General features: G+C 37.6%; 2 pseudogenes; both read right to left on the bottom strand.

Annotated features, from left to right (window-relative positions):
• Positions 1-19199: 19199 nt before the first annotated feature.
• LOC134739084 (heat shock transcription factor, Y-linked-like) lies at positions 19200-20372 on the bottom strand (annotated as a pseudogene).
• A 2683-nt stretch (positions 20373-23055) lies between these two features.
• On the bottom strand, positions 23056-24665 carry LOC129025863 (glutamate dehydrogenase 1, mitochondrial-like; annotated as a pseudogene).
• Between the last annotated feature and the right edge of the window lie 47424 nt (positions 24666-72089).

Genomic DNA, 72089 nt, shown 5'->3' on the forward strand with positions numbered 1-72089 from the left:
GAGTGTTTTCAACTGTTGAATCAAAAGAAAGGTTTAACTCTGTGAGATGAATCCACACATCATAAAGCAGTTTCAACGATAGCTTCTTTCTTTTTCTGGCAATATTCAGTTATTTTCCATAGGCCTCAATGGGCTCCCTAATGTCCCTTAGCATATTCTTCACAAAGAGAGTTTCCAATCTACTGAATCAATATAAAGTTTTAACTCTGTGATATGAATCCACATATCACAAAGCAGTTTCACAGATAGCTTCTTTCTAGTTTTTAACTGGGAATGTTTTTTATTGGTCTCAACTGGCTCCCAAATGTCCTTTTGAGATTCTACCAAAAAAGTGTTTCCAACCTGCTGAATAAAAGGAAACATTTTACTCTGTGAGATGAATCCAAAAACTACAAAGCTGTTATACATATAGCTTCTTTCTAGGTTTTACCTGGAGAGGTTGTGGTTTTCCCATTGGCCTCAATAGGCTCCCAAAATTTCTTTGCAGAATCCCCAAAAAGAGTGTTTCCAACGTGCTGAATCAAAAAAAAGTTTAACTCAGTGAGGTGAATGCACACTTCACAAAGCAGTTTCACAGATTACTTCTTTCTAGTTTTTATCTGGTGATATTTGCTTTTTCACCATAGTCCTCAATGACCTCCCAAATGTCCCTGTGCATATTCAAAAAACAGACTGTTTCCAATTTGATGAATGAAAAGAATAGCTTGTCTCTGTGAGATGAATCCACACATCACAAAGCAGTTACACAGATAGCGTCTCTCTAGTTTTACCTGTGGATATTTTTTCCCATGTGCTTCATTGGACTCCCAAATGTTCCCCTGCAGATTCTTCAAAAAGAGTGTTTCCAACCTGCTGAATCAAAAGGAAGGTTTAGCTCTGTGAGATGAATCCACACATCACAAAGCAGTTTCACAGATAATTTCTTTCTAGTTTTTACCTGAGGATATTAAGTTTTTCTTCTTAGGCCTCAATGGGCTCCCAAATAACCTTTTGCAGATTGTCCAAAAAGAGTGTTTCCAATCTGCTGAATCAAAAGAAAGGTTTAAGCTTGTGAGGTGAACATCCACATCAAAAAGAAGTTTGACAGATTGCTTCTTTTTAGTTTTTACTTGGACATATTCATTTCTTTCACACAGCTGCAATGTTGTCCCAAATGTCCCTTTGCAGATTCTAGAAAAAGAGTGTTTCCAACCTGCTGATTCAAAAGAAACTTTTGTCTCTGTAAGATTAACTCACACATCACAGAGTAGTTTCACAAATAGATTCTCTGAAGTTTTCATCTGGATATATTCCATTTTTTCTTAGGCCTGAATGGGATCCAAAATATCCCTTCACAGGTATTCCAAAAAGAGTGATTGCAACCTGTGAAATGAAAAAAATGATTTAACTCTGGGAGATGAATGCACACATCCAAAAGCAGTTTCCCAGATAGCTTCTTTCTAGTTTTCCCCTAGGGAAATTCTGTTTTTCCCTTAGGCCACAATTGGCTCCCAAATGTCCCTTTGCAGATTTTCCAGAAAGAATGTCTCCAAACTGCTGAGACAAAAGAATGTTTTATCTCTGTGAGATCAAGCCACACATCACAAAGTAGTTTCTCATATAACTTCTTTCAAGATTTTATTGTGTGATATTCAATTTTTCTCTATAGGTCTTACTGTGCTCCAAAATGTTCCTTAGCAGATTGTACAAAAAGTGTGTTTCCAACCTGCTGTATCAAAATAAAGGTTTAACTCTGTAAGCTGAATCAACACATCACAATGCAGTTTCACAGTTTCTTTTTATTTTCATCATGGGATATTCGTTTTTTATTGTACACATTACTGTCTTCTGAAATGTCCCTTTGAATACTTTACAAAGAGTGCCTCACACATGCTGAATCAAAATAAAAATTTAACTCTGTGAGTTGAAACCATGAAATGCAAAGCAATTTCACAGATAGCTTCTTTTGAAATTTTATCATGAGATATTCTGTTTATCTCTATAAGCATAATGGGCTCCAAAATGTCCCTTTGCAGATTCTACAAAAAGAGTGTCTCCAACTTGCTGAATCAAAACAATGGTTTAACTCTGTGAATTCTATCCACATATCACAAAGAAGTTTCACACATAGTTTCTGTATACTTTTTATCACAGGATATTCAGTTTTTCACTATAGGTCTCAAGGTCCTTCAAAGTGTCCCTTTACAGATTCTATGATAAGATTGTTCCCAAACTGCTGAACCAAAAGAAAAGTTTAACTTTGTGAGCTGAATGGAGACAAAGCAGTTTCACAGAAAATGTATTTCTTTGTTTCTAGGTATATTTGGTTTTTCACTATAGGCCTTACTGCTCTTCAAAATGACCCTTCGTATATTCTAAATGACCCTTTGTAGATTCTAAAATAGGAGGGTTTCTGATCTGTGGAACCAAAATAAAAGTTTATACTGTGTATTGAAATCATACCTCACAAAGCAGTATCACAGATAGCTTCTTACAGGTTTTTATTGTGGGATATTTTGTTTTTAACCATAGGTCTTAATGCAGTCCAAAATGTCCCTTCACAAATTCTACAAAAGGAGTGTTTCCAAACTGCTGAATTAAAAGAATGGTATAACCCTGTGAGCTGAATCCACATATCACAAAGCAGTTTCACGGATACGTTCTTTCTCGTTTTAATTGGAGGATATACTGTTTTGTACCATCAGCCTCAATGGGCTCCCAAATGCCACTTTGTAGATTCTCCAAAAAGAGTGTTTCCAACATTCTACATGAATAGAAACGTTTAAATCTAAGAGGTGAATCTTCACATTACAAAGCAGTTTCACCAGTGGCTTCTTTCTTATTTTTATCTGGGCATGTTCAGTTTTTCCCTATAGGCCACAATGGGCTTACAAATGTCCCATAGCAGATCCTCCAAAAAAAGTGTTCCCAACCTGCTGAATCAATAGAAAATTTTAACTCTGTGAGATGAATCCACACATCACAAAGCAATTTCACAGTAGCTTCTTTCTAGTTTTTATAAGGGGATATTCTGTTTTTCTTTGTAGGCCTTAATGGGCACCCACATGTGAGATATTCCAAAAAGAGTGTTTCCAACCTGCTCAATAAGAAGAAAGTTTTAACTCTGTGGGATGAATCCACACATCACAATGCAGTTTCAAGATAGCTTGTTTCTAGTTTTTATCTGGAGATATTCTGTTTTTCCCCTTAGGCCTCAGTGGCTCCCAAATGTCCCTTTGCAAATTTTCCAGAAAGAGTGTTTCCAACAAGCTGAATCAGAAAAAAATTTAACTCTGTGAGATAAATCCACACATCACATAGCAGTTTCAAGGATCACTTCTGTCTAGTTTTTGTCTTGGGATATTCAGTTTTTCCCCAAGGCCACAGTGGGCCCGCAAATGCCCTTTTGCACTTTCTTCAAAAAGAGTGTTTCCAACCTGCTGAAACAAAAGAAACGTTTCCCTCTGTGAGATAAATTCACATATCACAAAGCAGTTTCACAGATATTCTTTCCAGTTTTTATCTCAGGTTTTTGACTTTTCCCCATAGGCATGAATGGGATCCCAAATGTCGCATAGTGGATTCCTCAAAATGTGTTTTTCCAAACTGCTGAATCAAAAGAAATTTTTAACCCTGTGAGATTAATTCAAACATCACACAGCAGTTTCATGGAGAACTTCTTTCTAGTTTTTCTGGAGATATTCTGATTTTCCCTTTAGGCCTCAATGGACTGCCAAATGTCCATTTTTCAGATTCTCCACAAAGAGCTTTTCAAAAATGCTGAATCCACATAAAGCTTTAACTTTGTGAGTTGAATACACACATCACAAAGTAGTTACACAGGTAGCTTCTTTATTGTTTTTATCTAGGGATATTCAGTTTTTCCCAAAAGGCCTCAGTAGGCTTACAAAAGTCCCTTTGTAGATTCTCCAGTGAGATTGTTTCCAACATGCTGAACCATGAGCATGAAATATTCTTCCATTTGTTTGTGTCCTGTTTCATTTATTTGAGCAGCGCTTTGTTGTTCTCCTTGAAAAGGTCCTTCACATCCTTGTAAGTTGGATTCCTAGGTATTTTGTCCTCTTTGAAGCAATTGTGAATGGGAGTTAACTCATGATATGCCTCTGTTTGTCTGTTATAGGTGTATAGGAATGCTTGTGATTTTTGCCCATTGATTTTGTATCCTGAGACTTTGCTGAAGTTGCTTTTCAGCTTAAGGGGAGATTTTGGGATGAGACAATGGAGTTTTGTAAGTATACAATCATGTGATCTGCAAACAGGGACAATTTGACTTCCTCTTTTCCTATTTTAATATCCTTTATTTGTTTCTCCTGCCTGATTGTCCTGGACAGAACTTCCAACACTATGCTGAACAGGAGTGGTAAGAGGGCATCCCTGTCTTGTGCCAATTTTCAAAGCAAATGCTCCAGTTTTTGCCCATTAAATATGATATTAGCTGTGGGTTTTTGATAAATAGCTCTTATTATTTTGAGATACATCCCATCAATATCTAGTTTATTGAGAGTTTTTAGCATGAAATGCTGTTGAAATTTGTCAGAGGTCTCTTCTGCATATATTGAGACAATCATGTGGTTTTTGTCTTTGGTTCTGATTATAGGATGATTATGTTTATTGATTTGGATATGTTGAACCAGCCTTGCATCCCAGGGATGAAGCCCACTGGATTGTAGTGGATAAGCTTTTTGATGTGCTGCTGTATTCAGTTTTCCAGTGTTTTATTGAGGATTATTGCTTCAATGTTCATCAGGGATATTGGTCTATAATTCTCTTTTTTTGTTGTGTCTCTGCCAGGCTTTGGTATCAGCATGATGCTGGCCTCATAAAATAAGTTAGGGAGGATTCCCTCTTTTCTATTGATTGGAATAGTTTCACGAGGAATGGTGTCAGCTCCTGTTTGTACCTCTGGGAGATTTCAGCTGTGAATCCGTCTGGTCCTGGACTTTTTTTGGTTGGTAGGCTACTAATTATTACCTCCATTTCAGAGCCTGTTATTGGTCTATTCAGGGATTCAACATCTCCCTGGTTTAGCCTTGGGAAGGTGTATTTCATCTATTTGTTTCTTCCCTCTTTTATTCTTTATTAGCCTTGCCAATGGTCTATCAATTTTGTTGATCTTTCCAAAATACCAGCTCCTGGATTCATTTATTTTTTGAAGGGTTTTTTTAATTTCTCTATCTCATTCAGTTGTGCTCTGATCTGAATTATTTCTCATCTTCTGCTAGCTTTTGAATGTGTTTGTTCTTGATTCTCTATTTCTTTTAATTGCGATGTTAGGCTGTCGATTTTAGATCTTTTCTGCTTTCTCTTGTGGGCATTTGGTGCCATGAATTTCCTTCTACACACTACGTTAAATGTGTTCCAGAGATTTTGTTATGTTTGTCTTTGTTCTCATTGGTTTCAAAGAACAACTTTATTTCTGCCTCCATTTCGTTATTGCCCAGTGGTCACTCAGGAGCAAGTTGTTCAGTTTCCATGCAGTTGTGTGGTTTTGAGTAAGTTTCTTAACCCTGAGTTCCAATCTGATTGCACTGTCGTCTGAGAGACAGTTTGTTATAATATTTGTTCTTTTACTTTTGCTGAGGATGCTTTACTTCCAACTATGTGGTCAATTTTGGAAAAAGTGTGATGTGGTGCTGAGAAGAATGTATGTTATGTTGGTTTGTGGTGGAGAGTTCTGTAGATGTCCATTAGGTCCACTTGGTCCACAACTGAGTTCAAGTACTGGTTATCCTTGTTAAATTTCTGTCTTGTTGATCTCTCTAATGCTGACAGTGGGGTGTTAAAGACTCCCATTATTGTTGTATGGGATTCTAAGTCTCTTTGTGGGTTTCTAAGAACTTGCCTTACAAATCTGGGTGCTTCTTTATCGAGTGCATATATATTTAGGATAGTTCGCTCTTCTTGTTGAATTGATCTCTATACCATTATGTAATGGCCTTCTTTGTCTCTTTTGATCTTTGTTAGTTTAAAGCCTGTTTTATCAGAGATTAGGATTGCAAACCCTGCTTTTTTTGTTGTTGTTTGTTTTCCAGTTGCTTGGTAGGTCTTCTTCCATCCCTTTATTTTGAGCCAATGTGTGTCTCTACATAGAAGATGGGTCTTCTCAATACAGAACACTGATGGGCCTTGACACTTTATCCAATTTGCCAGTCTGTCTTTTAATTGGGGCATTTAGCCCACTTATGTTGAAGGTTAATACTGTTATATATGAATTTGATCCTGTCATTAATATGTTAGGTGGTTATTTTGCTCGTTAGTTGATGTAATTTCTTCCTAGCATTGATGGTCTTTACACTTTGGCATGTTTTTGCAGTGGCTCTTACCGATTTTTCTTTTCCATGTTTAGTGCTTCCTTCAGGAGCTCCTGTAAGGCAGGACTGGTGGTGACAAAACCTCTCAGCATTTGCTTGTCTGCAAAGGATTGTATTTCTCCTTCACTTATGAAGCTTAGTTTTGCTGGATATGAAATTCTGGGTTGAAAATTATTTTCATTAGGAAAGCTGAATATAGGCCTCACTCTCTTTGGCTTGTAGAGTTTCTTCTGAGAGATCTACTGTTAGTCTGATGGACTTCCCTTTGTGGGAATTCCAGCCTTTCTCTCTGGCTTCCTTTAACATTTTTTCCTTCATTTCAACCTTGGTGAATCTGACAATTATGTTTCTTGTGTTTGCTCTTCTTGAGGAGTATCTTTGTGGTATTCTCTGTATTTCCTGAATTTGAATGTTGGCCTGCCTTGCTAAGTTGGGGAAGTTCTCCGGGATAATATCATGCGGAGTGTTTTCCAACTTGGTTCCATTCTCTCTGTCACATTCAGGTACACAAATCAGATGTAGATTTGGTCTTTTCTCACAGTCCCATATTTCTTAGGGGATTTGTTAGTTTATTTTTACTCTTTTTTCTCTAAAATTGTCTTCTTGCTTCATTTCATTCATTTGATCTTCAATCACTGATACCCTTTCTTCCACTTGATCGAATTAGCTACTGAAGCTTCTACATGCATCACTTAGTACTCATGCCATGGTTTTCAGTTCCATAAGGTCATTTAAGGTCTTCTCTATGCTGTTTATCCTAGCTAATCCATCGTCTAATCTTTATTCCCCAAGTTTTTAGCTTCTTTGTCATGGGTTCAAACATCCTTCTTTAGCTCAGAGAAGTTTGTTATTATCCATCTTCTGAACCCTACTTCTGTCATCTCATCAAAGTCATTCTCCCTCCAGCTTTGTTCTGTTGCTGAGGAGAAGCTTGTTTTCCTTTGAATGAGAAAAGATGCTCTGATTTTTAGAATTTTCAGGTTTTCTGCTCTGGTTTCTCCCCATCTTTGTGGTTTTATCTACGTTTGGTCTTTGATGATGGTGACCTACAGATGGGGCTTTGGCATGGATGTTCTTTTTGTTGATGTTGTTGCTATTCTTTCTGTTTATTAGTTTTCTTTCTAAAAGTAAGGGCTCTCAGTTTCACCTCCATTAACCTTTGTTGGAGGTCCACTCCAGACCCTGTTTGCTTCGGTATCTCCAACGGAGGCTGCAGAACAGCAAATACTGCACAACAGGAAATGTTGCTGCCTGATCCTTCATCTGGAAGCTTCATCTGAGAGGTGCACCAAGCTGTATGAGGTATCAGTCAGCCCCTACTGGGAGGTGTCTCCCAGTTAGTCTACTTGGGGTTCAAGGACCCACTTGAAGAGCTAGTCTGTCCATACTCAGATCTCAAACTGCATGCTGGAAGAACGACTACACTCTTCAAAGCTGCCACACAGGTACTTTTATGTCTGCAGAAGATTCTACTACCTTTTGTTCAGCTATACCCTGCCCCCAGAGGTGCAGTCTACAGTAACAACAGGCCTCATTGAGCTGTGATGGGCTCCACCAAATTTGAATTTCCCAGCTGCTTTGTTTAGCTACTTAAGCCTCAGACATGGTGGACGCCCCTCCTCCAGGATTGCAGTTGCCTTGCAGCTCAATCTTGGACTGCTGTGCTAGCAGTGAGCAAGGCTCTGTGGATGTGGGACCCTCTGAGCCAGGCATGGAATATAATCTTCTTGTATGCCATTTGCTAACACTGTGGAAAAGTGCAGTATTAAGATAGGAGTGTCCTGATTTTCCAGGTACCATCCACCATGTCTTCCCTTGGCTAGGAAAGGGAATTTCCCAACCCCCTTCCTTCCTGGGTGAGGCAATGTCCCAGCCTGCTTCAGCTCACACTCCATGGGCTGCATCCACTGTCCAACAAGTCCCAGAGAGATGAACCCACTACCTCAGTTGGAAATGCAGATATCACCTGTCTTCTGTGTCACTCTGGGAACTGTAGGCTGTTCCTATTCGGCCATCTTGGATCAGTCCCTCAAGTCTTTCTAGTTTTTAAATGGAGATATTTGGTTTTTCCCCATATGCCTCAATGGGCCCCCAAGTGTTTTATTGCAGATTGTCCTAAAAGAGTGTTTTCAGGCTGGTGAATCAACAGAAAGATTTAACTCTGTGAAATGAATCCAAATGTCACAAAGCAATTTCACAAATAGCTTCTTACTAGGTTTTATCTCTTGAAATTATGTTTTTCCACATAAAACTCAAAGGGCACTCAAATGTGTCTTTGCAGATTCTCCAAAAAAAGTCTTTCCAATCTGCGGCACAAAAAGAAAATTTTAAATATGTGACATGAATCCACATATCACAAAGCAGTTTCATAGATAGCTTCTTCATAGTTTTCACCTGGGGATATTCAGTTTCTCCCCAAGTACTCAATGGGCTCAAAAATTCCCTTTGGACATCATTTAAAAGGAGAGTTTCCAAACCACTGAATCAAAAGAAAGGTGTAACTCTTTGAGATGAATCCAAATATTACAAAGAAGTTTCACAGAAAGCTTGTTTCTGGTTTCTATCTGGGGATACTTTGTTTTTCACCACACACTTCAGTGAGCTCAATATATGCCTTTGCAGATTCCACAGAGTGTTTACAACATGCTGAATGAAAAAAAGGTTTAACTCTGTTACATGAATCTGCACATCAGAAAGTAGTTTCACAGAGAGATTCTAGTTTTTATCTGAAGATATTTGGTTATTTTCCCATAGGCCTCAATGGCCTCTCAAATGTCTTCATGCAGATTCTCCAAAAATAGTGTTTCTAACTTCTCCATCAAAAGACAGTTTTAACCTGTGAGATGAATCCCCATATCAAAAAGCAGTTTCACAGGTAGCTACTTTCTAGTTTTTATCTGGAGATATTCAGTTTTCCCTCATAGGCCTCAATGTGCTCTCAGATGTTTCATTACAGATTCTCCAAAAAGAGTGTTTCCAACCTGCTGAATCAAAAGAAAGTTTTATATCTGTAAGATGAATCCACACATCAGAAAACAGTTTCATAGATAGCTTCCTTCTAGTTTTTACCTGTGAATATACAGTTTTTCCCCATAGATTTCAATGGGCTCCAAAATGTTCCTTCACAGATCACTTTCCTGGCATGGTAATCCAAAATGGCCTTTTGAACCGTGTCTTGCAAATGGGTGACAAAATCTGGATAAGGCTCCCTTGAAACCTGTTGAACTGAGATAAAATGAGGGTAAATAGTACCAGGGTCATGAATTTTTTCCCTGGCTCTTAGGCATATAGTTCTGAGCTGATGAAAGTTTTCAACACCCATTATCATTGCTTGATTTTCAGTACTTCATGTCTGTCCAATTCCAAGCAACTGATCAGATGTGATATTAATGGGAGGTTAGGCTTGAGCATTTCTGCGTGTCTGATTTGTTGCTTGATCCATCCACTAGGTTTTAAATTACAGAAATTGAGAGGAGAACAAGGTGGATCAGGTTAATGACTCCTAATCTATAAGTATTAAGTGTTGGTTATAAGCCACAGATTGTAATAAGGAATGAACATAAGGAGAATTTGGTCCATATTGTCCAATTGCTTGCTTTAAGTCTTTTAATATTTTAAAATAAAATAGCTCCCAGTCTGCTTCATCATGTTCTCTGGACTTCTCAGCTGGCAAAATATTTAATGAAAACTGCCAAACATCCAAATACCCCATTTCTCCTGTTGGGAGAATGGATGCCTGCATTATCCCTGAGCCATCATTAGTATTTGGGGTGGCTCACAACATTCCTTTACCATAATTAGCAGGTGTACAAGCTTGGGTCATTCCCTCACTGTAATTGGCTGTTGGGTAAGCCTGAAGCTTTCCTTCACCATAGTTAATGGAGGAACATGAAACAGGAGTGGCAAGCCACATCTCAGTCTCCCTTTCCAGAAATTCATAAGGCTCAGGCAGGGGTGACCATTCCAGGCCTTCCCCTAAAGGCACAGTAGGTGGCACTGTTTCTGCAGTAGATGGAACTGATCCTTTCATAAGTTTCAGGAAGTTAGCATATATAGTTTCCCATTTCTCCCCCTTTTTAAACCTAGACTGTGATGGTTCACTTTGCTGATCATCAGACTTCTGATTATTAAAATTTTCTATGTCATCCTGAAACTCCTACTCCTTCCACTTCAGTGAGGAAGCACTTCAGTGCTCTTTTAATTGCCAACCACCCAGACCAAGAGGAGAAAGGAATATTGTGGCTCTCTTGTTGTGCTCATTTTAAGTCTGATCTGACCTTATACCAATCTTTTACATTCTTTTTTCCACATTCCAGGAACCAAGGAGAATACTCTCCTATGAGATGGAACAAAGATGTGAGGTTTTGGATACTCACAATTGCCCCACTGCAGCACAATGACTGCAGCACCAGCCTTAAGTAATTAGCAAACTTACTTTCAGCCTGACCCATATTTTCCTGTGGTTACCATGGAATTCTCCATAAAGACTGAAGTGAAAACTTACGTGGGTGTCCTTTGTCAGTCATGCTCCACTTTCCATACTCTGGCATATCTTCACTGGATTATTTGTAGAGATTATCGGGAGACCCGTGTTGGGTGCCAGATGTTGGGGAATCCAACCCCACACCACCCAGCAGGTACCTCGTCTCTGGTGGAGAAAAAAGGAGTTAGAAAGAGACAGCATAAGTGTTTAAAAGGTGGGTCTAGGGGACTGGAGCATTGAAGGCTTGCTCACAGCCCAAAGTTCTCAGGCTCCACCCAATTTATTGGTATACAGGCTCTTTGTTCTTACAGTAGATGGGAAGGGGAGGAAGGAATGAGGAAAAGGATTAATCAGTGAAGGAGAGCTTGTGAGTCATTCCATAAAATTTATAGCACTGGTGATTTATGTGAATTTCCTTGAGGAGAGGCGTGTGTCTAAACTACTTAAGACTTTTAACTTATTGGGACTGAAGCAGGTGGTAGCAGTTTTTAGGGGAAGCTAAGATGTTTGACTATACTCCACTGTTTCAATGGAGTATTATCACCCTGAGAAAACTGTGGAATGCTGCTGAGTGGTTATGCTCTTGGGGCATAAAATCCTGAAGGCAATAAGGAGACTTTTCTTCTCAGAGGCCACCTATGGCTTTCAATGTATGTCCCATACAGGGGAGATCAACACAAGTGGCACCCTAGAAACTCTCTTTCCCACATTTCCAACCAGATAAATCAAAAGAAAGGTTTAACTTTGTGAGGTGAATCCACACATCACAAAGCAATTTCACAGACACTTTCTTTCTAATGTTTTGCTGGGGATATTGGGTTTTTCCACATGGGCCTGAATGGACTCCCAAATATCCCTATTCAAATTCTCCAAAAAGAGTGTTTTTAACCTGCTGAATCCAAAGAAAGGTTTAACTCAGTTAGATGAATCCACACGTGACAAAAGCAGTTTCACAGATAGCTTCTTTCTAGGTTTTACCTGAGGATACTAGTTTTTTACCCAATAGGCCTTAATGGGCTGTCAAAAATCCCTTCATAGATTCTCCAAAAAGAGTGTTTTTAATCTGCTCAATCCAAAGAAAGATTTAACTCTGTGAGATGAATCCACACATCACAAAGCTGTTACACAGATTCTTTCTAGTTTTTACCTGTGAAAATTCAGTTTCTCCAAATGGACCTCAATGGGTTCCCAAAAATCCCTTCACAGTTTCTCCAAAAAGAGTGTTCCCAACCTGCTGAATCAAAAGAAAGGTTTAATTCAGAAAGATGAATCCACACATCATAAACTAGTTTCATAGAAAGTTTTTTTCTAGTTTTTACCTGGGGATATTGGGTTTTTCTCCATATGCCTCAATCGGCTCCCAAATGTGCCTTTGCAAATTTTCCAAAAAGATTGTTTCCAACATGTTGAATCAAAGAAAACATCTAACTCTGAGAAGAATCAACAAACCACAAAGTAGTTTTACAGATAGCTTCTTTCTAGTTTTTACCTGGCAATATTTGGTTTTTCACATTGTCCTCAATGGGCTTCCAAACGTCCGTTTGGAGATCCTCCACAAAGAGTGTTTTAAACTGCTGTGTCAAAAAAGAGGTTTATCTCTAAGAGATGGGACCACACACCACAAAGTAGTTTCACAGATACCTTCTTTCTAGTTTTTACCTGGGAATATTTAGTTTCCCCATAGGCTTCAATGGGTTCACAAATATCCCTTAGCAGAATCTCTAAAAAAGAGTGTTTCCATCCTGCTGAATCAAAAGAAACATTTAACTCTTTGAGATGGATCTACCCATCACAAAGGAGTTTCACAGACAGCATTTTTCTTGTCTTTACCTGGAGATATTAAGTTTTTCCATATGGGCCTCAGTCGTCTCCCAAATATCCCTTTGCATATACTCCAAAAAGAGATTTTCTTTTTCTTTTCTTTTTTTTTTTTTTGGAGGTGGAGTCTTGTTCTGTCACCCAGGCGAGAGTGAAGTGTTGCAATTTCCCAATCACTGCAAGCTCCACCACGCAGGTACATGCTGTTCTTCTGCCTCAGCCTCCCAAGTAGCTGGGACTAAGGCACCCACCACCATGCCTGGATAACTTTTTTTTGTATTTTTAGTAGATATGGGGTTTCACCATGTTAGCCAGGACCGTCTCAAACTCCTGACCTTGTGATGCACCCACCTCAGCCTCCCAAAGTCCTGAGATTAGAGGCATGAGCCACCCCACCTGGCTGAGATTTTCTAACTTGATGAATCAAAAGAAAGGATTAATTCTGAGATGAATCCACAAATCACAAAGCAGTTTCACACATAGATTCTTTCAAGTTTTTACCTGAGAATATTCTGACTTTCCCCATGATCTTTTAAGGGATCTAAAATGTCCCTTCACAGACTTTCCAAAAAAAAAAAAAAAAGTGTTTTCAACCTGTTGAATCAAAAGAAAGTATTAACTCTGTGAGAAGAATCTGCAAGCCACAAAGCAGTTTCACAGATAGTTTCTTTCTAGTTTTGAATCATGGGATATTCCATTTTACCCCATTGGCCTCAATGAACTTCCAAATGTCCCTTCACAGATCCTCCAAAAATAGTGTCTCCAACCTGCTGAATCAAAAGAAAGTTTTAACCCTGGGCTGTTTGACAGACAGCTTGTTTTTAGTTTCTACCTGGGTACATTCCGTTTTCCACATGGTCCCCTAGTCTCCTAAATTTAACTTTACAGATTCCCCAAAAAGAGTGTTTCCAGCCTGCTGAATCAAAAGAAAGTTTTAACTCTGTTAGATGACTCTGCACATCACAAAGCAGTTTCACAGATACATTCCTTCGAGTTTTTTCTGGTGATATTTGATTTTTCCCCATGGGCCTCAATGAGCTTCTAAATATCCCTTCCTAGATTCTCCAAAAAGAGTGTTTCCAACCTGCTGAATCAAAAGAAAGGTTTAACTCTGTGACATGAATCCACACATCATGAAGTCATTTCTCATACATCTTCTTTCCAATTTTTATCTGTGATATTCTCTTTTTCCTCTAGACCTCAATGGGGTCCCAAATGTCCCTAAGCAGATATTCCAAAAAGAGTGTTTCCAACCTGCTGAATAGAAAGGACATTTTACTTCTGTTACATGAATCCACACATCACAGAGTAGTTTTACACATAACTTCTTCCTAGTATTTACCTGGGGATATTCAGTTTTTCCCCATATGATTCAATGGTCTCCAAAATGTTCCATTGTAGATTCTCCAGAAAGAGTGTTTTTTACCTGTTGAATCAATAGAAAGGTTTATCTCTGTGAGATGAATCCACACATCACAAAGCAGGTTCTTGATAGCTTTTTTCTAGTTTTTACCAGGGGATATTGAGCTTTTCCCCATAATCTTCAATAGGTTCCCAAATGTCTCTTCTCAGATCCTCAAAAAGAGTATTTCCAACTTGCTGAATCAAAAGAAACGTTTAAAACTGAAATGAAGCATACATCACAAATCAGTTATACCAATAGCTTCTTTCTAGTTTTTACCTCAGTATATTTGTTTTTTCCCCATGGGCCTCAATGGGATTACAAAATTTTCCTTTATACATTCGCCAAAAAAAAAGTGTTTCCAGCATGCTGAATCAAAAGAAACGTCTAACTCTGTGAGATGACTCCACACATCACAAAGCAGTTTCATAGATATATTATTTCTAGGTTTGGGGAAAAATTGGCATTTTCGTTATAGGTCTCAATGGGCTCCCAAATATCTTTTTGCAGATTCTCCAGAAAGAGGGTTTCCAACCTGCTGAATCCAAAGAAATGTTTATCTCTGTGAAATGAATCCACACAAAACAAAGCAGTTTCACAGATACTTTCTTGCCAGTTTTTACCTAAGGATATATGGTTTTTTTCTGCATGGGCCTCAAATGTCTCTTAAATTTCCCTTATCAGAATCTCCAAAAAAAGTGCCTCCATCCTGCTGCATCAAAAGAAAGGTTTAAACTCTGTGAGATGTATCCACACATCACAAAGCAGTTTTACAGATAGCCTCTTTCTAGTTTCTACCTGAGGGTATTCAATTTTTTCCCTTAGGCCTCAAAAGTGTCCCAAATGCCCCTTTGCAGATTCTCCAAAAAGAGTGTTTCCAAACTACTGTATCAAAAGAAATGTTTCACTCTGAGAGATGAATCCATTCCTCATATGTGGAACAAGGCAGTTCCACAGGGAGCTTCTTTCTAGTTTTTACCTGGGGATATTCTCTTTTTCCCCATAAGTCTCAATGGCCTGTGAAATGTCCCTTTGCATATTCTTCACAAAGAGGGTGTCCAATCTGCTGAATCAAAAGAAACGTTTCACTCTGTGAGATGAATCCACACATCATAAAGCAGTTTCACAGATAACTTCTTTCTAGTTTTTACCTGCAGATATTCAGGTCTTCCCCATTGGCCTCAATAGGCTTCCAAATGTCTCTTTGAAAATTTTCCAAAAAGAGTGTGTCCAACCTGCTGAATCAAAAGAATTGTTTAACTCTGTGAGATGAATCCAGACATCACAAAGCAGTTTCACAGATAGCTTCTTTCTAGTTTTTTCCTGGGGATATTCTGTTTTTCCCCATTGGACTCAAAAGGCTCCAAAATGTTCCTTTGCAGATTCTTCAAAAAGAATGTTTCCCACCTACTGAATGAAAGCAAAATTTAACACTGTGAGATGAATCCACACATCATAATGCAATTTCATAGGTAGACTCTTTCTAGCTTATATCTGCAGATATTTGATTAATTCCCTTAAGCCTCAAAGGGTTCCCAAATATCCCATCACAGATCTCTTGAAGGAGTGTTTTCAACCTGCTGAATTAAAAGGAAGGTTTACCTCTGTGAGATGAATCCACACATCAAAACACAGTTTGATACATAGCTTCTTTTCAATTTTGATACGGGGATATTCTGTTTTTACTCTAGGCCTCAATGGGCTCCGAAATGTCCCATCACAGATTCTCCAAATACAGTGTTTTTTAACTGCTGAATCAAAAGAAAGGTTTAACTCTGTGAGATGAATCCATACATCACAAAGTAGTTTCATAGATAGTTTCTTTCTAGTTTTTATCTTGGGATACCCCATTTTCCTCCATAGGTTTCAAAGGACACCAAAATGTACCTTCACAGATTCTTCAAAAAGAATGTTTTCAACCTGATGAATCAAAGAAAGGTTTAACTCTGTGAGATGAATCCAAACATCACAAAATAGTTTCAAAGATACCGTCTTTCTAACTTTTATCTGGGAATATTCAGTTTTTCTTCATAGGCCTCAAAGGACTCCCAAATGTCGCTTCACAGATTCTACAAAAAGAGTGTTTTCAGCCTGCTAGATTGAAAGAACTGTTTAACTCTATGAGATTAATCCACACATCACCAAGTAGTTTCACAGATAGCTTCTTTCTAGTTTTCATCTGGGGATATTTTTTTCTTTTCAAAAGACCTCAATGGGCTCCCAAATGTCCCTTTGCAGATTCTCCAAAAAGAGTGTTTACAACCTGCTGAATCAACAGGGAGGTTTAATTCTTTGAGATGAATTTACACATCCCAAATCAGTTTCACAGATAGCTTCTTTCCAGTTTTCATCCAGGGATATTTTGTTTTTCACCATAGACCTCATGAGCTACAAAATGTTCCTTCACAGATTCTGTTAAACAAGTGTTTCCCAACTGCTGAATGAAAAGAAAGTTTTAACTCTGTGAGATGAATCCACACATCACAAAGACATTTCACAGATAGTTTCTTTCTAGTTTTTTTTGTGGATATTCTGTAGTTCATTATAGGCCTCAGAGGACTCCCAAATATCTCTTCGCAGATTCTCCAAAAGTTTTCCAAACTGTTGGATCAAAGAAATGGTTTCACTCTGTGAGATGAACCCACACATCACAAAGCAGTTTCACAGATAGTTTCTTTCTAGGTTTTATGTGGGGATATTAGGTTTTTCACCATAGGCCTCTATGGGCTCCCAAATGTCCCTTTGCAGATTCTACAATTAGAGTGTTTCCAACCTGCTGAATCAAAAGAAAGGTTGAACTCTATCAAATGAATCCATGCATCCAAAGTCAGTTTCAAAAATAGCTTCAAGTTTTTATTTTGGGATATTTGAATATTTTCCATAGGCCACAAGGGGCTCCCAAATGTCCCTTTGCCACTGGGAATTGCTACTGCAAATAAAGGAAAGAATAGTAAGGAGACAGCTAGTTCTTTCAGGCAAGGATCTGCCAGTCAAAGCAGAAGATGAAAAAGAAGTTTTAGAAAAAGCATGGAAAAATCACAACTAGACATAAAAAGAAAGCGTGATAGTTGAAGTGATAACCAGTGATGCTAGTCTCCGTAAGTCAAAATTATTGCATCTCTAATGAACGATACTGTGACCTACCCTTTTAGAAAAATTTGTGGTGAGGAAAAAAGGATAAAAAGTAATGCCACAACACCAAGAATGTTCATTTTGACAATGAAAATAGATGTTATATTCGTATGTCCCAGTCAACTTTGACTAATTCACATACATATGTGTATGTATATACACACACACATATATGTATTAGATACTGTGTTACATCATTTCTGGGTGTCCAAGACAGACAGACAAGAAAACTAATTTGATAGATAAGAAGCAACTCCTGGAAGGAGTGATGTCTGTGTTGTAGGAGTCTTAAGTAGGCAAATGGGGGAGAGACTTTTATCTCCAAGAAATAAAAAAAATGGGACTCAAGTTACCAGATGGAAAACGGCAAGTCTGAAAGTGGAGCTGTCTGAATCTCTCACTGTGGTGAAACAGAAGGACATGAAGCTGAAACGAAAACAAATATCAGGTCTGGAAGGGATTTATTTAGCCATGCTGAGGATCTGGACTCAGAATCTAAAAGGTATTAAATCCTGACAAAAGCAATTAAATCTGACTTTGTATGGAGAATGAAACCAATGTAATGAAAATCTGCATTAGAGGTGGGGTTTGGTGGCTCAAGCTTGTAATCTCAGCACTTTTGGGGGCCATGGTGGGTGGATCACATGCAGCCAGGAGTTCAAGACCATCCTGGCCACAATGTTGAAACCCCATTTCTACTAAAAATATAAAAATTAGCCCAGCGTGGTGGGCATATATAATTTTACCTGCTCAAAGGTTGAGGCACAAGAATTGCTTGAACCCAGAGGTTGAGGTTGCAGTGAGCTGAAATAATGCCACTGCTCTCCATCTGGGGTAACACAGGGAGAAGTTCTCAGAGAAAAAAAAAAAAAGGTAAAGAAATGTGCATTAGAAAACATGAAAGGTGGACTCTAGCAGGAGGTAATGAAAGTCACAAGCATGTTGGAATGCTTTGATATAAGATCAAATGTTGTTCTGTTAATTCCAGCTGTAAAATTCCACCATGTGCTGACAGTGATGCAATCCAAGAGCGTAATATGATGTAAATCTTATTATTCAAGTGATGACACAAATAATTGTGATCATGGACACTGAGCTCACTACGTATGAATTGCAATGAAGAAAATCTTTGCCAACTAAAATCTAAAGTTAAAACAACTGAGGAAATGTAACTGAGAAAATACTGAAGTATATAGTGTGTGTTAACCTTTCTCTAAATGTTCTCTGTATGTGTGTCTGTGTGTGTTTATGTGAGCATCTATTCCCTTTGTGCCATCCAAATTTATGCCCTATTTGATTTATGCCAGACTACCTGAGAAGTCACTTACTACTTTTTCCTAACTGCAGTTGTTTCCTTTCCCTTGCCTACTCTCATGGTTTTGTATGTCCTCTCCAAATTTCACATTGAAATTCTGTGTTCATTGTGATAATGTTGGGAGGTAGGACTTTTGAGAGTTGATTAGCCATGTGTTTAACCTCATGACTGAATTGATGGTGTTATCTGGAGAACAAATTAGTTATTTCGTGAGTGAGCTTTGATGAAGGATGAGTTTGGTCCCGATTTTCTGTTCATCTCATGCCCTTCACCAGATAAGGTCCACCTGCATGTTGTAACATAGAAAGAAGATCTCATGAGATGCAGCCCCTTGACTTCCCCACCTCTAGAACCATGAGCAAAATAAGCCTTTCTACAAATTACCCAGGCAGTGGTACCATGTTGTTTCAGCAGCAAGTGGACCCAAATACCTTATTATTTTTTCCTCTTTAAAGAACTAAACTACTTAACTTACAAAGGAGCACATCAAATTTCCTTACAAATAATCAAAAAGCCCACATATATTTTTATAGGAAGTAGTACAATAGCCTGACACAGAAAGAAAACACCATTTTACTTTTAACTATACTTTGAGAAATAAAGAAAAAGCAAACATATAAGTTGACATGCAGTTTTATTTTTCAGTAAGATAATTGCAGATATTTTTAGGGTTTTTTTGGTCTATGTAAATGTTATTCTCTGTTGTCATGCATAATCTGATACTGTTTTAATGGAAGATCATTTGTAATTAGGGTGATATTTGTCCAGTTCTGATGGTTGAAGATCTAGCCTGGAATGAGGGACAGCTGATGTATCAGGTATCGTAGGCATTTGCAACCATGGTTTGCCTACTGGTAGCAGGTTAGGATGTGGAGCCTCGTTGACTAATACCACAGGATATCTTGTTGGAAGAGCAGATGGTTCCACTATCAGCTCCAGAAAACCGTTTTGCAAGGGAGATAGGTTGTGGTATTGAGAAGTTGTGGTTGTAATGAAATTCACAATGTGGCCACTTGCTTGGATGCAGGTGCTATGAGAATGCATATGAATAGTGGTCAACTGATTTAAAATAGCATGCTGATCTGTTGCAATTTGTTGAGACAAGTGACAATAACAAACACTTAAAATATCAGATTTCTGTTTCATCACACAAACTTAATATCATCAAATAATTCATGAACTTGGTTTACTATTTTTAAGAAAGTGCTTTTGGGAAAAAAGCACTAAAGTTGTTAAGGCCTCAAGTGAAAACATGTTATATATTAATAGTAACATTGCATTAAGTGGCTTTGGTAGATTTATTTTGATTTCACTGGTAAGATTCAAAGTTGTTAGCAAAATTTCTTAAAATGCTGGAAGGTTAAAGCTCAAGCTGAACTCAATAATTTCAAAAAATTAAAAAAAAATTTACCTTAGTATTTTATATAATTTTCAAAATCTGGCCTTACTGCATGCATTAACATATTTACTGATGTACAAAGTAAAATTACATATATACTCTATGTAAGGTGGTAACTGAAATATGTTAAATATCTTGCTTAAGACAACGGATTCATTCTCTTCTGCAAGAAAGGTGGCTACAAAGGCAGATCTTTGAAAATTCTGTCAAATTTTACTAAATCCATAAAGGCTGACCTGTCAAACAAATCTTTTGATTCTGTCATCTTGAAATATTCTGTAAGGAGTCTTTCTATCCAAAATTTCTTTCTTGATGAGTTCTTCATTAATCACTCTGCAAGTTCCATTCTCATCCCATAGAATAGACTTGAATTGGTCACTCTCAAATATTTTCTGATATTTCCTGGGGAAGATCACAGAAAAAAAAATCATTACCTTTATCTGGCTCAGAAACACACACTGTGTCACATGGCCATTTTAACAAGGATTCTTGTGAAAAAACCTAAACAGCATTTTCTTCAATCATTGACCTTAAGTCTGAGTCCCCAAGGAATGTGTATTTACACAGTGGAGATCTAGCAGAGGCTTCTGAATCAACTAATTCATCTCTGGGAGAAACAACTTGAGTTTCTGAAGAAACATGTGCCATCTCAAATAAATATTTCTTTAGATACTCTTCCAGCCTGTATAGTTTTCAAGACTGAAGCTTCAAACGCAGCTTCAGAAGGTCTATGCAGGTAAGGCAATCTAAAGCATCACTCTAGTATATGTCAAGCTGAATAGCAAAGACATCACAAGAGGACTTTAGTCTCCTAGCAATCAACAAAAATCTGGCCAAAAGTGTTTCCTTCCCAGTCTGAGAAACGTATCCAGTGAAAATAAAATATAGACTGCTCACTTACACATTGTAGGCTGCAAAATCATATCCCTGTAGCAGCATTTAAATAAATAAGAAAATAATGTCCTCAATCCCTGAAATAAATGTAATTCTCTCCCTGACACGGACATTCTTATTAGATTGGTGAGAGGAGAATAGGTCCTGGTAATTGCAAAATGAAAAAAAAAAAAAAAAGAAAAAAGAAAAGGAAAACAACAATGAACGATTTTAAAACCTCTATGACTTTGGCATGTCAGATTGAAAACTGTTGCAGTGCAAAACCAATGTGGTAAAAAGACAGCCATAGAGAAAAAAGTAGGTTACTGGTTATCAGAGGCTGGGAAATAAAAAGAACTGTTTAGTAGGTATGGAGTTTCCTGCTGGGCAATAGAAACATTTAGGAACTAAAGATAGATGATGATTGTACAACATCATAAACATATTAAATTCCATTGAATTGTATACTCAAATGTAATTTTTCATTATGTGAAACTTACCTTGATAAATCAAGGGGAGAACAATTGCAAATAAAACTAACGAATTATGTTTCAGAATAAAAAGTTATTTATATGCATATCTCTTCAAAACCTTTTTCAGTCATATCAGAAAAATAAATAATGATTTTATTTGGTATGTCTGTAAATATCTGACAAACCTTAACAACAAAAGAGATTTTAAATGAAGGTGATTTACTTGTAAGGAGATCCCAAAGAATAGGAGATGTAAATAAATAATAATAACAATAAAAATAATAACAACAAGAAAATGTAAGAAAAGTAAGTATGTACGTTTGTCTAAGCAGTAAAATTTTTATTTGGCTCCAAGAACATAATCTCTATAAAAACGATTTTGTAAGGAATAATCTTTGTGTCCTGCAAATAATTGTTATCATTATTAAGCAGGATTTGAATTTATAATGTAATGTTAATATTGAATAAAATAACAATGCTGCATTAGCAGTAAGACTTTTTATATCTTTATGGTTGAAATTTGACATATTAAAATTTCAACTCTGGCATTGATAAGTGTTGAATGCGTGTAGAAGAAAGAAATAAAATATAGATATTTCTCATATCGTAGGAGGTAGTTCTCTCATACTGGAAAGAGGTGTCATTGTAAGAAGATTGTCTTGGTTTAATATCCTTTAGGTTTTGGGTTTTTTTTTTTTTTTTTTTTTTGGAAAACGTAGACTTTAAATAACTGCTTTTATCAACACTTTAAGCCATGCAGTTACAAAGTAGTTAGAAATTTCTGAAAGGTGTTATAGTTTAAAAAAAAAAAAAGCTGATTCTTGCACATGTATTATCTAGCACTTCATGGGAACACTACTGTTCAAAAGGCCATGGCAAAATAACTCCCAAATGAAACACTCAACCCAAGGTTGTTTTCAGCTCTCTGTTAGGGAAGCTGGGTGCAGAACGGAAAGCCTCTAAAAGGAGAGGATACAAAGTCAGGTGAGTAGGGGTCATTGGCAATGCTCAGAGCCTGCCAGACTCCAAACAGGGAGCCAAAGTGTTTTTTTTTCTGGGACACTCTACTTGAATTATAGTTTAGTCACCATAGATCTTCAAAAGAGAACAATTAGTTAACATGATAAAAAGTTTCCTGCATTCTTTGGACTATGTGTCTTAATTATAGTAAGCAAATTCTGACTGTTTTAACGAAAATAGCCTCCAACATTTTGCATGTTATGAAGAAAACTTAATTATCCACAGGGCTTTTAATGTTTGCTGGACAACAATACATGAATGATAAGCTATAAATAATATTGTTTTATGATATAAAAATACTAGTTTTTTTCATTTATTATTTTTATAGGCATTCACTATTTGAGTCAAGGTTAGGCTTGTTAAGTGATTAAAGACAATTTTATTACAGCAGCGTGTACTTATTCTATTCTAAAATAATAAAATTCATAAACAGAAACAGCTTTTGTATTTGTTTGCAACCTGCAGAATTGAGTTATTCTGCTGATATAAAATACTAAGAACTCACTTGACGACCATGCCACCTTTTGAAAAGGCCACAAACCTACTTCTTAAATGTGTTACAGTTACAGCATGTCCCAGACTCATCCAGAGCAAAATAAGTAAGCAACTGACTGCTCTTGACTCTCCCTTCCCCAGCACTAGCACTGATTGTGTTGAGAAAAGCCACGGAGCAAGACTGCACAGCGAGATGGAGGAGGCTTTTTATTTGAAGGCAAAATACCAAAATGGCTCTCTGGTGTAGGTGACTTCTACTTTCACACTCAGCTTGTACATGATCCTCTAACCTTAACTTATTTCTCCTTAACGGGCTGATTTGGATTGATTGTTGAGAATGGTATCCATTATTAATGAGTCAGGAGAGAAAGGGATTTCTGTAGTTGCATGTAAACTTGTGATAAGTCTGCAGAAGTTACACGTGAAGAGGATAGTGAGGAAGTCAGCCATGATCCATCTATGTGAAGGTCACACCAGCTTCATTGTACACTTTGAAGACTTTCTCAATGGTATTGACATAAGCAGCTGTTCTCAGGTCCAATCCAAGGTTATACTTCCTGTCTGTGTACATGATTTGCCTCGCAAAACGCTCCATTGTGTACACCAAGCCAGAGTGCTTGATGTCTTTCTCAGATGCACCCGGTGTCCTGTCTTGGAACTCTGCCGTGGGTACAATGGGAATAGTTCCACCATGCTTTCCAAATTGTCTTTCTAAACTCTCTTGAACAGACTTAAGCAAGTGGTAGTTAGAATCCCTTTCATATTTGAAAGTCAAACGGCTACAGCTGACATGATTTAGATTCTTCAGCCACTCAAAGTAAGATACTGTCATTCCTCCAGCATTCAAGTAGAGATCTGGAATAACAATTATGTTTCCCTCCAGGAAGATCTTGTCAGCTTCTGGAGTTGTTGGCCCCTTGGCACCTTCAGCAATGATATTGCCTTTGACTCTGGGTTCATTGGATTTGGTCAACTGCTTCTCACTGGCAGCTGGGATCAGTATGTCACAGTTGGCTGCCAAGATGCTTCCTTCATAGGGCTTTGCCTTGGGGAAGCCCAGAATGGACCCACGTTGCAATTTGAAGTCTTCCACTTCCTTTGGGTAAATACCACCTGGATTCCATATACTCCCTTCAGACTCACCAACATCAATACATTTAGCACCAAACCGATGTAAATATCTCATAGAGTTTAGGCCCAGATTACCAAATCCCTGAACGACAAATGTTTTATCTCCAAACCCTGGTGTCATTCCTAAAATGCTCATGTAAGAAGCTTCATTGATGATGTTTTCAATCCCATGAAAGACACCATGGCCAGTAGCAGAGATGCGTCCATGGATTACCCCTTGGCTGATGGGTTTACCAGTAACATGAGCTTGTGTATTAATGTCATAGTGTTCTATGGTACTGGCATAGGCATCAGTGATCCAGGACATCTCCCTCTCACCTGTGCTCAGGTCTGGAGCAGGCACATCAATGCCACGACCAATAAAGTCCTTCTTTGCCAGCTCCATGGTGAAGCTCCCTGTGATCTTTTCCAATTCATTACTAGTATAGTTCTTGGGATTGATCTTAATACCAACTTTAGCACCCCCAAATGGCACATCAACCACCGCACACTTGTGTGTCATCAGAGAAGCCAAAGCTTTTACTTCATCTACACTCACATCAGTGCTGTAATGGACACTTCCCTTGCACGGCATGCGGTGCTGGCTGTGCTGGGCCGGGTAACCTTAGATGACCTCCCAGGAGCCGTGTCTTGCCCGATGCGGAAGGAGAGACTCAGCACATGGTTGCAGGGCTTGATTATCCACAGGATGCCGCACAGCCTGTTCTCCTTCTGCTTCTCGCTCTCCCAGGTCCTCAGGTCCTCCACCAGGTTGTCCTCCACGATGCTGGCGCCGCAATTGAAGAAGCCCTCCACCATCTTGAAGAAGTTGTGGTCGTCCTAGAGGTCGGCCACCGCCTCGCTTTAGTGGCTCCAGGCGGCCAATGCGAGCCCCGACTGCGGGGTTGGGGTGGACTGTCCCCGGGTCTGGCCCAGCAACGCAGCAGAGTGGGCAGCCGCTGAGTCCAGGGCAGCGGGGCCGGCCCGGGACAGCAGCAGGGCTTCACCCCAGGTTTTGCAGTTTTTTGTTCTTGCTTAATTCAGATATTTTTCTACTAATATTATGTAACAAAAATGTTCACATCAGTAAATTCTTTGTGAAGATAAAACCCGTCTCCTACCAGATGCATATGGTTCCTGAATTTTGACCGTTTTTTTAAATTAAAAAAAGTGCAAAATTAAAATATATATATTTTTTAATTTTTTACTTTTCTGGAGAATTTTCATGTTGCTCTATCTGAAGGGAGTATATGCTTCTTTTGTGATGGGAGGGGTTGAATGATTACTGACAGTAGCAAAAGATGGGACATGAGTGTGGAGAAAAGAGATCGTTAATGGGAGAATAAGAAGACAAAATCACATTAAATATAGGAAAATCTAAGTCAAATTCTGGCTGAGCATTTTGGGTTGCTAAGATGGGTGACTGTGTAGGGAGGAAGAATGCCTTGTGTTTTCAGGGGGAGATGGCTCAGCTAAAGCTGTCTTCTGACTCCAAACAACAAGCCTACCTATAGTCATAAAAAGGCAAGAAAATAAGCATTTTTACATGAAAAAGATAAACGTAAAGTAGGCTGTATCCACTTAGCTACGTAAAAGAATCAGGTATCTGTCTGATCTCCTTAGGGGCAGCCTGTGATACGCATGTTCTTGTAGCTTCAGTCTCCCAGTTTGCTGGTTCTCCAGGAAAAGGCCAGCAGGCTCAGATAATTATTCAATTTCTTTAATTATTTTAATAATTTTTATAGACAGAATCCTGCTATATTGTTCAGGCCAGCCTCAATTTATTGGCCTGAAGTGATCCACCCACCATGGACTTATAGATTGCTAAGGTTACTGGTGTGAGCTACCATATCTTCCTGATTTGTAAAAACTTTCGTAGAGATTGTGTTTTGTTATTTTGCCAAACCAGGTTCAAAATTCTTAGCCTCAAGCGATCTTTATGCCTTGGCCTTCCAAATTATTGGAATTATTAATATGAGCAAGAAAACCTCAGCTAAAATATGTTATTATCTTTTTAATTATTACTTAATATTTTATTTAGTAAAGGTAAAGCTTCATACTTAATGATACACTGGAAAAAGGTGCAATACAAAGTTATTGGAGTAAGAACCAATTTTGAAATAATAAACACACACTTAGATTAGACAATTTTAAGTTTATGAAGAATTCTCTCACAATTACTGCAAAAATGTTTAATGTATTTAAAATTTGAAATAATATTTTTATGGTTAGGAAAATGTAAAGCAGTATAATAGACAACCAAACCAATTACAATTCCCTATGAGTAAAATCCAAAGACATATACCAGTCACTGGGAGGAACACAAATTAGTTTTTTAAAATGTAAAATACAGTGATAATGAGGAATATAGCAGCAATCTGTGTACTAATCATAGTAATTTATTTTGATTCAGGCAGAAAAATAATTCTGCTCTTTGAATAAAAAGTACCTATACAGTCAAAAACAGTTGTATTTTAAAGCTCTTTCTTAACATAATTCTTATTAGTTAACACTAGATTTTACTGATGATCTTACCACTTCACTAACCCACATTTTAAACTAATGCTTGAGTAAAAAATAATAACTGGTATAATAAATAAATGCTTTTCATATATCCATGCATTAATGTCCACTATTCTGAGGTAAATATATCTTAAATTTTTTAATTTAAAATAACTAAACCAGAAACGCAACACAGTCACATAAATTAAGCCTAATGATTCTATGAAAAAAGCAAAAAGAAGACTGAAGAAAAGTATTAAAAACATGTTGATGCCTTGTAAAGAATCGTAGAAGCCAAGCACACATTATTTTTATTACTAAGAAGCTAATCTAAAAGCTTAGCATGAGCAGGGTTTAAATAAACACCATTACAAGTAAGCAGTTCTTTCACAAACTGCAAATACTCAACTTTATTGCTTTCACTTAGGAATAAATGTCATTTTTTTTTTTTTTTTTACCATACACTTTTCTCAAAGGCAGGTGACATGATGATATGATATGGTCTTGCAAAAGTTAGCCATAATATATGTCTTATCATCTCATCTTCTTCATCAATCATGTCCATTTGTTTATTATTTCAAAACTATGTAAGCATTTTATCACCTCTTCTGCTGTCTATATGACATGCACTTCAGCGTGTGATCAAATACATTCATGTACTCTCCATCAAAACACTAATTTTTAAAATTTCTTTTTTTTATCATTACACTTAAAGTTCTAGATTACATGTGCACAATGTGCAGGTTTGTTACATGTGTATATATGTGCCATGTTGGTGTGCTGCACCCATTAACTCCTCATTTATATTAGGTATATCTCTTAATGTTATCCCTCCCTACTCCTCACTCCCCCCATCCCATGACAGGCCTCATTTTGTGATGTTCCCCATCCTGTGTCCAAGTGTTCTCATTGTTCAATTCCCACATATGAGTGAGAACATGTGGTGTTTGGTTTTCTGTCCTTGGCTATAGTTTGCTCATAATGATGGTTTCCAGCTTTATCCATGTCCCTACAAAGGACATGAACTCATCATTTTTTATGGCTGCATAAGTATTCCATGGTATATATGTGCCACATGTTCTTAATCCAGTCTATCATTGATGGACATTTGGGTTGGTTCCAAGACTTCACTACTGTGAATACTGCCACAATAAACATACGTGTGCATATGTCTTTATAGCAGCATGATTTATAATCCTTTGTGTATATACCCCATAATGGGATGGCTGGATCAAATGATATTTCCAGTTCTAGACCCTTGAGGAGTCACCACACTGTCTTCCACAATGGTTGAACTAGTTTACAGTCCCACCAACAGTGTAACAGTTTTTCTATTTCTCCACATCCACTCCAACAACTGTTGTTTCCTGACTTTTAATAATCACCATTCTAACTGGTGTGAGATGGTCTGTCATTGTGGTTTTGATTTGCATTTGTCTAATGGCCAGTGATAATGGGCATTTTTCCATGTGTCTTTTTGCTGCATAAATGTTTTCTTTTGAGAAGCATCTGTTTATATCCTTTGCCCACTTTTCGATGGGGTTGTTTGATTTTTTCTTGTAAATTTGTTTAATTTCTTTGTATATTCTGCATATTAGCCCTTTGTCAGATGAGGAGATTGCAAAAATTTTCTTCCATTCTATAGGTTGCCTGTTCACTCTGATGGTAATTTCTTTGTCTGTGCAGAAGCTCCTTAGTTTAATCAGAAGCCATTTGTCAATTTTGGCATTTGTTTCCACTGCTTTTGGTGTTTTAGACATGAAGTCCTTGTCCATGCTTATGTCTTGTATTGCCTAGGTTTTCTTCTAGGGTTTTTATGGTTTTAGGTCTAACATTTAAGTATTTTCAGAGAATACTTTAAACACCTCTACACCAAAGAACTAGAAAATCTAGAAGAAATGGATAAATTCCTGGACACATACACACTCCCAAAACTAAAGCAGGAAGAAGTTGAATTCCTGAATAGACCAATAACAGGCTCTGAAATTGAAGTAGCAGTTAATAGCCTATCAACCAAAAAAAGTCCAGGACCAGATGGATTCTTAGCCGAATTCTACCAGAGGCACAAAGAGGAGTTGGTACCATTCCTTCTGAAACTATTCCAATCAATAGAAAAAGAGAGAATCCTCCCCAACTCATTTTATGAAGCCAGCATCATCCTGATACCAAATCCTAGCAGAGACATATATACAAAAAAGAGAATTTCAGACCAATATCCCTGATGAATAGCGATGCAAAAATCCTGAATAAAATACTGGCAAACCGAATCCAGCAGCATATCAAAAACCTACCCATCATGATCAAGTGGGCTTCATCCCTGGGATGCAAAGCTGGTTCAATATGCACAAATCAATAAATGCAAACCATCATATAAACAGAACCAAAGACAAAAACCACATGGTTATCTCAATAGATGCAGAAAAGGCCTTCGATAAAATTTCTCTATCATCATCCATTTTAAATCCTGTTAAATCTTCATCATCAAATTTATACCAGGAATCTCAGTTATCATCCTACCATTTTTTGAATAATATAAGAACAATAATGCCTACTGCTTGCTTGACCACAGTATACAGGCACACTTAAAAGTCTGCATTTTGTGATCTTTGTAGTTTTATTTTCAGGTTACTCTTTCTGTTAAATCAACTGATTTTCTGATTTGACAGTATTCTCTTCCAGCTTTGCAATGTCTGCTTCTATGTAAGGTCCCATATCCAACTCCCAAGGAAATTCAAAATAATCACTGAATGTAAATGCACCTTTTTATTCATACTCAAATCATTTCTATTGGCCAAAAAAAAGAAAAAAAATTATTTAAATAGCAAGTGCTTAATTATGTTAACATACCATAAACAGAGAACATGTAAAATGTTCACATTCCCTGAGCAAACATTAAAACAATTTAATAATAATTTTAAGGTTTATAACCTTTTAAATTTATTTATAAAAAGATAAGTAAATAATAATTAACATCATTAGGGTGATTATGCCATCACAAACTTAAGCAATATTTTCTTACCAAAGCTTAAAATATTTACATATAGCAATCCTTTGATTTATAGGGGATTGGCTCCAGGAGCCTCTTAAATACTATAATTTGTGTCTGCTCAAGCTCTGATTTACAATGATGGAGTATGTAAATATAATTCTTACCTCTCCTCCTGTGTAGTTTACTTTTCCCCTACATAAATATTTAATAAAATATAAATGCTCTGTAAGCAGATAATATACTCCAACGGCTTTAAATTTGTTATATTTTATGGTCGTATTGATTTGTTTTTGTTTTCAAACATCTTAATATACGTTTGCAGAAATCTGTTTGCAGAATCTGTGTATGTTAAAGTCTCTTATTTGTTGCAAATCAGAAAACATTACTGACACAGACACTGATGGCTATGTGCTCTGAGATAAATAACTTATGAGGAATAAGATAGTTTGTTCCCCTAGAATTCAGTGTCCTCTTGTGAGTATAATGTATTTTTACAGATTTCATGATATAATTTATGTGATGTATTTGGAATTATTACCACACAACAAATATGGCTGTTAAACTAGTTGTGGAAGGAATGAGAACATACACAGGAGCTCCAAAGGTCATAATTTCCTTGTAGCTACAGGGAAAAATAATGTTATTTTACACATATCTATCATGTTTCTATATGTTTTTCTCTACACCTGAGGTTATTGATACAAAAATAAACAATATCCAGTATATGCCCTGATGAAGTTCATCGCATAGAAAAATTAGCTAGGCAGACATGCACGCCGCAGTGAAGTGCTAAGAAAACATAAAGCATAAGCAACCAAGAGCAAAGATGGAGACTTTATTAGAATTTTATATTCTGTGTGCCTCATTCACTTTTTGTCAGTATAATTAACCATCACTATCTGTTTTAAATTCAAAACCCTAGGGGTAAAACCAACTACAATACCAGGACTTGAATTTTACTTTTTTGTTGTTGCTGTTTGTTAGTGGCTGTTAATCAAGTGTTAGTGAACATCCCATATGGAGATTCTAATAAAAGAAACACTGCCAAGGTTGCAATGACTGCATGGTGTGATGTATCAGATCTAGAAAGGCAGAGGAAAGTTTGTGTTTTAATCTCCATTGATGATAAGTGCTGAGATGCTATTTGAAAACCAAACTATTTCTGATCACTGAGGAAGATAAACAGAAATTTAAGAATTATTTACTACAGTTAAAGTATTCTAATTTCTTTATTTAGTTTCTGTCAATATCTATGCAAAAAAGTAACGGAATGATAAATTACTTGAGTACAAATGTTTCCAAAATTAAAGTTTTCTCGGTTCACTTACTTAATAGCTATATCTTAAATATGCAAACTGCCACTAAAACCTAACTTTTTTTCTGCTTTATTTTCAATCAGATACTTTTTATTTTCAACCAGATGCTTTTATACTCTTAGCAGCCTGATTTTAATAGTTATATCATGTTGCCAACAGGTCCATGTAGCATTATCTCAAAAACAATTTTTTTCCTTTGCAGAAAAAACCTTAATTTGAGAAAAATATTCAGAGAATCCAAAAAATAAGCACAGCTTATATGACACAGACAGAACAACAGTAAAAAAAAAAAAAACAAAAAATGCCTACTTTAAAAAAAATGTGAATATAATTATTAAAAATAAAAGGCCTGTCATGGTGGCTCATGCCTGTAATCCCAGTGCTTTGGGAGGCTGAGACAGGTGGATCAAGAAGTCAGGAGACCACCCTGGCTCACAGTGAAACCCCATCCCTACTAAAAATTGAAAAACAATATAGCCAGGTTTGATAGTGGGCGCCTGTAGTCCCAGCTACTTGGGAAGCTTAGGCAGGAGAATGGCATGAAGCCAGGAGGCAGAGCTTGCAGTGAGCTGAGATTGCATCACTGCACTCCAGCCTGGGTGTCAGAATGAGACTTCATCTTAAAAAAAAAAAATCTCATTATTCGAAAGCTGAATTTCATTTACCAGGTCATACAAATGTGATTACATCTACCATGGTTTGAAAACAAACAAACAAAAAGTGATAATTATTATTCACTAAAATTTCAAGTTACTAGATAGTGAGCACAATAAATATGCCAGTCATAGTATCATACATATTCTAGCCGTATCATCAAAATGCAGTCCTGATAAAAGTCTCATTAAAGTACACTAATCTCAGGAAGAACAACAGTATCTACTATCAGAATATTAAAAAAAATAATTAAAACTTACCTTACAATTTTGTTTCTCATCTTTGAACAATCATCATCTTTATCACTGTTTTTTCAATTGTAGAAAAACTGTTTCTGATGACTAGGATCAGGTATAGTTGCTGGATCACAGAATTTATGTGAAAAGTAGCAGCAGCTTCTCTGAGTCCCAGCAATCTTTTTGGTGGGCAGGGTCCAACAGGGGGCAGATAGTCCTACTCACTGAGTGCTTCACAAGCTATGAAAAATGAATGCTTTTGCAACAAAAATAATGATTTTTTCCATTGTTCTCTTAATTGGACTGTGAAATTTATTTTATAAGGTTAACATAGCCATTTTGAAAGAGTACTTTAAACTTTTACATCATCAATGTGAGCCACTATAATGGCTATTAAATACAGGCTATTATAAAAACTATTAAATACAGGCTATTATAAAGACTATTAAATACAGAATTTTTAAGTCCACACTTTTTAATGGCATTGCTTTTGTAACAATTTTCTTAGAAAGAGTCATACACAATGATGTAATATTAAATTCTCATGTGTTAAAAAGAGACTTAGCATTAATCGTTATGACTTTATATATTAAAAAACTTTTGCACTTAAAATAAATCTATCCAATACACTTTCATCAGAACATTATATAAGTAGAACATTAGGTTTTTCTCAGTTTTAACTGAGCACTTCATTTAAATTATTGTTCCAACTCATAAAAACTATAACATTCACATAATTATCACTTTCTTCCTCAGCTAATAGTGATAATTGCTTTATATATGTTCACAGTTTTATTGTGAGAAGAAGACAGATGGTATCTTTAAAATACCTATGAAAATTGTAAATGCTACTTTTTGTAAAACTGAATACAACTTACACATCACTCCGTCTCAGAAGTGGATTGCATAAATTAGAGCATGTTGAACTGCAAGTTATGTAGCTACAAAAGAGAATTAAACAGATCTTCATGTATTGACAGGTGTGTGACTAAGTGCAAAACAAAGTTAACCATATTGCATATTGCATATGCTCATTTCTGTAAAAAAAAAAAAAAGGTAAGTGTTTGGAGATGTGCATATACCTAAAAGAAAATCTCTGGACCAGAAATATATTATTGGTGACAAGTTCATAGTTTTTACCGCATGTCCTCTTATATATTTGAAAATATATACTAATCACAAGAAAACAATGGCTAAATAGTTTAACAAAAATAATGTTTGGTTAAACATATATTTACTATTCCAATACAATAGTTAAAGAAAATAACAAAAAAAGTGTTTTCAAAAAAAATTTTTCTGTCTACATAGATCCTACAGAACACATAAAGATCTGAACTTTCAAGAAGTCAGTTTAGCTACAAACTCCTACAATGTACTAAAAAATATACCCATACAGAAAAAAACATAAACAAATATAATTTCATATTTCCAATTAAATATCTGTACAGAATGCTGTTGTTAATTATATTCTTAACCCTCAGGTTTCTCTTGAAATCAACTAAACTTCCTCTTATTACTTGTTAACTTACTTACTCTGAGTTTCAGTTTTGTGTAAGATTTCAACATTGCCACCCATTTTGCTTAACTAATATGGACATTTAAAAGTAACAGAATGCACTCAAATGTTCTGTTCTCACATTATGATTTTTTTTAAAAATACCTCTCAGAATATAATTAAAATACATTAAGCAACATTAACATTTGGGTTATGAAAATCTTTTTCATGAATATATTTTTAATATAAAATTTTGTAGCATTAAATTAGGTTTCTTGTTACCCTAAAGGATTAATGTCTTTTTTTCGCATACGAGTAAATAAAACCCACTGTGGTAAAGTACCAAAACCAACTATAGGAGAGAAGTTAAGAAATACATGCTTATTAAAAAATTAATGTTCTCTTACTTAAATGGTTTTAATTATATACCTGGTGACTACAAAATGGTAAACTAGTTGACCCAAAACAAAGGAAACCATGAGTTAATTTTTCTAAATGAAACAACAGAATTTTAAACAAAAGTATGATTAATGAACAAAACTGCTTTATAATTTAAAATACTCACAGTTTTTACTTTGTCTATGTAATATGTTTCAGTCAAATAGTCTAGCATCACTGTGAGATTTTTTACACAGCCAACAGCTGGTGCTGCAGGTAGCTCAAAACCAGGGTTGATGGTAATGGGTGACTTACAGACTGGAACAGCCTTCTCTGTTAACAGTTCTTTGCTTGTCATATACTGCAGTTGAACTTTAGGTGCAGGGAAAATGAAAAAAAATAATTTCTAGTATGTTAGAAAAAATAATCACATGTTATTGGTAGAAAATATAGGTTACAAAAACTTTCTTTTCAAAGAAAATACCTTTAAGTTTATTTCACATAATTGAACATCTCAATGTATCTTGAAGAAATTTTGAATTTTCTTACAAAAGAAAATCCTGTGGAAAATAACCTGAGTACAATCAAGTAATGTAATTAATTATCCAAATTTGTTTTTTAAAGAAATTTCTACAACCTCATAACTTTACACACAGCAAAAAAAAAAACACGCTAAATATACTTACTATTTTAATTACATATTAATAAAAATAAATTCATTTTCACTTACAAGAAAATACATTAAAATTGTACCATTTTCTTTAATAATGAGATATATAAAGAAACACATCAAAAATATAACATGGAAAATAAGGTTTTGCAAGACACATTTTTTTTGAATTAGAAATTCAGTCAGGGGCCAGGCATGGTGATTCACACATGTAATTCCTATACTTTTGGAGGCCAAGGGAGGCAGAGTACTTGAGTTCTGGAGCTTGAGACAAGCATGGCCAATATGGTAAAAATCAATCAGGTGTGGTGGTGTGCATCTATATTCTCAGCTATTCAAGAAGCTGAGGAAGAATAAACACATGAAGCTGGGAGGCAGGGGGTTGTAGTGTGCTAAGATTGCAGCACTGCACTCCAGCCAAAGAGACAGCATGAGATTTCATTCTAAAAAGAAAAGAAAAGAAATTCAATCAATTAAAGATTGATATATGCTACTCATTTGCATTTCAATGAAGTTTGTGACAACGCTGATTTGTAATTACAAAATGTTTTAAATAAAGTGTGGCACACATTTCAAAGCTATTATAACCTCACATCCAGAAAAAAAAATTATTTGCATTTAATTAATTTAGTATTGTTTTATATTAAGTTCCATGGTACATGCAGGACACCCTGGTATTTTTCACAAATTACAGAATGTTAGAATAGCAGCAAGTTAGAGAAAATTTCAGGATGTTGGAATAGCCAAAAATTAGAGAAAAATGAGATCTCATATAAAATTTCTGCACATGTTTTTTAAGACAGAGGTTTGCTCTTGTCATACAGGCTGGAGTGCAATGGTGTGATCTCAGCTCACTGCAAACTCCACCTCCCAGATTTAAGCAATTTTCCTGCCTCAGCCTCCCAAGTAGCTGGGATTACATCTGTCCACCACCATGCCCAGCTGATTTTTCTATGTGTGTATGTGTGTAATTTTAGTGAAGATGAGGTTTCACCCTATTGACCAGGCTGGTCTACAACTCCTAAACTCAGATGATCCTCCTGCCTCAGTCTTCAAAGGTACTTGGATTACAGGTGTGAGCCACCCCTCCTGGCCTCCGCAAAATTTTAAAATGTGGTTTTTAATTTCTTCTTCAGAACTCTCTAGAATAGTAAATGTCAACAATTTAGATTCCACGAGACACAAACTTATTAGGGTATTTCAACCACAGAAAATGGATGTTACTATTGCATTTAGCAGAAAATGCCAGAAATGCTGCTCATCATATTATAATACTGAGCAAAAGTGACTCTCAATAAGAAATTATATAAGTACAAAACATCAAAGTCCAGGAATTAGAAATGCTCTTTCATAAGTAAGCTTCATAACCTACTAGGAGAATGCTAATCTGATCTCCAATGCCATGCTGGGCACCGTGGTGGGTGCTTGTAATTTCAGCCCCACAGGAGGCAGAGGCAGGAGGTACAGTGAGCTGAGAAAATGCCATTGCAGTCCAGCTTGGATGACAAAACTGAAACTCTGTCTTAAAAAAAAATACAGTGTACATAAGATGGATAAAGTGATTCAATGCAAATAATAATCTTTCAAATTTGATTTTGTAAGAATTTTCAAATATAATCATTTGCAAAAGAGTTTAAAAGATACCAAAATGTAGGACACTGAATAGTCATTATTTCAAGAACCAAAAGAAGTAAGTCATTTAAAAATAACCAGCTATTGCTTTTATTGCTATGGGATTTTAGGGGCATCAATTTGCCAGATGAAAACCTCTGTGGCCTGTGGTGCCTTTCCCTGAGCTTTAATCGGGCCTGCTAAGTTGTTCTACACACACTATCTGACATGCTGCACTCATCTGGCATTAACAGCTAGGGTTTATCACCTGCCAAGGAGAAACATGGATGAGTGGTGAGGGGTGTATGAGCAAGTGTGTGCTCCAGCTGCTAAACAAGGTCAGTCATGCCAGCTATATCAGGCCAGGAAGTTTTAGTTGCCAACAGAACTGCTAGATAATTGAAAAGCTGGAGCTGGACCAGTCCTACTGCAAGCAGCTTCCACAGCTGATACTGGGGAAGGTAGTGAAACTCAGAAACTTGGAGATGCTGGAAAACCCAAAGCCACAAAGGGTGTGACAGCCCTCCCTGGCTTTGAGAGCTCCTAGGTCTGTGCACACTGAAGGGCCACAGCTCTTGTTTTATTTTTGTCTTACCACAATGTAATAAGCCAGGGGAATCTTTTATCCCTGTTTGAGTTCCAGGTCATTCAGCCCTGCCATTCAGATAATCTCAAATTATGTTTCTGCATCCAGGAAGAATGAGATTCATGCTGCCATCAGCCTTTTCACCTGTTTCTGCAGAGATAATCCCCATGCTGTTTATGGCAACAGTGATGGCCTCTCCTAGAAGATGCTTGAGCTTTCATTCTACTCAACAGCTAGAATTCTCTAACCCTGGCTATAATCCTTGAAATCTCAGTTTCCATTTGGCTTGGTTATTGTAAAATCTTAGCAACTTTTATGTCATAAGAAACATTTAATATTGTCTTATGACAATCATTATGCCCAGTCTGTATGCATAATGAAGTGCACTAATGCACTTATATACATCTGTATTCTGTATGACTTCCAGTTGTATTCAAGATTAGTTCTATCCCAAAAGCCATTGAGTGTTCTCCATGGCATCCCCAAAAAAAAGTGTGCCTAGGGTTTTATTTTGCTATATTCGTGTTTTACAGAAATATTTTAAATTAATGGAAAAGAAAGGGGGAGAAAAAATGAAATAGTTTACTTTCTTTTTTTTTTTTTTCCAGAGATGGAGTCTTGCTCTGTCACCCAGGCTGGAGTGCAGTGGCACCACCTCGGCTTACTGCAAACTCCACCCCCTGGGTCCACGCCATTCTCCTGCCTCAGTCTCCTGAGTACCTGGGACTACAGGCACCTGTCACCATGCACAGCTGATTTTTTTTTTTTGTATTATTAGTAGAGACAAAGTTTCACCATGTTAGCCAGGATGATCTTGATGTCCTGACCTTGTGATCGGCCCACTTTGGCCTCCCAAAATACTGGGATTATAGCCACTGCACCTAGCCTATACTTTACTTTCTAATCATTGATTAACTGAACTGACTTCACTTTATTAACACTTACCCTAACTTGAATCAACTGACATTTACAGGAGCTTCTTAAAATCCTTCAGATTTACAGAAACCAAAGATTGAGTTAAGTAACCTTGAAAATATAAAATCAATGTTTTCTAAAAGTGTGCTTCTTCTTTTTTTTTTCACAATTTTCTGGAGACATAGTTGAATACTGTTAATTGCTCAAAGGTGCCTGAGACTAGATTTTAAGGTATTCAACCGCATTTCTAGCCTCTTGACACTAGATGCTAGTAACAATGTTACCACTTCCACTTCCAGTCATGAACTTGGCTTAAAGTGAAACTAAAGTAAAATCTACTGACCTATGGAAACCCTAGACAATCACAATGACTGTGAGTTACCCATATAACTCATTGTCTACAATCATTTTCCTTCGACATTCTGCTTCATCCATAGTGACCTGGTTGTTTTTCAAACAATTTATTCAGGCTTCTGTCAGAGATCATCACACTTGTAGATCTTGCTGCATGCCTACATAATTATTCCGTTATTGTTTTATTTAGATATGTACTTGAAAGTCGCTTTGGAAACAAATAATTGTATACATGTTTTACATAAAACCAAGATGTAATTCATAATAGAGAATATTGCCCTTGCCTTTTATATGAAATTGATAGCATCAATTAATTAAAAGCAAACAAAAAACTTCATACCGTAACCACTAAAACAAAAACCTAACAATTAGAAACACAAATTAAAAGTGTAAAATTCAATTTAAATATTTTAAACAAAATTTTCATAGGACAAATCATAGATCTCCTAAATAAAAATAACCTCTGAGATTATAAAATAATCAGTGCTTCTCAAATAAAAATAAAGGCAAAACTGCAGGGTTGGCAGCTTCAAACCATTCAAGGAAACATCAAACTAATCAAAAACTGTCTGTACACTGTAAATAAGTAGTTTGTATCAACCAAGCAAACCATCAAAAGAGACAATTTCAAAGTAGTAAATATCTTTTTGGATTGCCATACTGCCTCCCAGGCACAGACGAAGGCTTCAAAATTGAAATTTTCATTTTCCGTTTCAGGCCTTCGTTCCTAATTCAGGGAGGAGTGAAGAAGCACTTGTTTGCTAATTTATTGTTTTTGTTGTAGTCTCTCTAGAAGGTAAGTAAAGAATTGATGAAACATATTTATTTCTGTTTTGCCAAACTCAGAAGTCACTCTTGGTTGAAAAATGCCTGGAATTGGTCACAAACAAAATTTTTAGTTGTTGAAAGCAAGAATACAGTTATTTCATACAATAGACAATACAACAGATTTGTTAATACAGATCCAGTTTTTTTTTAAATAATAGTTTTTATATTGCTCTTATTGATAATGTTAATGTGTTAATGGAATGCATTCTAAGCTATCAATAACTAAAAAAAAACACTTTGGAGAAATGAAGAAAATCTATATCTTGTAAAAATGATACTCAAACAAAAAATGTCTAGATATAGAAAAGCTAAAATAATCTGTGATTAAACTTTCCCTTAAAAAAAAAATGCTATTGCAATCCTGGCAAATTTAGCTATTGCTATTACAGACCTCATAGGCAGCTATCACATAAAAAGTTACAAATTTACTATAATGGACACTCAGGGTGTACAGATACAATCTGAGACAAGTTATATTGAGAAAGAAAAGTATAAGAGCAGAATATACTTATATTGTTGAAATTAAAATTTTGATTATTCAAACAATTTAATGTTATTCAAAGTCTATATTATGTTAAGAATATAATTAAAGTCCAAATATAATTAATTATCACATGAAAATACAGAAAAAAATTTTAAAACTTTAACTTTTTTAATGGACAAAGGAGTAACTGAGGATCAAATAAGAAAAAGAACATATAAAAAAGTAAGTAAATGTCACAGTAAGTAATTTTTTTACTTGTAATAACAGTAAATGTGAGCTCTTGCATAAAAACAAAGACTGGCACAAATGCATCTTTGGAAGGAAAATTCACAAATGTGATGTCTATGCATGTCTTACTTTATGTTCAAAGAAACAGAGATTGAAACTAAAATAATACAGGTTCTTAGGAAAGCATGCCAACTTATTTTCAAACTTAGAAAAAAATTCTGGGCCAGGTTCAGTGGCTCTCAGGAAAAAAAAATTCTGGAGATGAAAATAAAACAACTGACATAAAAATTCACAGCTGGGCGTGGTGGCTCACACCGGTAATCCCAGCACATTGGGAGACAGAGTTGGGTGAATCAAGAGGTCAGGAGATTGAAACCATCCGGACTAACATGGTGAAACTCCATCTCTACTAAAACCACAAAAAAAAAAAAAAAAAATTACTAGAGGCATGCAATCCCAGCATTTCGGGAGGACTAGGTGGCAGATCATAAGGTCAAGAAGTCATGACTATTCTGGGGAACATGATGAAACTCCATCTGTACTAAAAATACACAAATTAGCTGAGTGTGGTGACAAATATCTGTAGTCCCAGCTACTCAAGAGGCTGAGGCAGGAGAATCATTTGAATCCAGTATGCAGAGGTTGGAGTGAGCCAAGATTTTGCCACTGCACTCCAGCCCGGTGACAGAGAAAGACTCCATCTCAAATAAATAAATAAATAAATAATTACTACAGACATTTAAAAGGAGACTTGAGCCTATAGAACAAAATGTCAGCGAATTGAATAAAAGAGGCAAATGAAATTATTAAGTCAAGAAGAGAAAAAAAATAAGAAAATGTGAAAACAGTCTAGAAACCATTGTGACACCATCAAGCAGATCTACTTATGCATTTTGGAAATTCAAGAAGAGACCAACAAATAGGGAGGCTAAAAAAGTGGTCAAACATGTCACAAATTTAAGGTAATAAATAACTAAGAAACGCAACAAACTCCAAGTAAAATAAACTCAAAGAAACACATTCAAATATACATGATAGTTAAACTGTCTAAAACAAAGGCAAAGAGAATCTTGAAAGCAGAAAGAGAAATCTTGACTAGTAATGTACAAAAAACCCTCACAAATAATAGGGGAATCTCTTATCTGAAAATTCAGAGAAGACTCATATATTCCAAGTGCAGTAAGAAAAAGTTTGAAAGAGAAAAGTAATGTTTAAACAAAGTGTCCATCAAAAGTGAGGGTGAAGTTATGAAATTCCCAAATAAAAGTCACATTCTTTTGCCAGTAGACAACCATTTAAGAAATGCCTTATGGATTATTCCAGGATAAAATGAAAGGACACTGAACAGCACTATTAACAAACAAAGAATAAAGTAAAGATAAATATAAGAACAATTATAAAAGATAAAAAGATTAACAATATGCAGCTTCACAATATGTTCTCCACATAATTTAACACACTATTATATCAAAAAAACTCACTAGCTTCTGTTTCTGAGATATAATGCATATTGTTATAATTTTGAGAACTCAATAACTGAAATAAAGTAGGGCATGCTATAAAGGATTAAGGGTTTTCTATGTTAAGTGAGAATAAACTAATGTGATTTTAGAAGTGTTTTACTTTTAGAATGTTTAATATAATCACTGGAGCAACTACAAAGCAAAGAGTTATAGCCAGGAAGAAAGATCTCTGCACCATACCAGAAAGTAGGAGTACCTGAGGCTACCTAGCCAGACACCTTGGCATGATAAACAGAAGCCTCAGCTGTCACACCATGGAATAAGTTAGGAGATACTAAGGTACATAGCATAGCTCCTTCTTCAGACAACTTTTACTACACCAGTGGCCACAAAGTGGAACAGGCTCATCCATACCCAGGGCTGGTGCAGCAATGGAGGCAGAAAGCAGTGACAATATGGAGACTCGACAGAAAGAAAAATGACACAGTAATTGCTCCAATCCTATCTCTTCCTTCATGGCATCCCAGGAGTTTGAGGTTGAAACTGTTGTTGACAAAAGACAAGACAAAAATGGGAAGACAGAGTATTTCTTTCAGTGGAAAGGCTATGACAAACACAATGACACTTGGGAAGCAGAGCAGCAATTCGTAAACTGTGAAAAATGTATTTATGACTCTAAGAGATGACAAATTAAAAAACAGAAAATGAAGGACATCATTGGCAAATAAGTAGAACATTTTGAACATTTTCAAGCAAAGCCAGAAAAGGAACTTCCGAATCTACCAACTCCAACTTTTTAAAGAACCTTCCTAAAACGCTAGTGACTTGCAAACACCACACATCTGAAACTGCCAGTTGTTTGCTACCAACCACAATGCTAGGAGAAACACAATTTCACGTCTCTTTGACCCAAGGAATATGGAGCTAGGAAATTAAACTATCAAGACTCTTGCACCTCAGAGCCAATTTAACAGCAAGAACACAGTGGATTTCAATAACTCGGGAAACTGGATCCTATTTTACTGGATCAGCAGGACACCACGGTGCTCAAGTTGGCAGCTGAGAAGCCCTTCAGAGCTGTATTATATCCTGATGCAGAACAGACTGGAGGAGAGAACAGGTGCAAGATATACCCACTTATGTCTCAGGGGTCTGGCTCAGTTACTGCTTCCATGGTTACAGGCCTAGCTAGCAAGGATAGTACATTGGTATAAGCAATTCCATGAACAGCCAACAGAACAAAAAGCTTGCATATATTTGTTCCAGGTGTGAGAGGGGGTCAAAGAAAGATTATTGATGATGAAAAAGACCAGCCTTTTATCAAAAGCATGTATTTTACCATAAGGCTAACAGAAAATGCCAGTAGACTCGGAGACATTTCGATGAGGAAAAATGATGGCTTTACCCAGAAAGTGCTATCAATAGGATTGACTGAGAATAACTCACTAAATATAGAAGTAATGAAAAAAAAAAGAGAATGTTCTGCATAGGACTGCTGCAGATGACAGGAAGCTTATGCTGCCCAGTGCAGCTGGCTGTGTCCTTTTCTGAGATCTTGATTTTGTGTGCATTTAAGAAATGACAGAAACAGAGCAAGTATTGAAAGATTGGATACCTTAAAGAACATTGTGAATAGTTTCATTCAGTTTAAGAAGCCTATTGTATCAGCCAATAGCCCAGCCATTTGACTAGCTGCATCCATACTGTCTCTTTGTGATTTGGTTAAAATGCTTGGTTTTAAACCCCTTATATGACTTTTGGACAGAGCCCAGGTAGCTTGTTTGCCATTAAATTTCACAAGATGATGGGTGAAGCATCGGCCAAGATAATGTTAATTGGTGGGAGAAAGCTTAAAACATGGGAGGCATGTGCAAAGAACTGGTCTCTAAGGTGTCTTGGACTGCAACTTTTTCTCCAAGTGGTTATGATTCAAATTAAGGGATTTGCTTCATATAATTCAGTTGTGCTACAGAAAAGTAACACCCTTATTTACTATAACATTAAGATGAAGTTGAAACAGGCCAATGAGAGAGTGTGATGTGTCAAAAGAATCTGAATCTCAGCACAAGGAATAGAATCTATGTTCAAGGATATGCAAAGGAAAATTGGTAAGTTTTAATAGTCAGTCTGTCTGCTCAGGACACAAAAAATGTGCTGAGCAAAATAAATCATTAGCTGCAAGATGAACTAATTTGTTTTAATAGCCCTAAACAGTATCACCCATTACTGCTATGGGTGAACCAGGCACAGAGTAGAGAGAGATGCTTGAGTGAGCAACTGTTGAGTCCAGCCACTTCCCACCTCTAGGCATGTCAGCAATGATAAGATGAGAAGTTCCAGGTGCCAGCTCAGGAGCCAGGTCCCTACATATATTTGGCTGAATCAGGCATAACACAAGCTGTTTCCTTCAGAGGGACTGAGGAATGCAGTGGCATCCAGAAGCTTAGAAATTCCAGAAACTGCAAATCTGCAAAGATAGAGTTACAGCCCTGGCTTGGAAAAGGTTTCAGCCTGGGTTCTTTAAGGGCTGAACCTCTTCTATCTTTTTTTTTCCTGTAACCAACAATTTTGTAAGTGTGAGTTGCTGGGTTTCTGGGTTTCAGTCTTGTGCACCATTAAGTGGGTCCTGAGTTCTTGCTGCATATCCAGAGAGAATGAGGTATTTGGACAACAGCAGAATACTCAAGATCCTTTATTGAGTGAAGGTACAGCTCTCAGGAGAGAGAAAGTGGGTAACTCCATTTCAAAAACAGGACATAACTGCATCTGTGCAACACTCAGTGAAGACTGGACCAAGAGTGAACAGTTTCAGTGGAAAAGCACGTTGTTAAAACATCTCTGAAGGCCTCAGTGGAGAGAAGTTTCAGAGAGGGTAGCTTCTATCTGCAGGAAGTTTGTTGAGATGTATCTGCAGCTTTAAGTTTGGAGGAGACTTATCTATTTGCAGCTGTGCAATCCCAAGAACGGTACAACCCACAAAGGAGAGGTAGCATATAATTGGTAGATCCACTTTAAGTCAGGTTATTTCACAATCTGATGCTGGGCATGGTGACTCATGTGTGTAATCCCAGCACTTCGGGAGGCCAAGGCAGGTGGATCACTTGAGATTGAGGTTCAAGTCCAGCCTGACAAACATGGAGAAACCCCATCTTTAATAAAAAGACAAAATTAGTTAAGTGTGATAGTAGATGCCTTTAACCTCAGCTACTCAGGAGCTGAGGCAAGACAATAGCTTGAAACTGGGAGGTAGAGGTTGCAGTAAGCCCAGTTCACATCATAGTACTCCAGTCGTGGCAACAAGAGTGAAATGCCATCTCCAAAAATAAATAAATAAATACATACATACATACATAAAATGAATAAACAAATAAATAAATAATCTAAATAAGTGTGGAGTACATATGAGCTTCGGAAGGCAGAAAGAGTGTGCTGATTGTGCCATGGGTTGAGATGGGTGAAAAAGACGTCTAACCCAAAAATATGCCACAATACTAATGCTGAAACACTAACAATAAACCTGAAACCCTAACCCTAATCCTCACATAAACTCAACACAAACCATTAACAAAACATATGCCTAAACATAAATGTAACCCTACCTGAAACCATAACACTATACATACCCCTACACCTACACCAACCCTAAACCTACCCCTGACCCTAAATCTACCCTAAACCCTAACACTCACAAAAACCCTAACCTAAATACTAAACCAATCCCTAACTCTAACACTAACTTTAAACAATGAACTCTAACCCCTAACTCTAACTCTAACCCCTAAAGCTAACTTCATACCTCATCCTAAATACAACCTTAACTCTAACCATAATACTAAAACTCAAACCTTAAAAATGTAACCTAACACCTAACCAATATCCCTAATCAAATCTACCTCTAACCCTAATTCTAACCATACATTGAACATACCCCAACCTTAAAACCCTGACACTAACACTACTCCTAACTCTAACCCACAGCTCAAATGCAACTGCAATGATAGCTCTTAACACTAAAACCTAAACTCTAACTATGATCCTATACAATAAACTCTATCCCAAATTTAACCCTAAACCTAACCCCACCGTAACACTAAACCTAAACCCTGACATTAGACCAAACCCTAACCCCTTCTCCTAACCCTAAACTGACTCTAATCCTAAACCTAATTGCTAAACAATAGCCCTAAAAATAAAACTGAACCTTAAAACACTAACCATAAAGCTCAACTGAAACCCTAACCAGGACATGAAACCTAAACCCTAAACCCTAAAACAAATCTTTATTCCTCTCGTAACACTAACCCTAAACCCAAACCCTAACACTAATGCACTAACCCTCTTACCTTAACACTCACTGTTACCTCATCTTTCACCTTTGGTACTAACCCTAATCCTCACTATGATATTAACCCAGAGCCTAACCCTACACTAACCCCAACCTCTAACTGTAATCCTATTTCTTACCCTAAACCTAAACATAACCTGACCTTAAAACTAACATCTAATCCTTATTCTAACTCTAGTCTTAAACATAACACTAACTTTTACCCCGTCTTTAATCCTAATCCTAACCATAACCCTACTCCCACCACAACACTAACCTCTAATCCAATGCCAGACCTAACCCTCAATCTAAACTTATTTCTGCAATTGTAAACCCCTATCCCTAATCCCAAACTTTTATCCCATTCTTAATATTATCCTATAACCCTTCAAAAGAATTTTAAATATATCATCTGTGACTCTAATCTCTAACCCCTAATTCCCATAAGAGTACACTAAACCTTACCTATTATTAACTCCAATTGAAAATTGAATTAAACAGATGATATAACTGGGACAAAACTCTAAATGTTAATAAATATGATAATTAGAGACATGTTTAACCAAATAATAGTACATGAAATTTGCTACATGGGGAAGACATTATGCACCTCAATAATTACATTCATTTTTTAGAAAATTTAAGGTTTGTTTGTTTTTAACATTCTGAAGCCAACCCTTTTCAATATACCATGTAAACTAAATGATGGGAAAACAGTACATGTTTATCTCAACTGTTACAGAAATTACTTAAAGTTAGTTAACATATTTAATGGTAAAACATCCAATAAACCGTGCTTCAAATTTCTTTCACATGATGAAATGTCTTTATGCAATACCCATAACAATCAGCGTCTGAATTTTTGGGAACAAAAGCTTTAAGACAAGGAGCACAGCACTGATGCTCACTTTCATCATTGTATTTGATACAGTACTAGATGTTCCATCCAAAATAATTGGAAAAGAAAAATATATATGAAGCTATTCATATGTGGAAAAATAAAAGTAAAACTATCTACTCATGGATCTCATGGCCTCATGTACAGAAAATCTTAAGAAAACAACAAGAAATAATAAAATCTAGTAAACAAATTAAACAAACATACAGTATAAAATACAATACACTAAAATCTATTTCTATACACTAGCAATAAACCATATGAAAATGAAATTAACACAATAATTTTATTTGTAAAAGCAACAAGCTGTGTGTCATCCAACTTCCTTGGAACATACAGGATCATGCAGCTAGGGGTGAAGGGTGGCCTTGGAGTGGAGTCTGTACTGCTATATTGGGACCCATGCTGCACTGTCCGTGGGGCCAAGAAGAAACCACTCAAACTCTGAGGGAGTCAAAGTAGCATCACTTAAGTACATAATGCATGAAGAGTAGAACATCTACAGTGGTTTTGAAAGCCCTAAAGCCACAATGCCAAATGGATATTTTCAGAGTCATAAATTTGTTGTAAAAGAGAACATGCGTGAACATCAGCAAAAATGAAAGTCATGTTGAGTGGCCCAGGTCATTTTGCTGAGAAGAAAAGCATTGAGGTTAATTTGGAGGAACCCCTTCACAAGTGCTGCCAAATCTTGGATGTATTTTACCTAAATATTTCACTACACCTACAGCTCCACAGAAATTTCTAAATTCCATTTCACCTGAAACTGTAGTAGAACTGTTGATGACAGTAAACTTTCAAGATTGTACATAAATACAATTGATTGATAGGATAAAATAAATTATAATAAACTGTTAATTTTTTTCAGTGTTTAAGATCTGTAGTTCAGTTAGTATTTTTTATAGATAGCACAAGGTGTGTATACAAGGTAACTGTAAAATTAAATGCAAGGTATGTATGCAAGATAACTATAAAATTAATTGAAAAGAAGATTCTCTTGTGTTTTTTGCATAACACAATTGAAATTTTTTGCATTGTGAGAAAACTAATGACATTTTCACAGAGAAATAAACAAATATGCCAATTCATAGGTGATTTTGCCTTATCCTTAGAATGTGACTTTAAAATGACTAATGTTGACACATAAAATGATGAAAATTAGGTATAAATAAAAAATTACATTAATTACATGTTCATAGCTTATCCTAAAGATTGATTTTTATTATTATTATTATTATTATACTTTAAGTTTTAGGGCACATGTGCACAATGTGCTGATTAGTTACATATGTATACATGTGCCATGCTGGTGTGCTGCACCCATTACCTCACCATATAGCCTTAGGAATATCTCCTAATGCTATCCCTCCCTCCTCTCCCCACCCACAACAGTCCCGAGTGTGATGTTCCCCTTCCTGTGTCCATGTGTTCTCATTGTTCAATTCCCATCTATGAGTGAGAACATGCGATGTTTGGTTTTTTATCCTTGCAATACTTTACTGAGAATGATGATTTCCAATTCCATCAATGTCCCTACAAAGGACATGAACTCATCATTTATTGTGGCTGCATGGTATTCCGTGGTGTATATGTGTCACATTTTCTTAATCCAGTCTATCGTTGTTGGCCATTTGGGTTGGTTCCAAGTCTTCGCTATTATAAATAGTGCCGCAATAAACATACATGTGTATGTGTGTTTATAGCAGCAGGATTTATAGTCCTTTGGGTATATACCCAGTAATGGGATGGCTGGGTCAAATGATATTTCTAGTTCTAGATCCCTGAGGAATCATCACGCTGACTTCCACAATGGTTGAACTAGTTTACAGCCCCACCAACAGTGTAAAAATGTTCCTATTTCTCCACATCTTCTGCAGGATATGTTGTTTCCTGACTTTCTTTTTTTTTCCCAACACACAGAAATGACACTTGTTTTTTTATTTTTTTTTTTCATTTTTCTTTTTTTTTTTTTTTTTACTATTATTATACTTTAAGTTTTAGGGTACATGTGCACAATGTACAGGTTACTTACATATGTATATATGTGCCATGCTGGTGTGCTGCACCCATTAACTCGTCATTTAGCATTAGGTATATCTCCTAATGCTATCCCTCCCCCTTCCCCCCACCCAACAACAGTCCTGAGAGTGTGATGTTCCCCTTCCTGTGTCCATTTGTTCACATTGTTCAATTCCCACAATTGAGTGAAAACATACGGTGTTTGGTTTTTTGTCCTTGAGTTAGTTTGCTGTGAATGATGGTTTCCAGTTACATCCATGTCCCTACAAAGAATATCAACTCATCATTTTTTATGGCTGCATAGTATTCCATGGTGTATATGTGCCACATTTTCTTAATCCAGTCTATCTTTGTTGGACATTTAGATTGGTTCCAAGTCTTTGCTATTGTGAATAGTGTCACTATAAACATACGTGTGCATGTGTCTTTATACCAGCATGATTTATAGTCCTTTGGGTATATACCCAGTAATGGGATGGCTGGGTCAAAGAGTATTTCTAGTTTTAGATCCCTGAGGGATCGCCACACTGACTTCCACAATGGTTGAACTGGTTTACGGTCCTACCAACAGTGTAAATGTTTTCCTATTTCTCCACATCCTCTCCAGCACCTGTTGTTTCCCGACTTTTTAATGATTGCCATTCTAACTGGTGTGAGATGGTATCTCATTGTGGTTTTGATTTGCATTTCTATGATGGCCAGTGATGATGAGCATTTTTTCATCTGTGTTTTGGCTGCATAAATGTCTTCTTTTGAGAAGTGTCTGTTCATATCCTCCACTCACTTTTTGATGGGGTTTGTTTGTTTTTTTCTTGTACATTTATTGGAGTTCATTGTAGATTCTTGATATCAGCCCTTTGTCAGATGAGCAGGTTGCAAAAATTTTCTCCCAGTCTGTGGGTTGCCTGCTCAATCTGATGGTAGTTTCTTTTGCTGTGCAGAAGCTCTTTAGTTCAATTAGATCCCATTTTTTAATTTTGGCTTTTACTGCCATTGCTTTTGGTGTTTTAGACATGCAGTCCTTGGCCATGGCTATGTCCTGAATGGTAATACCTAGGTTTTCTTCTTAGGTTTTTATGGTTTTATGTCTAACGTTGAAGTCTTTAATCCATCTTGAATTAATTTTTGTATAAGGTGTAAGGAAGGCATCCAGTTTCAACTTTCTACATATGGCTAGCCAGTTTTCAAGACTAATTTTTATGTAACCCTAACATAAACATTTTATTAATGCCTATAATCTCAGCACTTTTTGAGGCCAAGGCAGGCAGATCACCTGAGTACAGGCATTTGAGACATGTCCAGGCAACATGGCAAAGCTTTGTCTCTACCAAAAAATACAAAAAGATAGGCAGAGTTGATAGCTGAGTCTAAGGTGAAGGATCAGTTGATCTTCAAAGCTAGAGGCTGCAGTGAGCCATGATGGAAATTCTGCACTCCAGGCTGGGAAAAAGAATGAGATCCTGTCTCAAAAAAAAAAAAAAAAAAGAAGAATAGGAATAATTGTGGAAAATTTTATGTCCTGTGATAAACTTCAGTATTTTTTAATATTGTCTTCATTTTGTTTACTACTACAATTTAAGAAATTTACTTAGAAACAATTTTGGAAAGTTACTAGGTACAATATTTGAAGAAGCAACAGAACTATACACAGATGGTCAACAAGTCAGCTATATGACTTACAAGCAAATCATCTCTAAGAACTTTAAAAACAGAAAGAATAAAAAATCTGGCAAGGTGTGGTGGCTTAGATTTTTTAGTGTTTTTTTTTTTAATTTAAGAAATCCCTTTTTCTCTTAGACTAATTATAGTGTATAACAATTTATTGGTTATAATTTTGTAAATAGAAGTGAGACATTGTAAAAAAAAATTAACTCTCAAGTCCCCCCACCCACCACAGTCATCTGAATGGACCCCACCTTTTGACCAAGGGCATTCCAAAAGTGGTCCAGTTACCGACAGGAAAGAAGGACACACATGATTCATTACATGCTCCTCCCTTTTGAACTTTAGAAAAAGTTGATCATCATTAACAGCAACACATACCTTAAGTCTGATAAGCAATATTTACCTTCTATTCTCTCAAGCCTGCTACATGGAGTATTCATCATCATGATAAAACTTTGGTCTCTACAGCCCTTACTATTTATTGTAACCCAGTCATTCCTATCTTTTGATTTTAGGTTTTTAGGTAATAACTTAACTCTTTCAGACAACTGCCAATGAAAACATATTAAAATCTACCCGTAACTTGAAAGTCCATCCCCGCACCATCGCTGTTTCCAAGTTGTCCATCCTTTCTCCACCAAACTAATGTACATCTTACATATGTTTGATTGATGTCTCCTGTCTCCCTAAAATGCATAAATATAGGCTGTTTACACACCACCTGTGGCACATGTTGTCAGGATCTCCTGAGTAGGGCTGTGTCATGGACCATTTGTCAATCATATTTGGCTCAGAATTCTTCAATTAATTTCATGGTATAATATTAAAATTTGATACTGTTAGTACATCTCACCTAATGTGGGATGTCAATCTTCATAAAATGGACATTTTCATCGCCATTAGAAATCCACTCTCAATTAAACTGTGACTGTCTCAGGAAAAGAAAATTGTTGCTAACCAGTCATATATCATATATTTAAACTTAAATAATAATTCAAGTTCTCATATACCTACTTAAAAATTTTTTTATATTGTTTGAACTACTTTAGTTCTCTAAGAAAAATGAGTCATTAAAGCAAGAAAAAAGTTTTGTTGGAGGTTGTGATTTCTCCCCTGGCCTCAGCCAGTCATAGTGGTTCCACTCAGCGCCTCTCCTTTCTCTGTACCAGAATCTCCCACAGAAACAAGTTCAGATCATCTGCAAACCATACATTGGTAGCTGTGACAATGCATGGTCACTGACTCACTCAAGGGACACTTTCATATAGTCAGAATTGTAGGCTAAGGCTGGGAATTAAGGCTCAGGGCAGTGCCCCTCCTCAGTTCTGGGTGCGGCAGACACGGTGTCTTTTCCTCTCCTGGCCACTAGAGGTCTGAATGCCATGTCCTCTGCTGGAGGGTGCCGAGGAGACGTTTTTATTCTCACCTGGTCACAGCACCAGATCTCTTGTAGCAACGGCCACTCCTGGACATGTACGGAAGAGAAAGAGGCTTCATCTTCATGGTGGACGCGACCCCAGGTGTGCCAAAGCCGCGACCACACTTGGGCGGGTCCTGAGATGAAGGAGGCTTAGTCTTCACCATGAACGTGCCACAGGTGTCCCCAGGTACCTTGAAACAACGGCCTTTCTCCGGTGTGTCCTGAGGAGAAGGAAGCACTGTTCGAGGCACTGTGAAGACAGAGAGTTGGTTTGCGGGCTCTGCGGGCTCAGTGCCTAGGCTCCGTGGTACCCCGGGAAAATCTCTGAAATTCGGGGTGGGTTCATACAGGAGGTAATCTCAGGAAGTGGAAGTGAAATAGAGCCAACATTCCTATACCTGAATGGAGATAAAAAGAAGCAAAGAAGACGGGCAATAGATAAAACTCAATTGAGTTTTTGTATATCAGTAATAATGAATAGAAATCATTGGAATTTCAATATTAAAACACCACTTACAATACTACCCACAAAATTGAATCCATTAAGTATAAATGTAACAAAATATGCAAGATTCATTCAGTAAACAACAAGTCACCTTTGAGAGAAATCAAAAGAAATGTTAGTAAATGCAGAGAGGCCTGGCATGTTGGCAGATGCCTGTAATCCCAGCACTTTGGGAGGCTGCCACAGGCAGATCACTTGAGCCTAAGAGTTGGAGACCAGCCTGGGGAACAGGGTGAAATCCATCTCTACCAAAAATACAACGCCTGTAGTCCCAGCTACTTGAGTCATTGAAGTGGGAGAATCTCAGTGAGTTGAGATAGCAGCACTGCACTCCAACATGGGTGACACAACTCTTTTTCAATCAATCAATCAATCAATAAACAGATGTTTCTCGTTCTGGAGAAGTACATTTTTGATTATTTCAGCCATATCCCAATCAAACTCCAGGTAAATATATCAACAAACTCTTCCTAAACCTAGAATAGATGAAATAAGACTGAAGAAGAACAAAGCTAAGGGACTTGCATCTGGATAGGAATACTTACACTAAAGTTAACGTAATAAAGAAGAGTGTGGCATTCATAATTTAATAGACAAGCAGATAAGTGGAAGAGAATAGATAGCCCCAAAACCATCCCAAGTCAACTGATTTTGTCAAAAATGCAAAGCATATTCTTTGGAAGAGGCAAAGCTATTTCACAAGTGTCAAGAAAACTGCTGGAAACTAAATGGAAACCAATGAATATAGACAAAAATTTTACAGTTAAAAAATTAGTCAAAAATACCCATACATTAAATTTATTCAATGCAAAGTTGTAATTAGAAAATATCTTCATGGGTCTGGGTTTGGTAATGAGTTATTAGCAAGTCCATGAAAGAAAAAGAATGGATAATATGAACTTTATTGGAAGCTGAATTGTCTACTCTGTAAAACACCCTGTTGCCATTGGACATGGCAGTTCAAGCCCGTAATCTTAGCACTTTCGAAAGTCAAAGTGGACAGATCACCTGAGGACAGGAGTTCCAGATCAGCATCGTGTACATGGTGAAATCACGTCTGTACTAAAAATACAAAAATTTAACTGGGATTTCTGGTGTGCGCCGGTAATCCTAGCTGCTCAGGAGTCTGAGAAAGGAGAATCCTTTGAACTTGGGATGTGGGGATTGCAGTGAGGCTAGATCTGGTCATTGAACTCCAGCCTTGGTGACAAAATGAGACTCCACGTCAAAAAAAATAAAAATCCGATAAAGGGAAACAAAAAGCCAGCCACAGGTAGAAAAATTTAGCAAACTCATCTGAAAAGTGACTTGTATGGACAATATACGAGGAAACTCTCAAACTCAAAAAGATAAGCAACCCAATTCCAAGGTAAAAACCTGAGTAGATACATCACTAAGGAAGATATAGAGATGGAAATCAGGCAGGCACGCCAAACACTGCTTGCGGAAAGCCTGCTGTTTCTGCTGAAGGCTGAGACTCCTAGCTATCCATGGGGAACAGCAGTGGCTGCCAGAGCGGCAGTGACTCCAAAGGCCGCCCCCACCTACCCCACTTCTATCCTTCCTCCAGGGTCCAAGAATCCTCAAGGCACTGGGCATCCTTTCCCAGAAAGAGCCTGAAGTTGGATATTTTGTTTCTCCGCTTTCCTTAAAGTTCTGGAGGCTGCCAAGTATCATTAGGTTGGAAGTTTTATTTTTATCATAAGAACCTTGCAGCACTGACAAGCATTAGGAGAGTTGGTTTTTAATCCATACTTGTCTTCATAAAGAGATAAAAGAATTGGCTCCAACTGCTTTTTAGTAAATTCTTTTAAAATGTTCAGTACAATATATTTTTATTTTGTTTTCCTGGAGACACAAAGCACAGACAAATTATAAAGTAAAAACCAAATAGGGAGTAATCATGAATTCATGGATACTATTTAGTCTGTCATTTAACCTGACTTTTTAAAATTATAATTTAACTTCTAGGATACATGTGCAGAACAGGCAGATTTGTTACATTGGTGTACATGTGACACAGTGGTTTGCTGCACCCATCAACCCCTCATCTAAGTTTTAAGTCCTGCATGCATTAGGTTTTCTCCTAATGATCTCCTTCCACTTACGCCCTACTCCCTGACAGGCTCCATTGTGTCTTCATTGTTTCATTCCCACTTATGAGTTAGAACAGGTAGTGTTTGCTTTTCTGTTCCTATGTTAGCTTGCTGAGAATGATTGCTTCCAGCTTCATTCATGTCCCTGAAAAGGACATGAACTTATTCTTTTTCATGGCTGCATAGTATCCCATGATAGATATGTTCCATATTTTCTTTATCCAGTCCATAATTGATGGGCATTTGGGTTTGTTCCATGTCTTTTTTGCGTCTGAATCATGCTGCAATAAACATATGTGTGCATGTTTCCTTATGTAGAATGATTTATAATCCTCTTACGGTATACAACATAATGGGATTGCTGGGTCAAATGGTATTTCTGGTTATAGATCATTGAAGAATCACCACACTGTCTTCCCCAATGATTGAACTAATTTACACTCCCACCAGCAATATAGAGCATTTCTTTTTCTCCACATCTTCACCAGCATCTGTTGTTTCCTGACTTTTTAATGGTCACCATTCTGACCGGTGTGAGATGGTATCTCATTGTCCTTTTGATGTGCATTTCTCTAATGACCAGTGATGCAGAGCTTTTTTTATACACGTTTGTTGGCTGATTAAATGTCTTCTTTTGAGAATTGTCTGTTCATCTCCTTTGCCCACTTTTCGATGGGTTTTTTTATATTGTTGTATATTTTTAAAAAATTCTTGTGGGTTTTGAATTGTAGACCTTTTTCAGATAGATAGGTTGAAAAAATGTTCTCACATTTTGTATGTCACCTGTTCACTCTGATGATATTTTCTTTTGCTGTGGAGAAGCTCTTTAGATTAGTTAGGTCCTATTTGTCAATTTTGCATTGTGTTGAAATTGTTTTTTGTTTTTTTTGTCATGAAGGCTTTGCTCATGCCTATATCCTGAATGGTAATTTCTTGATTTTCTTCTAGGGCATTTAGGGTTTTAGGTTTTATGTTTAAGTCTGTTAATTCATCTTGAGTTAATTATGTGGTGTGAGAAAGGGATCTAGTTTCAGGTTTGTGTGTATGGTGAGCCAGTTTTCCCATATCAGGGAATTCTTCCCCAGTTGCTTGTTTTTGTCAGGCTTGTCAAAGATCAGATCACTGTAGATATGTGAATTACTTTAAGCAGTATGGTCATTTTCATGATATTTATTCTTCTTACCCGTGAACACGATTTTTTTTTTTTTTTTTTTTTTTTTTTGGTGTCCTCTCTTATTTCTTTGAATGGTGGTTTGTAGTTCTCCATAAAGGAGTCCTTCATGTTCCTTGTAATTTTTATTCTTAGTTATTTTATTTTCTTTGGAGCAATTGTGAATTTGAGTTCATTCATGATTTGACTCTCTGTTTGTCTATTATTGGTGTATAGAAATTCTTGTGATTTTTGCACATTGATTTGGTAGTCTGAGATTGCTGGAGTTGCTTATAAGCTTAAGCAAACTCATACAAAAGACAAGTTTCTTGTCTATTGTTGAGGAGTTTTAGAGGTGAGATAATGGGGTATTCTAAATATACGACTATGTCCTCTAAAAACAGGGAAAACTTGATTTCCTTTATTTTTATCTGAATATCCTTTATTTGTTTCTCTTGCCCGATTGCCCTGGGCAGAACTTTCAATTCAGTGTTGAATAGGAGTGGTGAGAGAAGCCATCCTTGTCTTGTGCCTTGTGTTTTGTGTTTTCAAAGGAAATGTTTACAGCTGTTGCCCATGCAGTATAATATTGCCTATGTGTTTCTCACAAACAGTTCTCTTTAGTTTTTGATACATTCCATCAATACCTGGTAAATTGAGTGTTTTCAGTAGGAAGGGATATTGAATTTTATCTAAGGCCTTTTCTGCATCGATAGAGAAAATTATGTGGTTTTTGTCATTGGTTCTCTTCACGTGATGAATTACGTTTGTTGATTTGTGTATGTTGAAACCAGCCTTGCTGGTTGGAGCTGATCTGATCATGATGGATAAGCTTTTTGATATGTTGCTGGATTCAGTTTGTGAGTATTTTATTGTGAATATTCACATTGATGTTCATTGGGGATATTGGCCTTTTTTTTTTTTATGTCTCTGACAGGTTTTGGTATTAAGATGATGCTGGCCTCTTAAAATAATTTCAGGGGGAGTCCCTCTTTTTCTATTGTTGGAATAGTTTCAGAAGGAAATAGCACCAGCTTTTCTTTGTACATCTGCTAGAAGTCAGCTCTGAATCTGTCTGGTCTGGTCATTTTATGGTTGGTAGGCTATTAATTACTGCCTCAACTTTAGAATCTGTTGGTCTCTTCAGGGATTCTAATTTTTCCTGGTTTAGTCTTTTAGAAGTGTGTTTGTCAAGGAGTTTATTTATTTCTTCTAGATTTTTTGCTTTATTTACATAGAGGGGTTTAGAGTATTCTCTGATGGTAGTTTATATTTATGTGGGATCAGTGGTTACATCCCCATTATCTTTTTTTTACTATGTCTAATCGATTCTTCTCTTTTTTTCTTTATTAGTCTGGCTAGCAGTGTATCTATTTTGTTAATTTTTACAAAATAAAAAAAAAAAACACTTCTGGAGTCATGAATTTTTTGAAGGGTTTTCCTGTTTCTATCACCTTCAGTTATGTTCTGAACTCAGTTATTTCTTTTTTTGTCTCAGCTTCTGGATTTGTTTGTCCTTGCTTCTCCAGATCTTTTTCTTTCTTTCTTCTTCATTTTTTTTTTCTTTTTGAGAAGCTGTCTTGCTCTGCCATGCACACTGGAGTGGAGTGGTGCTACCTCAGCTCACTGTGGCTTTTATCTTTTGGGTTCAAGAGATTATCTCAACTCAGCTTCCCAAGTATCCTGTATTACAGCTGTGTGCCCCCATGCCAGGCTCCTTTTCTTTTCTTTTTATTTTCTGCGGAGATGGAGTTTCACCATGTTGGTTGGCTAAGCTGGTCTTGAACAGTTGAACTCAGGTGACCTGCCTGGCACAACATCCCAATGTGCTGAAATATCAGGCATGAGCCACTATGTCTGTCCCTCTAGTTTTTTTCATTGTGATTTTATGGTGTTGATTTTAGATCTTTCCCACTTTTGATGTGGGCATTTAGTGCTATAAATTTCTCTCTTAAAACTGTTTTAGCTGTGTTCTAGAGATTGTGGTAGGTTGTGTCTTTGTTCTTATTGATTTCAAACAACTTTTTTCTTTCTTTCTTAATTTTGTTATTTACCCAGTGGTCAATCAGAAGCAGGTTTTACGGTTCCCATGCAATTGTGCTGTTTTGAGTAACTTTCTTAATCTGAGTTCTAATTTTATTCCACTCTGGTGTGAGACACTGTTTGTTTGCATATCCGTTCTTTTGCATTTGCTGAGGAGTGTTTTACCTCCAATTATGTGGTCAATTTTCCAATAAGTGCTACGTGGTGATGAGAAGAATGTATATTCTGTTGATTTGGCATGGAGACATCTACAGACGTCTATTAGCTCTACTTGGTCAAGGCTGAATTCCCTTCCTGAGTATTCTTGTTAAAATTCTGTCTCATTTATCTGTGTAATATTGATAGTGGGGTGTTAAAGTCTCCTGTTACAATTGTGTGTGAGTCTAAGTCTGTGTAAGTCTCTAAGAACTTGCTTTTTAATCTGAGTGCTCCTGTATTAGGTTCATAGATATTTAGGATTGTTAGCTCTGCCTGTTGAATTGATTCCTTTACCATTATGCAATTCTGTTCTTTGTCTTTTATGATCTGTGTTGGCTTAAATTTTGTCTTAGGATAGACTACAACTTCAAACCCTGCATTTTTTTTTTTAACTTTCCATTTGCTTGGTAAATATTCCTCCATCCCTTTATTTTGAGCCAATGTGTGTCTTCACCCATGAGATGGGTCTCCTGAATATAGCACACTGAAGAGTCTTGACTCTTTATACAATTTGCCTGTCTCTGTACTTTAACTGGCAAATTTATTTCATTTACATTTAAGGTTAATATTCTTAAGTGTCAATTTGATCTGGCATGGCAATGCTAGCTGGTTGTTTTGCATATTAGTTGATCCACTTTCTTCATAGTGTTGTTGTTCTTTATAATTTGCTATTTTTTTCAATGGTGAGTACCAGTTTTCTTTTGTTTTTTTTTTGTTTGTTTGTTTTGTTTTTTGAGACGGAGTCTCACTCTGTCGTCCAGGCTGGAGTGCAGTGGTGTGAACTCGGCTCACTGAAAAGTCCCGCCATTCTGACTCAGCCCCCTGAGTCAGAGTAGCTGGGACTACCGGCACGCACAAACACAGCCAGCTGATTTTTTTGTATTTTTAGTAGTGACGGGGTTTCGCTATGTTAGCCAGGATGGTCTCCAGCTCCTGACCCCATGATCCTCCTGGCTATGCCTCCCAAAGTGCTGGGATTACAGGTCTGAGCTTCTGCACCAGGTGAGTACTGGTATTTTATTTCCATATTTAGTGCTTTCTTCAGGAACTCTTCTAAGGCAGGCATGGTGGTGACAAAACCATCTACATTTTGTTGTCTGTAATAATTTTATTTTTATTTTGCTTATAAAGCTTTGTTGGGCTCAATATAAAATTCTAGGTTGAAATGGTTTTTCTTTAGGATTGTTTTATATTGGACTCCACTCTGTTTTGGCTTGCAGAGTTTCTGCAGAGAGATCCTCTGTTAGTCTGATGGGTTTCCCTTTGTAGGTAACCTGACCTGTCTCTCTGGCTGTCCTTAATATTTTTTCTTTTTGTTCAACCTTGGAGAATCTGACAGTTATATGTCTGTTACTCCTCTCAAGGAGTATATTAGGGTGTTATCTGTATTTCCTGAACTTGAATGTTGGCCTGTCTTGTTCCATTTGTGAAGTTCTCCTGAGTAATGACTTGAAGTGTGTTTTCAAACTTGGTTCCATTTTTCCCCATCACTTTCAGGTACACCAATCAATTATAGATTTGGTCTTTTGACATAGTCTCACATCCCTTGAAGGCTTTGTTTTTTGCTTTTCTTTCATTTTTCTCTAATCTTGTCTTCATGCTTTATTTCATTAAGTTGATCTTGAATCTCTGATACTCTTTTTTCCTCTTCATTGATTCAGCTATTAATACTTGTTTTTGCTTCACAATGTTTCTTGCACTGTGTTTTTTAGCTCTATGAGTTAACATATGTTCTTCTCTAAACTGGTTATTTTACTTAGCAGCTTATGTAACATTTTATCAAGGTTCTTACCTTCCTTGCATTGATTTAGAACATACTCCTTTAGCTCAGAGAATTTTGTTATTACTGACCTTCTGAAGCCTACTTCTGCCAACTCATCTTCCTCATTCTGCATTCACATTTGTGCCCTTGCTGGAGAGGAGTTGCAATGATTTGGAGAAGAAGAGGCATTCTAGTTTTTTCAATTTTCAGCTCTTTTGTGCTGGCTATTCCTTATTTTTCATGGATTTATCTACCTGTGATTTTTGATCCTGAATGTCTTTGGATTGGGATTTTGTGTGAGTGTCTTTTTGTTGATGTTGATGTTACTGTTTCCTGTTTGTTAGTTTTTCTTCTAACAGTCAGGTCTCTCTTCTACAGATCTGCTACAGTTTGCTTCTCTACCTCAGATGCTGTTTGCCTGGGTATCACCATATGAAGTTGCACAACAGCAATGATTGGAATATTTCTCCCAGTGTGATACCTGGCTGATGCCAGCCACAGCTCTTCTGTACGAAGTGTCTTTTGACCCCTGCTGGAAGGGGTCTTCTAGTCAGGAAGCACATTCATCAGGTGCACACTTGAAAAGCCAGTCTGTCCCTGTGCAGAGATTGAGCACTGTCCTGGGAGATACACTGCTCCCTTCAGAGCAAGCAGGCAGGAATGTTTAAGTCTGCTGAAGTTGCACTTACAGCCATCCCTTTTTCCAGGTGTTCTGTCCCAGGGAGATGGGAGTTTTACATATAAGCCCCTGACTCAGGCTGCTGCCTTTCTTTCAGAGATGCCCTACCCAGTGAGGAGGAATCTAGAAAGCCAATGTGGCCACAGCTGCTTTGCATGCTTCTGTGAGTTCCATGCAGTCCAAAGTTCCTGGCAGTTTTCTTAACACTCTGAGGGGAAATCCTTATGCTCAAGTCTCAGTAATGGTGGTCAACCCTCTCCCAACCAACCATGATCAGTCTAGGTTGACTTCAGGCTTCTTTGTGGGTAGTGAGAACTTGAAGACATTGGATATCAGCTGGCTGTTGTCCATGGGATTGGGGCCTGCTCAGTGAGACCACTTAGCTCCCTGGCTTCAGCCCCTTTCCAGAGGGGTTAGTGGTTCTGTGTCACTGGTGTTCCACATGCCACTGGGGTACAAAAATTATTTTGCAGCTAGCTCAGCATCTGTGAAAGCAGTCACCCAGTTTTGTGCTTGAAACCCAGGTCTGTGGTTATGAAAGCGCACTAGGGAATCTCCTGGTCTTTGCATTGTAAAAACCATGGAAAACTGCAGGTTATGGGCTTGATAGCACAGCCCCTAATTGCTTTCCTTGGTTAAGGGAGGAAGTTTTCAGCTCCTTGCACTTCCTGAGTAAAGCAACACTCACCCTACTTCTGCTTGCCTTTTGTGGGCTGCATTCAATGTCTAACCACTTCCAGTGACCTGATCTGGATAACTCAGGTGGAAATGCAGAAATCACCTGTCATTTGTGTTCATCTTGCTGGGAGCTGTAGACCAGAGTTGTTACTTTTCAACCATATTGCCAGATGCCCATCACCTTTTCTTCTTATTTAAAGTGTGCACTGCTGAAATTATGAGAAGTTTCACTTGTAATGTCTCAAAGCCAAAGGGAAAAGAACAGTGAGAAATGTTTTAATATATTAATCTCTGTCTTCAAATGTCAATTGAAAGCAGTGCCACGTTGCGAAGGGTGAAGAAAAATGAATAGACCAAAAACATGTGATTTCACATTTTCATTTACTTTTGAAAAAGCAGATTTAAGAAGGTAAATCTCGAGATTTCTAATCTCTATCAAGTATTAAGCATTGTGAAGTATGCACTAAAATTGAAATCAATGATTTCTTCAATTTTCACAGAAACGAATTTGTACTCTAGAAATTCCTGTTGTTGCTTTGATATCTGTGGGGTTTCAGTCAAGATGGTGAGCAAAATTAGCAGATGCAAGCCTTCTTGCAAGGCCTAGCGGGTTGGCACAAGCCCCAGTAATAAAGTTGCCTGAAAATGGCCTTTTCCCTTTAGTTAAGTAAGTTAGAATAGAAACAAATGAATATGGGGTGTTTATCTAGCTTGCTTACTCATGTGGTCCTAAGTTTAATCTTTGACTTAGTACAGTGCTAGATTGCTTTCTAATTGGGAAGTCCAAACTGTCAATTACCCTTTAGTAGTGTTGACTTCAGCCTTGGTCAATTAATCTTTACTAAATTAATGCGAGTCTCACTAGCTGGTTGGGGCCATAGTCAAAGCTCTGCAGTGAGCAGAGGCCACACCACTGCACTCCAGCCTGGGCCACAGAGCAAGACTCCGTTTGAAAAAAATAAAAGGTTCCTACTCACTCTAGGAAAGAAGAGTCTTGTTTTGTTCCACATGGAACTATTTCAGGACCAGTTCTCAGGAAGCCTTTATTGTATGTGTTAAAAGAAACATAACATAAATTTTACTAATCTAACATTTTTACATGTATAGGTAAGTGGCATTAAGTATGTTTATGTTATTGTGCAACCATCAGCATCATTTCACATTCTCACCAACAATACACAAGGGTTCTGTTTTCTCCACAAACACTCCAACTCTCCCTTTTACCAAAAAAAAAAAAAAGACATTCTAGTGGGTATAAAATAATCCCTCTCCTGCCCCACTGATGCCTGTTTAAATATCTGTAACACACCCACTGGCCATTTCAAGCTACAGGTCACTTTTTCTATGCTGCCTATCCAGACACCCAGTGATCAGTGATGTCTACTCAGGGTTTACAAGGTCTTCTGCATCTTGCTCTTTTGTAATCCAGACCTCACATATAATATCCATGCATTGTTCCACTTAAATAAAGGGAAATTAACATTTTCTGAGCACCACTATGTGCAGATGACTTGCTCAGGTGAACTCACAGTAACTCTGCCAGGTATGGGTTGTCCAACATGTAGAGAAAAATGCCAGGATAGGGTGATTGAGTGACTCACTTTCAATCACACAGCTTCCAAGTAACTTCAGGTTCCAAACCCTGGCCAGGTCTCCAGTTGTCATTTAGAAAAAGTTGGTGAGTCACTTGAACACATGTCCAGGCCACAGCCAGTCTTCTTTCTATCAACCAAGATGAGCTCCAGGGACAAGGGGTGACAAGACACACCCAGTCATCTTTCTTCCATTCAGAGCTATTGTAGGTACTTGATACTCACCAGGAACACTCTCTTATCCCAAAACCCTCTCATACATAGGATGTTTCAAGGGCAATGTGTTACACATGGGTCACAGAAGGCAACTTTAGTGAGGGAATCAAAGCCATAACATGGAGAAGGAGCTGGTGATTCCAAGTGTAAAGGAAGGGTGGTATGCTAAGAAGTTATTCCCCTTGAGGGTGAAGGAGACAAGACGTTAGTATGACTAAATCAGATGGAGCAAGACAGAAATCAGGGAATGGACCAAACACTTAGCACAAGGGTCAGTGGTTCCTTAGCAAGGTCGAAGCAGACCTACCATGACATGATGTGGCCACTGCACTCCTAGGAATGAACGATGAGAAATGAAGGCAAATTTACAGGCTACATACATAAATAAATTTTCAAGACATCCTTATACACAATGTTCCCAAACCAGGAGCTCCCAAATGCCCATACACAGAAGAAGGGTGAACAAGCTGTGGCACATCCACACCATGGCATGTGGTTCAGCATGAAAAGGAATGGACTGTTTATGCACTCAAAACAGAGTGACTCTGAAAGTGGTTCTGCTAAATAAAAGAAGCCAGATCAGAATGATGCACATAGACCCAAGTACATACTGTATTTACATGTAATTCTATAAAATACCTGCTAAATTTTAGTCAAAGAAGCAAATCTGTGATCTGAGATTGGCCAGAGAGAGGTTGTTATTGCGGGGAGGAAGGTATGTTTTCATGACCTTCATTGCACTTCTGGTCTTTCGGTGAATGAAATACTCACATGGAGAAAACCACCAGTTCTTCTATCTGCACATGTGCAGTTTACCGTATGCCAATCACACTTCAACGAAGCTGTTTTTAAATAAGGAATCACCGTCTGAAGCTTAGAATATGGATGAGCAGGAGGTCTGAGAAGGCAGATTTTTTTCTTTTCCTAATTTATGAGGCTGTACAATGAGAATTAAGTTGGCCCTGAGCTCATAAACAGAACAGGCCTGAGAGGAAGGCTCACACAGTCCTTCCTTCTGCACAGAAGAGTGACCATCTAACATAGTACCTGGCTACCCCTGAGGACCTTTATAGGTCAAAGTGACTTTCCTGTCCTTGTGTCTATTTTCTGATATTTCCTCTTACATGCAGAATCTTACGTGCCCTCTGATGTAGAGGAAATGATGTTCAAGTTCTAATATGAACATTCTGGTTCCATCACAGTAGAGAAATGGGTTGCATTGTCTCTCTTTAAGACAAAGAGAAGGGAAAAGCCATGAGCACAATGTCCATGGTTGTGCAAGTCAGATTGCAAGTGGAGGAAGAGCACCACCATGCCAAGGCAGCAGCAGGACAACTGAAGGTGAAGGTTACTGCAGAGGAAACAAGGAAGCTTAGGGATTCCCAGAGGAAATCATCCTTCCCATGTGTAGACCCCTGGATTGATGGCCAGCTCCTCTTGTCCCAATGTGAAATGAGCCTGTAAACATCCCTATTTCAGCCTAAGTACTAATTGCACAGGCAAACATGAGTGTTCAACAGTTTTTAAAACTGCAAAAAATAAAAGACATATATGATCAAACACACAACTCACCTCCAGAGAAACGAGTCTTTAAGTTCCTTTTTCCTTCTGACCCCATGCCCTCCGTTCAAGGAAATTTCAGAATGCATGCTCCCTATAGTCTCAAAGAAGTATAAAATATTGCATCCATAGAAAGTAACAAAATTTAGGAAGATAATAAGAAAATTCTGAGATTAGGAAAGACAGCTTGAAATTCTCTTAAAATGTGTAACTATCAAAAAATGGAAGACAGAATCTACAAAATATTTCAAAAGCACATACAACTAAAAAAATGAACCATAAGAAAAGTGGTTAGCTCTCTGGGAGATGAGTCACCAAGTTGCAGTAGTGAAATAGCATTTGACATGTAAAAACCCTGGGAGGCAGTTATGATAGCCCTTGGAATGACAGCTCCATCCCAGGCCTAGAGAGATGTTGGTTAGGTGGGAACAGGAAAAAAGAAGGCATCCAGCAGTGCCTTTTCAGATGGGAGATTAGAAATGAGGGAAGATGTTAAGGATGTGATAAAAGGAGACAATTTAATTTTAAATAGAAAGAGAGAAGAAAAGGAATAGAAACTTCAAGAAAATAGAGAGCTAAAGAACAAATGTGTATATACCCATAGAACACCAAGATGTGTGTGTGAATTCACAGTGATAATATACTTCCTACAAGAGGAAAGTCACAAGATTCTATTGTATTGGATCAACAATATATATATATATATAAATATTTATATTCTATAGTTACTTACAATTTCAATGATAACTAAGAAAGAAACTAAAATCATGGCATTCCTATAATTGGCTGAGGGTGGAGGAAAGGTGGGAATGTAAGAAACTCGGTTGTCCTCTGTGGTACCTGGTTGTTAACAGGTAGTTCAGGTGACTAGAGTGAGGTGTACATGGTGGCAGCTCCTTCTATGTTACTCTTGGCTCATGTCTGTATTTTTCAGTCATGTGTATATATTTTTATTTTCAAAATAAAATATATGAGAAATAATATATGGTATCAGAGACTCTAGGAACAGTCTCTGTTCCAGGTGTACTGGTTCCAAGTCTAATTAAATGTCACAGATTCCAGCAGAAAATCCTGGCTCTACCCACACTTCCACTCCCTCAAACAAGACCCAAATAATCACCAGATCCAACTCAAAAACTCAAGATCTTTCCAAAGCAGATCCACATGTAGGCATCACCAATGGTATCAATAGACACAACCACAGAGGTGTCTACAGTGTGCATCATGAAGTCCAGCCCCTAACTGTAGACCAACTTCCCAGTCTGGAAGGAAATTTCCTTAGAGGATGCCAGTTCTAGCGGCATCAACCACGACTCAGGTGCAGCCATAGAGTGGTCCAGCATGTTACTGTAAGCAGCCAGAAGGCAGATGAAAGGAGCAAGAAAGATGAGAGGAAGGGCGGTGACAACATGGTTGGGCCCCTACTGGTACATCTCACTACCCTGCAGTGGCCTGGGGGTCACAAAGAACACCTTATTTTGGTGGGCAGAGGCTCTCTTGGGTCAGAGTAGTATGACTTGGAAAGAAACTGAAGACAAGCTGAGGAATGTGGTTTCCTGTTTCAATTTGGCCAATCGTGGCTGTGGGTCCCAGGATATCACAAATTGCAATGCCTTTCCCATTTTCTCTGTGGCTGCAAACACTTGGCTCAGGCTCTGATTGACCTGGCACCCTTGAGGCACTTAATAATGCCTATTACTTGAAATTGATAATATGTTAGCACTTTATTTACAATGACTTTCAATGAAGTATTGTTCTCCAGTGTTGAAAATAGGAAAACGATTAACAAGAGCTTGATAGTTATTTGAATAAATGATGATTGATCCTAAAGAACAATTAGGCAGCACTTGATAATAAAGAATTTGTATTTCATGAATGCACACTGTACCTCAATGGTACCCTTAGGCTTTTGATAACCACTGCCACTTAACTTTGCAACAATCCCCATGGCAGGTCCTGGCACCATCCCCATTTTAGAGGTGAGAAGTCACATTAACCTGCCTAGGGTCACACATCTGGGCAGTGCGGGATCTAAATATAAGCTGGCAAAAGAGGTGCCAGGAAACATGATAATATCCTTATGGTATGTGGAAAGGAGGAGAAAAAGTGCACATGATGTGAAGGCCAGACAAGATGTAGGCCAGCCCGAAATGTAGACCAGATCCACAGCTGGCCAGCCGGTACTTTTCTTATCTTAAAGGATCCTCCTCATCAAAGGAAGATCACAGAGTGCAGGTAGTTTGCTCAAAAAAGCACTGACATGTAGCAGAAACATGAGAAAAGAGAAACAGACAAAATACTAAAAATAAACACTCCAGAATTACAACTGGGTTTGTCTTTAGATGACAGGACTGCAAGTGTCTTTTTCTAAGTCTGTTTTCTCCATTCTCCAAAATAGACATAAATTCAGGTGATGAGTCAGGCTGCAGGAGTAAGCGTGAGGTCAGAGGAAACTGCTGCCCACACCTGGCCCCCGACCTGGACTCCTGGCTGGAGGCTTCCCCTTCCCTGGGGTCTGTCCTTATCCCACAGACAGGGCCCTGTCATCTGTCATCCCTACACCCATTCCATGCCTTAGTCCCCAATAAAATGTAGAGAGGAACTGAACAGGTAAAATGGTCTTGTGGCCCATGGGATGACTGTACCTGGTAGTCAGTGGCATTCAAATTGTCTTGTCTCCAGGAAAGTCCAAGCCCAAGTCCTTGAGTGCTTTCTTGGGACTGTGGAGGCCCATTTTATTCATGTCCCTCTAGAAGGGATCAGATGGAAGAAGAAGTTTGTGGGACTCTGAGGCCCAGCCTTCTTCCCAGAAGGTAAAGAAGGCCTGCTGGCTGGAAAATGCTGTCACCACAGGGCCACCCCAATATTTTTGTTTATCTCTTGTCCTCTATTTGGTCCAAACCAAAAACCCATAATTACTAACTGTGGAAAAGTGTGTTTCTGGGGTGCCAGTTGTGTTGGTCTCCCCTGTGTGAGAAATTCATGGGGAGCCATGGGGAGCCTCTGAGGAGAAAAGTCTCCTTTTTGCCTTCACTTATTTATGCACCAAGTGCATAACTGCTCAGCAGCACTCCACAGGTTGTTCAGGTAGATAACACTCCCTTGAAGCAGTGGAGTATAATCAAACATTTTTGCTCCTCCTGAAACCAACTCCCACCTGTTTCAGGCCCAATAATTTACAGAACTTAAGTAGGTTAGACACACACCTTTGCTCAAGGAAATTCATGGAAACTGCCAGTGCCAAACATCTTATTGAATGACTCACGAGTTCTCCTTCACTGATTAATCATTTTCCTCATCCCTTACTCCCCCTCCCAGATGCCCTGAGAACAAAGAGCTTGTAAACCAATAAATAGGGTGAAGCCCAAGAGCAATGGGCCATGAGCAAGCCTTCAATGCTCTGGTCCCCTGGACCTACTTTTTAAATGTTTATTCTATCTCTTTCTAATTCCTTTGTCTTCTCCAGAGTCAGGGTACCAACTGAATGGTGTGGGGTTGGTTTCCCCAACACTAAGATGGTACATTCCAAATCTTGTTGATTGTATTGTCTCTCAAATCAACTCAAAAAGCCCTCCTCTGGTGACACGATAGCCTTTTCTGTAGCCAAAGAACTGACCCTATCATACAGTGACCTTGAAATGCAGGCGGGCAGCCACAACACTGCTTGGGCCTGTCCTGAGCCTCAGATCACTGGTTTCAATGATCTCACAGCCAGCTGATTGACAGGGACAGGGAAGTGTGTGGAGGAAGCACTCTCCACACCACTGAACTCCAGCCTGGGTGACAGAATGAGATTCCATCTTAAAAAAAAATTACCTTTAAAAATGCATCCTATTTTTTTCCTGGGGGTTTTCCAAGATCACCAAATAGGAACAGCTCCAGTCTGCAGCTCCCAGAATGATCAATGCAGATCAGTGATTTTGGCATTTCCCACAGAGGTACTTGGTTCATCTCACTGGGAATTGTTGGACAGTGGTGCAGCCCATGGAGGTGGGTGCAGCCCACAGAGAGTGAGCTGAAGTAAGGCAGGGTGTCACCTCTACTGGGAAGTGCAAGGGGTTGGGTGATTTCCCTTTCCTAGCCAAGGGAAGACATGACAGACTATCTGGAAAAAAAAGGGTACTCCTGTGCAAATACTGCACATTTCCAAGGTCACCACATCTGGAAGAACAAGTGATTCTCTCCCATGCCTGGCTTGGTGGGTCCCATGCCCACAGAGCCTTGCTCACTGCTAATGCAGCAGTTTGAGATCAACCCCGAAGGTGGCAGCCTGACTGGTAGATGGGCATCCACCATTGCTAAGGCTTGAGTAGGTAAACAAAGCATGCAGAAAACTTGAACTGGGCAGAGCCCACCACAGCTCAACAAGGCCTATTGCCTCTAGACTTTGCAACTGTGGGCCAGACATAGCTAAAAAAAGGCAGCAGACAACTTTGGCAGACTGAAACATCCCTGTCTGACAGCTCTGAAGAGAGCAGTGGTTATACTAGAATGCCATTTGAGCTCTGAGAATAGACAGACTGCCTCCTCACATGGGTCCCTGACCCTTCTGTAGCCTATCTGGGAGAAACCTTCCAGTAGGAACTGACCTCATATAGGCAGTTGCCCCTCTGGGACAAAGCTTCCAGAGGGAGAATGAGACAGCAATATTTGCCATTCTGTAATATTTGCTCTTCTGCATCCTCTGCTCATGACAACCAGGCAGACAGAATCTGGAGTGGAACTTCTCCAAATTACAAAAGACCTGCAGCTGAGGGACCTTGTAGTTGGAAGGAAAACTGACAAATGGAAAGGAATAGCTTCAACATCAAAAAAAAAAGTTCATTTACACCAAAACCCTACGTATAGGTCAAGAAGCTCAAAGACCCAAGGTTGATAAATGCACAAAGGTGGGGAGAAACCTGAGTAGAAAAGATGAAAATTCTAAAAATTAGAGCACATCTTCTCCTTCAAAGGAGCACAGCTCCTCACAAGCAGTGGAACAAAACTGGATGGAGAATGACTTTGATGAGTTTCCAGAGGTAGGCTTCAGAAGGTTGGTGATAACAAATCTCCTTGACCTAAAGTTACATGTTTGAACCCATCACATGGAAGCTAAAAACCTCAAAAGGTGATTAAATGAATGGCTAACTAGAAGAAACAGTGTAGAGAAGACCTTAAATGACCTGATGGATCTGAAAACCATGGCACGAGAACTTCGTGACACATGCACAAGCTTCAATAGCCAATATGATCAAGTGGAACAAAGGGTGTCTGTGACTGAAGATCATATCAATAAAATAAAATGAGAAGACAGGGTTAGAAAAAAAAAGAGTAAAAAGATACAATCAAATCTTCTAAGAAATATGGGACTAAGTGAAAAGACCAAATCTTCATTTGACTGGTGTACCTGAAAGTGAGGGAAAGAATGGAACTAAGTTGGAAAACATTCTTCAGTATAATAACCAGGATAACTTCCCCAATTTAGCAAGGCAGGCCAACATTCAAATTCAGGAAATATAGATAACATCGCAAAGATACTCCTTGAGAAGTACAACCCAAAGACACATAACTGTCAGGTTCACCAAGGTTGAAATGCAGAAAAAGTGTTAAGGGCAGCCAGAGAAAAAGGTTGAATTACTCACAAAGGGAAGCCTGCCAGACCAACAGTGGATCTCTTAACAGAAACCGTACAAGCCAGAAGAGAGTGAGGCCAATATTCAAGATTCTTAAAGAATTTCAATGCAGAATTTCATATCTTGCCAAACTAAGCTTTGTAAGTGAAGGAGAAGTAAAATCCTTTACAGTCAAGCAAATGCTGAGAGATTTTGTCACCACCAGGCCTGCCTTAAAAGGGCTCCGGAAGGAAGCACTATACATGGAAAGAAACAACCAGTACCAACCACTGCAAAAACATGACAAATTGTAAAGACCTTCAATGCTATGAAGAGATTGTATCAATTAATGGGCAAACTATCCAGCAAACATCATAATGACAGGATCATATTCACACATAACAATATTAACCTTAAATGTAAATGGGCTAAATGCCCCAATTAAAGGACACAGACTGGCAAATCTGATAAAGAGTTAAGACCTATCAGTGTTTTGTATTCAGGAGACCCATGTCTCATTCAAAGACTCACATAGGCTCAAAATAAAGGGATAGAAGAAGACCTACCATGCAAATGGAAAGAAAAAAAAAAAAAAAGCAGGGTTTGCAATCCTAGTCTCTGATAAATCAGATTTTAAGCTAACAAAGATCAAAGGAGACAAAGAAGGCCATTACATATGGTAAAGGGATCAATTCATGAAGAAGAGCTAGGCATCCTAAATATATATGCACCCAATACAGGAGCACCCAGATTCATAAAGCAAGTCCTTATAGACCTACAAAGGGACTTACACTACTACAGAATAATAATGGGAGACTTTAACACCGCACTGTCAATATTAGACAGATCAACGAGGCAGAAAGTTAACAAGGATATCCAGGACCTGAACTCAGCTCTGCAACAAACAGGCCTAATAGACATCTATGGAACTCTCCACCCGAAATCATATGCATTCTTCTCAGCACCATATCACACTTATTCTAAAATTGACCACATAATAGGAAATAAAGCACTACTAAGCAAATGTAAAACAATAGAAATCACAACAAACTGTCTGCCAGACCACACTGCAATCAAATTACAACCCAGCATTAAGAAATTCACTCAAAACTACAGAACTACATGTAAACTGAACAACTTGTTCCCGAATGACTGCTGGGTAAATAACGAAATGAAGGCAGAAAAACAGATGTTCTTTGAAGCCAATGTGAACAAAGACACAACGTACCATAATCTCTGGACACATTTAAAACAGTGTGTAGAGAGAAATTTATGGCACTAAAAGCCCACAAGAAAAAGCAGAAAAGATCTAAAATTGACACTCTAACATCACAATCAAAAGAAATAGAGAAGCAAGAGTAAACAAATTCAAAAGCTAGCAGAAGGCAAAAGATAAGGAAGATCAGAGCAGAATTGAGAGAGATAGAAATACAAAAAACCTTTCAAAAAATCAATGAATCCAGGAACTGCTTTTTTTAAAGATAAACAAAATTGATAGATCCCTAGCAAGACAAATAAGGAAGAAAAGATAGAATAATCAAACAGAAGCAATAAAAATGATAAAGAGGAATATCACAAACAGTCCCTCAGACATACAAACTACTATCAGAGAAAACCATAAACACCTCTATGCAAATAAACTAGCAAATCTAGACTAAATGGATAAATTCCTGGACACATACACCCTACAAAAACTAAACCAGGAAGGTGTTGAATCACTGAATAGACCAAAAACAGACTCTGAAATTGAGGCAATAATTAATAGCCTTTCAAACAAAAAAAGTCCAGGACCAGATGGATTCACAGCTGAATTCTACTGGAGGTACAAAGAGGAGCTGGTAGCATTCCTTCTGAAAATATTCCAATCAATAAAAAAAGAAGTAATGCTCCCTAACACATTTTATAAGGTCACCGTCATCCTGATACTAAGGCCCGGCAGAGACACAACAATAAAAGTTAATTTTAGACCAATAGCCATGATGAGCATTGATGTGAAAATCCTGAGTGCAATACCAGTAAACTGAATCCAGCAGCACATCAAAAAGCTTATCCACAACTATCATGTCATCTTCATCCCTGAAATGTAAATATGGTTGAACTTATGCAATTCAATAAATGTAATCTATCACATAAACAGAACCGACGACAAAAGCCACATGGTTATCTCAACAGATACAAAAAAGGCCTCTGACAAAATTCAGTAGTCCTTCATGCTAGAAAACTCTCAATAAACTAGGTATTCATGGAACGTATCTCAAAATAATGAAAGCTACTTATCACAAACCCACAGCCAATATCATACTGAGTGGGCAAATACTGGAAGAATTCCCTTTGAAACCCAGCACAAAACAAAGATGCCCTCTCTCACCACTCCTATTCAACATAGTGTTGGAAGTTCTGCTCAGGGCAATCAGGTAAGAGAAAGAAATAAAGAATATTCAATTAGGAAATGAGGAAGTCAAATTGTCCCTGTTTTCTGATGACATGATTGTATATTGAGAAAACTCCATTGTCTCAGCCCAAAATCTACTTAAGCTGATAAGCAACTTCAGCAAAGTCTCAGGATATGAAATCAGTGTGCAAAAATCACAAGCATTCCTATATACCAATAACAGAGAGCCAAATCATGAGTGAATTCCCATTCGAAATTGCTTCAAAGAGAGTAAAATACCTAGGAATCCAACTGACAAGGGATGTGAGGGACGTCTTCAGGGAGAACTACAAAACACTGCTTAACAAAATAAAAAAGGGCACAAACAAATGGGAGAATATTCTATGATCATAGATAGGAAGAATCAATAGCTTGAAAATGGCTGTAGTGCCCAAAGTAATTTATACATGCAAAGCCATTCTGATCAAGCTACCGAAGACTTTCTTCAGAGAATTGGAAAAAAAAACTACTTTAAAGTTTATATGGAACCAAAAAAGAAGCCACATTGCCAACACAATCCTAAGCAAAAACAACAAAGCTGGAGGCATCATGCTAACTGACTGGAAACTATACTACAAGGCTATGGTACTGGTACCATACAGCATGGTACTGGTACCAAAACAGATATATTGGTACCAGATATATTGGTACCAGACCAATGGAACAGAAGACAGGCCTCAGAAATAACACCACACATCTGCAATGATCTCATTTTTGAC

Source organism: Pongo pygmaeus, chromosome Y (assembly GCF_028885625.2).
Source record: "Pongo pygmaeus isolate AG05252 chromosome Y, NHGRI_mPonPyg2-v2.0_pri, whole genome shotgun sequence".
Taxonomy (NCBI): domain Eukaryota; kingdom Metazoa; phylum Chordata; class Mammalia; order Primates; family Hominidae; genus Pongo; species Pongo pygmaeus.